The sequence below is a fragment of the Chenopodium album genome, chromosome 18, assembly GCF_948465745.1.
Source record: "Chenopodium album chromosome 18, dcCheAlbu1.1, whole genome shotgun sequence".
In the NCBI taxonomy this organism is placed as follows: domain Eukaryota; kingdom Viridiplantae; phylum Streptophyta; class Magnoliopsida; order Caryophyllales; family Amaranthaceae; genus Chenopodium; species Chenopodium album.
The window spans coordinates 13858438-13930526 of NC_137851.1; the positions used below are offsets into that span (position 1 = coordinate 13858438).

The 72089-nt window shown below is 35.0% G+C and overlaps 2 protein-coding genes and 1 pseudogene across 3 annotated transcripts; 1 reads left to right on the forward strand and 2 right to left on the reverse strand.

Moving 5' to 3' along the window:
• Positions 1-7553: 7553 nt before the first annotated feature.
• On the reverse strand, positions 7554-9588 carry LOC145593147 (beta-amyrin 28-monooxygenase-like). Its single transcript, XM_081649655.1, has 3 exons — positions 8607-9588; positions 8304-8491; positions 7554-7912 (listed from the first exon to the last, which is right to left on the reverse strand). The coding sequence occupies exons 1-3, from the start codon at positions 9556-9558 to the stop codon at positions 7565-7567; spliced, it is 1488 nt and encodes a 495-aa protein (XP_081505781.1). The 5' UTR covers positions 9559-9588; the 3' UTR covers positions 7554-7564.
• Positions 9589-12525: 2937 nt separating this feature from the next.
• Positions 12526-16332, forward strand: LOC145593148 (prefoldin subunit 1-like). The gene is made up of 7 exons (XM_081649656.1): positions 12526-12680; positions 12852-12914; positions 13101-13154; positions 15269-15374; positions 15688-15694; positions 15787-15871; positions 16100-16332. The coding sequence occupies exons 2-7, from the start codon at positions 12891-12893 to the stop codon at positions 16211-16213; spliced, it is 390 nt and encodes a 129-aa protein (XP_081505782.1). The 5' UTR covers positions 12526-12680; positions 12852-12890; the 3' UTR covers positions 16214-16332.
• Positions 16333-16556: 224 nt separating this feature from the next.
• Positions 16557-47404, reverse strand: LOC145591539 (lupeol synthase-like; annotated as a pseudogene). The gene is made up of 18 exons (XR_014102317.1): positions 47048-47404; positions 45861-46046; positions 42568-42657; positions 42141-42338; positions 31627-31711; positions 30949-31115; positions 30646-30834; positions 30428-30541; positions 30215-30334; positions 21038-21158; positions 20254-20352; positions 19850-19906; positions 19607-19653; positions 19255-19398; positions 18897-19074; positions 18630-18710; positions 18435-18518; positions 16557-16935 (listed from the first exon to the last, which is right to left on the reverse strand). The product of XR_014102317.1 is annotated as a lupeol synthase-like (transcript).
• Positions 47405-72089: the final 24685 nt, after the last annotated feature.

Here is a 72089-nt window from a genome sequence, read left to right on the forward strand (position 1 = left end):
AGTCTCAAAGAAAAGTGTTGTGTGACAGGGTTAAACAGTTGCGTTTTCCTGATGGATATGCCTCCAATTTGAGCAGATGCGTAGATTTACAAGCCTGTAAGCTTCATGGTATGAAAAGCCACGACTGTCACGTGTTCATGGAGAGGTTGTTGCCCACTGCTTTGAGGGAATTGCTCCCTACCCATGTTTGGAATGCGGTTACAAAGATCAGTCAATTCTTCCGTGATTTGTGTTGTTACACAATCAGCGTTAGTGACATGAAGTGATTAGAGAAAAACATAGCTGAAATCCTTTGCAAGCTTGAGAAGGTGTTCCCTCCTGCATTCTTCAACTCCATGGAGCATTTACCTATTCATTTTCCATATGAGGGCAAGTTATGTGGTCCTGTTCAATATAGATGGATGTATCCCTTCGAAAGGTAAATCAAAGTCCCTTTCACTTCCTCTTTCATACAAACCCTTCATAGTCATGACCTATTTACACAATTATTTATACTAATTTAATTGCAGGTTCCTTAATCACTTGAAACGTAAAATTGGGAACAAGGCTCGAGTTGAAGGTTCTATATGCAATGCTTATCTCACCGAAGAGATAGCAAACTTCTGCTCAAATTACTTTCAGGCGTCAGTTGACACAAAAACTCGGGATCTCGGTCGAAATGTGAGTGTAGACGTGGAATCCACAGTGGACAACGCTGACTTACCAGAGTTATTCTCGGTGGGTAGCGGTCGTGTCTCAACTGAGGGTAAAACTCGGTATTTAGATGAAAAGGAACCCGAGTATGCTCATTTGTTCGTTTTACGAAACTGCGGCATTCTTGGTGAATACGAAAGGTATACGTGTTAAGGACTGAATTTTATTCATAGTTCTGAAGAATTAAAATGGTTGAATTACTAATTTCTCTTGTGTCATTGACCTAATAGGAAGTTTGAGGACTACGTTCTTAGTACCCGACCTTTTTTTCGTAGAGAAGAAGTTATGGAGAAATGTGACGCCGAATTCTCTGATTGGTTTCACCATAAGGTGATAGAAATGTTCTAGTTCTTTAAATATGTTTTTTAGATCTTCAAATTCACTTTAATTAATTCTTGAATTGTGACGTAAATAGGTGGTTGAAGAGAAACCAAATTCGGATGTCCTGCAAGCATTGTGCATGCGTCCTTTTAAGCGTGTTCGAACTTGGAGGCAGATTTTTGTTGGTGGATTTAATTTCCATACACATTCCCATGGCAAACACAAGTCTACGATGAATTATGGTGTGTGTGTGTCTAATGAGGACGGTGGAGAGTACTTTGGCATTCTAGACAATATAATTGAACTTGTCTACACTGGTCCAAAAAAAGAGTATAAGACTATTTTGTTTAAGTGTAGTTGGATGGATTGTGGTAGGGGTATGAACATACATGAACAATACAAGCTTGTCGAAGTGAATCATACGAAGAAATACCCCAAGTATGATCCCTTCGTATTGTCTTATCAAGTGAGCCAAGTGTACTACACATCCTACCCTAGCCTAAAACGGGATCGAGTTCAATGATGGGCTGTGTTTAAAACACAAGCAAGGTCAGTGGTTGATGCTCCAGTGGACCTTGATTTTATGCAGGCACCGTCCCCACAAGTCCATGCAACGCTTTGTCCACCGAATGACATTCCTGACTATGACCTAGTTGAGGATGACGACGAAGATGATGATGGCGGCTTAATAATCTCAAGCGATGAAGATGATGAATCTAGCGTCGACTCTAGTGATAGTGACAAGGATGATGACATCGATGTGTTTTTAGATGATAGTAGTGATGATACCAGTAGTGATAGTAGCGATGAAAGTCACGACTAGGAGAATGTGCTTGTTATTGTAAAATGAATAGGAGAATTTGCTTGTAGTTGTGTAATTGTCGGTTGAGAATGATTGTTATTGTTAAATCAATTAAAGAGTTTGTCGTTCTATTGTTAATTTTGTTACATCTCATTATACTTGTAATTTTTGTAATGTTAATAATATCATGGCATGTTACTAACATCTTTTTCAGGTGGTAATGGCGGGAGGGAAAAAAGGAGAAACGTCGAAGAGAAATAAGGGAAAGGAGAAAAGACAAGTTTTGATATATGATGATGACGAGGACATGGTGGACGCGGAAGATTTGGGTGACAATGAGGATCCTCAAACACAGATGAAGATACAGCATCATGGGCAACAGCTTCAGGGGCAACAAGCTTCACAGTCTTCTCAGTTGGTGGTATTAGACACTACCACGTGCTGGTATGTATGTAGTTGTGATTTCCTTCCCTTTGTATCTATATTTCCTATCATTGACCTATGTATTACTCTAAAATGAACTATTTATTTACTTTTTGTTCATGATGCACGTTAAAATAGGTTTGATGATAAACTTGTGGTAAAGGCCGTCTCCGGCACCCTAACAGGCTACTATCGAAAGCCTTGGAGGAATTACGGAGAGGTTGATGATACAACGAAGGAGAATTGGTGGAACTTGTTTTGTGTGTGACATTTTCTACTTATAACTATGTATTACTAAATGTATTGATGGAGTTGTGGTTGATAACTTTAAATGTTTGTCATATGCAGAAACAATGCACATGGGCACCTGAGTTGAACGACCATGTAAGGCGAACCTTCGAAGTCAAGTTCGCAGATCGACTGAGGGACATGTTTCACGCAATCACACACAGAATGAATGGTAAGAAGCCGAAATGGCTGATCGAGGATTTCCACAAGGAGATGATGCGCATTGTTGCCAATGATGATACGTACAAGAAGCGGTCCGAACAAAACAAGAAGAACAAAAGAGGCGGATCGATGGACAATGTGGTTAAACCAACCCACTACCAGGGTTCAATTTCATCTGTACAGCATGCAAAAAGGATGGTGAGTTTGTTTTTTAGGCAAGTGAAAAAGATAACAATTGTGGTTTACATTGAAATGACAAGTTTAATTTGTTTTGGTGCATGTACATTCAAAGGCGGCGAAAAACAAAGGCCAGTTACCAACTGCACATGATCTTTTCATGAAGACACACTTCAAGGAGGTCCCTGTGAAAGGAATGGTGCTTACAAATGCCAAAGTCAAGAACATTGCGGTAACAACTTTAATATAATTTAGTTTCTAAACTTATTATTTTGGCTTTAAATGGCTTTATTTCGATGATATGGACCCATAAACAAAGAAAATAGCTTCTTTTATGTCATTTCAAGTCATATTCACTTATAAATATGTAATTATGAGATGGTTTGAGAAAGAATGAGTTCATAAGTTAAGAAATGAAGAAAATAGGCATGTTAGAAGCCATTTTGGGTTTAAATGGCTTTATTTCGATGATATTGACCTATAAACTTAGAAAATGACTTCTTTTATGTCATTTCAAGTCATATTCACTTATAATTATGTAATTATGATATAGTTTGAGAAAGAATGAGTTCATAAGTTAAGAAATGAAGAAAATAGGCATGTTAGAAGCCATTTTGGCTTTAAATGGCTTTATTTAGATGATATGGACCCATAAACTTAGAAAATAGCTTCTTTTATGTCATTTCAAGTTATTCACTTATAACTATGTAATTATGAGATGGTTTGAGAAAGAATGAGTTCATAAGTTAAGAAATGAAGAAAATAGGCATGTTAGAAGCCATTTTGGGTTTAAATGGCTTTATTTCGATGATATGGACCCATAAACTTAGAAAATGGCTTCTTTTATGTCATTTCAAGTCATATTCACTTATAAATATGTAATTATGAGATGGTTTGAGAAAGAATGAGTTCATAAGTTAAGAAATGAAGAAAATAGGCATGTTAGAAGCCATTTTGGGTTTAAATGGCTTTATTTCGATGATATGGACCCATAAACTTAGGAAATAGCTTCTTTTATGTCATTTCAAGTCATATTCACTTATAACTATGTAATTATGAGATGGCTTGAGAAAGAATGAGTTCATAAGTTAATAAATGAAGAAAATAGGCATGTTAGAAGCCATATTGGCTTTAAATGGCTTTATTTCGATGATATGGACCCATAAACTTAGAAAATGGCTTCTTTTATGTCATTTCAAGTCATATTCACTTATAAATATGTAATTATGAGATGTTAGAAGCCATTATGGCTTTATTTCGATGATATGGACCCATAAACTTAGAAAATAGCTTCTTTTATGTCATTTCAAGTCATATTCACTTATAAATATGTAATTATGAGATGGTTTGAGAAAGAATGAGTTCATAAGTTAAGAAATGAAGAAAATAGGCATGTTAGAAGCCATTTTGGGTTTAAATGGCTTTATTTCGATAATATGGACCCATAAACTTAGAAAATAGCTTCTTTTATGTCATTTCAAGTCATATTCACTTATAAATATGTAATTATGAGATGGTTTGAGAAAGAATGAGTTCATAAGTTAAGAAATGAAGAAAATAGGCATGTTAGAAGCCATTTTGGCTTTAAATGGCTTTATTTTGATGATATGGACCCGTAAACTTAGAAAATGGCTTCTTTTACGTCATTTCAAGTCATATTCACTTATAAATATGTCATTATGATATGGTTTGAGAAAGAATGAGTTCATAAGTTAAGAAATAAAGAAAATAGGCATGTTAGAAGCCATTTTAGCTTTAAATGGCTTTATTTTGATGATATGGACCCATAAACTTAGAAAATAGCTTCTTTTATGTCATTTCAAGTCATATTCACTTATAACTATGTAATTATGAGATGGTTTGAGAAAGAATGAGTTCATAAGTTAAGAAATGAAGAAAATAGGCATGTTAGAAGCCATTTTGGCTTTAAATGGCTTTATTTTGATGATATGGCCCCATAATCTTAGAAATTAGCTTCTTTTATGTCATTTCAATTCATAATCACTTATATGTTTATTTGCTTTACTTGTAACTTATGTTGTTGGTAAATTGTTTAAACTATATATTATTGTATAATGTATTTCTGTAGGAGAACTACCAGAAGAATGTTGAAGAAGCCACCACTCAAGGGATTAAAAAGAGTCCTAATGAGTTGTATTGGGAGAATGTGGGTGTTCGCAACAAGAAGGGTCGGGTGAGGGGACTTTGCCAAAGTGCAGAGCTGTACTATGGCAACCGGATGGGTTGAGTTTCTAGGTCTTCACAACAGTACACACCGTCCGTTGTTTCTCAGATGCAGGATCTGATGGAGCATAGGGTGGAGGCTCTTCGTAGTGAAATCCGTAGTGAACTCCGGAGTGCAATTCGGAGTGAACTTCGGAGTGAAATGGAAGTTGAGATGCAAACCCGAATTCAAGCTGAAGTGGCCGAAATGGAGAGGAGAGCCGAGGAGAGGTGGAATGAGTTCATGAGTCGATTCGCAAACAACGACACATGTTCCACCTTTCAGCCTCAGCGTCGAGACCCCAAGGATGACCCGGGTAGTGGAGGAGCAAGCCAGGGTACCCCGGCAATTGTATAGCATAGCTTTGGTTTATGTAGTATGGACATGCACTTAATTTGAATTTATGTAGCGTTTGATTATGTTCCCGCTTTTGTAGAATTACTATATGTTTTGTAGCATAGCTTTTGTGGAAATATATATATTAATATTTCCGTAATTCGATTATGATTTTAATTTTCACAGGTATTAGGTGCAGGAATATAGGTTATTAACGATGTTTTTTTTTTAAAAAATAATTACCAGGATTATTTGAAATGAATATTTTTTTGCGACAGAAAAAAATGTAAAAATCGTCGGAAAAAAACATTTGCGACGGAAAAAGGGAGAAAAATTCGTCGCTGGGAGGAAACTTAACGACGGAAATATTCGTCGCACATTTAATACTTTGCGACGGAATATTATTCCGTCGGTAGTTTGCGACAGAATTTTCCGTCGTAAACTAGCGACGGAATATAATTCTGTCGTAAAATATTACATTTGCAACGGAATTTTCCGTCGTTGATGTTCCTTCCAGCGATGGAATTTTCCGTCGTAATATTGCGACAGATCATACATGAAAGTCCAATTACTTTACGACGGAACAGGGTCCGTCGGAAAATCCGTCGTAAACTAACTTTCTGACGGAATTTTCCTCGAAAAGTCCACTTTTTTTCCGACGGAACGTCACGACGGAATTCCGTCGTAAACTTGATTTGCGACGGAAATTCGACTTTCAGCGAGGGACATTTTCTGTCGGAAACAGGCCTTTTTCTTGTAGTGTATGTTCATATAATGTTTTTAAATGTTCATAATATGAATATTTGTTCTTAAGTATTAATGTTCATAAAATATATTCATATTTTGAATGCTTATGTTCACCTTCATAAATGCATATGTTCATATTTGTTATGCATATATATATGTTCATGTTCTAAAATGCATATGTTCACTTTTAGAGAACTAATGCATATGTTCATATTTTAAATGCTTATGTTCACTTTTTTAAATGCATATGTTCATATTTTGAACAATGCTTATGTTCACTTTCTTAAATGCATATGCTCACTTTTTGAAATGTATATAGTTCACTTTCAGGGAACCAATACATAATTACATATAATCACATTTTTAATGCATATGTTCATATTTTTAATACTTATAATGCGTATGTTTCATAATCATTTTAATTTATATTTCTTCAATTTACTTGTGTTCATAATTAAATACCTTATGTTCATAAAATTTGTACTATATGTTCATTCCGTAGGAGGAATTTTTTTTAAGAAAAAAATCAAGGATCTTTCAAATTCACAACAAAATTCATCACAAAATCAACAAATAAGAAATTAATATTCATTAGAAATTTTAAAAAAATTGAATGCACACCTAAAATCTACCATAGTGAAAATAATTATTGGTCAATGATTGATAAAAAAAAATAAAAAAATAAAAAAAAATAAAAGGAGAAAGAAAATAAAATAAAACCTACCTCCTTCTCTATTAGTTCCCTGAAACTCAGTAAATCATTTTATTAAATGACGAAAGGATGAAAATCATTATATATCATCGTTATTGCAAATTTATTTATCAGGAACATTCATCCTCGACATTCGTGGCTAAATTTGTGATGAATCAATTGTATTGATGCAATCAATGAATTTGATTATTTGTATATTAATTCAATTGCTAAATATGTGATGATATCATAATATTTATTTTTAATTTGTAATCGATGTTGCAGTGATGAAGGATTAATGGATTTTTTTGATTATTTTATAAATGTGAAAAAATTTGAAGAAGGAAGAATGTTGGAGAAGAAAGTAGAGCAGTATGCTTGCGTTTTATTTGTTATCATATTAAGCTATTGCACCTATCTTAGGTGCACAAGAGTGCGGGTACGAATTTGCCTATGATCCAATTTAACGAATAAATAAATTTATAAATGTAAGAAGTATTTGTTTTTGTTTAGTAGTCCATGTAATTCCGTTCAGCCAATGTCCATGAAAAAAAAAATTCATTCATACATATAAGATGAACAATATATTAATTTACCAACTAAATTAAATTAGTACTTATAGGCACATCAAATAAATGATAAAACTAGTAGAAAGATCATCTCAAACACATGATCACATTGTGTGACACACAAGAATAATCTATAATATTATTTGCAATAACCCTTTGCTTCTTTGACCATCTACACTTTCACCATTGTGTGGAATGAGACGAATAGGAAGCCCTTTTTCTGGCTTAGGAAAAGGATTAGCTATTATTTTTTCATCAAGAATTATTTTCTCAAATTTATATCTCTTCACCACATTGTGCATAAATGCTAGTATCTCCAACCGTGCATACTCCTTGCCAGGACACATCCTTGGCCCTCCCCCAAATGGTACATATGTGTATGGTGCTGGCCCGCTTCCCTCGAACCGACTTGGGTCAAACTTATCTGGTTCCATGAAATATTGTGGATTTCGATGAGTTGAGTAGGCACTCCAGTATAGCTACAACCAACAAAGATAGAGGGGAAAATATTAAATCATACGTCGATAGTGTTGAGAGTTTATACGTGCACAATATAAAAATATGAGTTTTTTCCCAAAAAAAAAAGTAAAGTTCATCATGAGCTAGACCGGTGAAAATTTGTGGTAAAAAAATATATCACCACACTTGTTAGATAAAGCTACATGGGTCCAGCCATACTCAAAATTGGCCTAATCAATCAAGGTGAGCTACATTTGTCAATAAAAATATAAAATTATGCCCTAACACGAATGACCCGAAACTGTTCATTAGCTCTAGAATGAACAATGTGCACCCTAGCACATCTTCAATTAACACTCTAAGGTAGATGTTACAACTTACAAGTGGTTAATTAAAATCTTATAAATATACCTTCCAACCCTTAGGAATGTTGAAACCAGCATACTTAAAGTCAGCCATAGCTTCTCTAAAAGCTCCTTGTAATGGAGGAATTAGTCTCATTACTTCACAAGCCACATTCCATGAGTACTTCATCTTCTGCATATCCTCCCATGTTAACAACTCCCCTGCCGCTTTCGATTTGGCAATCTCCATTTGCTCTATACAACCCAACAGATTAACAACATAATAAACCCCAATTTTCATGATCAAAAGATGCATTAGAATTTTTCATTTTTTTTTTTTCATGCATAATTTCTACTAGTATATACATACCTTCATAAACTGCATTATATACATGAGGAAGTTCAGCAAGGTATTTGACAATGAAGGTAATGACAATACTAGCAGTATCATGTCCACCAATTAATAAACCCAGAATTTTATCTGCAATATCCATTTCATTCATATGTTTCCCATTTTCATCTGTTTTTGTTAGCATATGAGACAGTATATCTTGTGTTGGTGTTACTTTATTCTCTGCTAAGTCAATCTTCCTTTGGTTAATGATCAATATGAGCTCCTTCCTAATAAACTCGGCGGCCTTAATCGCCTTGTTAAATGGTGTTCCAGGGAAATTAACTGGGATAGAGATAACCCCGGAAACCAAGAGGCGAAATGGGTCAGCAAAACGAGCTACATGGGTAGGATCCTCGACACTAAGAAAAATGTGGCATGCGAGCCAAAAGGTATATCTTTTGGCTAATGGGAAAACAAAGACGTCTTTGTTTTCCCACCCAGAGGCGAAGTGTCTCTGGGCGATGGTATCCATGATACCAACGTACCTTTGTAAGGCCTCGGCCTTTAAAAATTGAGGAAGGAGTTTCCTCATTTTCATAGACTCCTCCTTAGAGTTAGTTTGGAGGGAACTAGGGAATACTTTGTTTACGGCCTCTGGCCACCAGGTTGTAACGAGCTTGTTCTCATTTGAGAACAAGAACTTGTTGCCTGTTGGGCCGCAAAAATAAGCCACAGGCTCCCCAAGAATGCTCGTCTTAAAGCATTCTTGGGAGTATTTGACCATACGGTCAAATACAAATTTCTCAGGATGGCCTTTCCATCCAGTGGACAAGAACTCTAGCGTCTCACCGACAAGAGGCCATCCCGTCTTTCCTTGAGGAAGGTTTGTAGAGGAGAAGAGGGATCGATGTTTATAGAAAAGGATTTGAAGTGAGAGCAAGATGAGGAGGAGAAATCCTAGGAAGAAGTAACAAAAGAAAAGTTCCATGTTGTTCTATAAGTACTTAATTATTGAATTTGTAAAAATTTAGATTTTTGACTAGGAATGTTGAGAAATTAAAGAAGAAAAAAGAGGTTTATATAAGATCATTTAGTAGGAAAAAATTGTACAGAATAATTTATTTTGGGCTCACAAGATTGCACTATCATTAGTCCAACTAAAAATCAATACCATGATGTACTTATTATATTGAAAATATATGGTGGTGTCATGAAAATCAAAGAAAATGTTGGTTTTCTTTTTTTTTTTTTTTTTTTTTTTTTTTTTTTTTTTTTCACCCAAAATTTATTATTTGATTTACTTACGTATAGTATAGCTGCATGAAATTCTTGGAATGTGAATATCTGATCTTGCATGTAGTCATGTAGATCTAAATCCCAAAAATGAAAATCAAATTTTTGTTATTTGGTCTTTGATTTGGGTGGATTGTATAAGACTAATTAATTACTGCTTAGTAAGTACGTACTTCTTACATTTTATTTTTGTCATACTAGTCTACTTTGTTGGATTATTCAATTATTCTAATGACGTTTTACATACATCTTACGCAATTATATGACGTTTGCCATTCGTACTACCTAGTCAATCATAATTTGAACTTAGGAAGTATGAAAATTAAAATAAGAAAAATCCCTAACAAAGTACTCCTTATTAGGAAAATTTGTGTAAAACTACCCTAAATAGGCTGATTTGTGAACAATTACCCATTTTAAAAAATATTGTTTAAAACTACTCATAAAATGGCAAATGTTTGTCTAGCACTACCCATAAACGGTTTTCGTCCAATTGAGCCGCTTGTGGGACCCACTCCTACGGTTTCCCACTCAATTCCCTCCTCTTTCATTACTTTCCCTCTAAACTCATCCAAAAATCTAAATTCAACACAATTTATCACTAAATTAGGAAATGTTTTAAGCTATCGTTTCAATTCTTGGTATATTTAATTGGTTTAGGGTTCTTGATTTACTTCAATTAACATAATTAGGGATTCAATTTAGGGTCTAGGGCTTCAATTCAGTTTGGGGATTTTAATTTCTAGGGTTTATGGCTTGAATTGAATTAGGGGTTTTGCTTATTTCGTCAATTAAAAATTAAGGTTCTAATTTAAGCAATAAAAAATTAGGGTTTTCCACATGTTCAACAATTTATAATTTAAATGCCACGAATTTCACAATAATTACTACATTTTACCTCGTTCATCCTTGTTTTCGTTCAGTATTTTTCAGCATTTACTTTGCCGTTTTCTTTAACCATTGATAGTTTTACCCTCTGACATGTAATTACCCAAAGCAACAAGAAGATGAAGAGGAAATAGAGAGACAATAAAGAAAAGGGTTATATGCCTTGTTAATTTTCCAAAAAGGAGATGAATTTGGATATTTACTTAGGTTAGTTTAAGATGGTGAATGGTGGAAGGTAAAAGAAGAGGAGTGAAAATGGAGGAAAAGTATAATGAAGAGAGAGATAGTTGAGGAGGGTAGTTGTTTGGGTGGGAATCCGTAGAAGTGAGTCCACAAACGTCTTAATTGGACGGATACCGTTAATGGGTAGTGTTAGACAAACTTTTGCGATTTTACGAAAAGTTCTAAACAATATTTTTTTAAATGGGTAATTGTTCACAAAATAGTTTATCTTTAGGGTACTTCTACACAAAATTTCCTCCTTGTTATAGTGTTTAAATATGTAACATGAACGGTACACATTCTAAAAAGTAATATTACATCATTATAAATAGGAATATGGTTTTTTTTTTTTTTTTTTTTTTTTTTTTTTTTTTTTTTTTTTTTTTAAAAAAAAAAAAAGTAGGAATATACATGGGTTGGACCTGAGTCGAATTTGGCCTGTATCCTAACATTTTCATGTGAACCAAGTTACACCCAAAGTCCCAAATCCATAAGGAATAAAAAAATTAAAACAATGGGTTAGATGGGGTTAATTATTAACAAGTTTTTTTATCCCCAAGTTGTTTAAGAATCTATTCTTTGTTTAGCGATAATGACATTCACTCAATAAGTGAGTTGTTCAAGAAAACATAACCTTCTAAGAGAACCGAGTTCGAACATTTATTTATTTATTTATTTATTTTTTTTGCTTGGTGGAAAGTTCACTTTTGTGGTCATATACTCTACATGAACATGAACATGAACATGAACATAAACATAAACAAGTAATTATATTACCCGAGTCGATTTATTTACATCCCTAGTTGAATGGATGCAATAGGGGTACTAAACTATTAACAAGTCGATTTGAGACAGAAGCTCTCTAGGCTTGGCTGGACTTCGAAACTAGTGAGGTCGGGCTCAACTCAAGCTTAATGCTGGTTGAACACGACTTGAGTGAGATACCCTAAACATGAGCTTAGCTCGACTCAATAATCAAATGCTCAATCTACTATCAAATTTACTCTTTTTGATCTCACTATTTTAATTAATAACTTAATTCCCTCAAATAAGGCCCTCAAATAACAATAGCCCAAGGCTTAGATGGCAATATATGATCCTAGGTTACAATTTATTTATGAAAATAATATTGTTATGAAAAAATTCAAGCTTGTTCATGAGTTTTCAAATCAAGTAATGATATCCTAAACTTGCTAAGATCTTGACCTGAAGTTAAGCTTGAATCTAAGCGCACTCAGATCAAGCTTTGACCAAGTCAAACATAGAGCATTTCTCGAGTAAATTCAGCTTGTGAAACATCCTTGGATTAAATAGCGTAGAATAGAGGTGTCAATTCGGATGATTGGATAGAATCTGATGAGGTCGGGTCAATTTTTAAAGTTAAATTATGCTAAATTATTATATCCACGCTAGTTCAAATCTCAATCGGATATTATTCAGATCGATTTCACACCGAATCGGGTCGGGTGTGGTTTTGACACCCGTATTTAGAACTTTAGAAGTCAGAGAAGTATCACCAAAAAAAAAAAAAAAAAAAAAAAAAAAAAAAAAAAAAAAAAAAAGGAAAACCAGCGTCTTGCTTCTTAATTTTTCATTCCTAAACTCTTCATCGACAGCAGAGACGCCTTCCACATTCAACAGGTGATCAACCGCCTGCCACCGGCAAATCAAATCGGAAACTTTTTCCGGTGACCTAGAATCTCCGAGGTTCATTCATCTTCTTCATAAATTAAGCATTCAATCAATTTGCAGATCTAGGGTTTTTCCAATTAAACCCTACTGCAGTACTCTTTCTTCGTTTTTTTTTAATTAACTTTTCACTTTTACTTGCACTGATAATATTAATACACTTTGATTGTTTGCTATTTTCTGAAACAGTGATTAAGTTTGAATTAAGTCTGCATTTCAGTAGCTAAAATGGCGGATGAAGCAAGCAGAACAGTATAAATTTTGGCCTAATTTTTAAGTAATTTCGTTATTATTCGTTTAATGTTAATTTTTTTATTTTGTTTTTTGAGAAGAATGTTAATTTTTTTTTTTTAAATTTTTTTTTTTTGGTTTCACTTATGTAATATGTGAAGTATAAAGTATTTAAGGGTATTGCTGATTTGAAATTTATGTATTTAGGCATTCATTGAGATTCAAGGACGCATGATTGAGACTACTTCGAAATTGAAGCAGGTTAGCTCCCCCTTACTATACATAATGGCATTGTTTATCTCAAATTTGGCTGCTTTGTTCTTATCATGATCTATTGTTAGATACTTTCATTTCGTTTCTTAATTGCATTCGGGTCGACATAGAATTGTGGGATAATGAAAATTGCCATGGTGCCACGGTGTTGTGGATTTTTCCTTTTAAAAGAAAAGGTTGGTTTTTGTGTTCTTTGTTATAGTTTTTGTCTTTGGAATAATAATACATATTTTCAGTATCCATTCTATCTGTCAAAAAAACTTGTTCTTGGGTACACACCAAACAAGTACAATGAGGTGAAGGGATTTGGATATGAAAGAAGGATTTGAAAAGTTGAGATTGGTTATATTTGTGCTTAAGTGGAGCTTTGCGAATCCAATTAGTTACCTAGTGAACAAGATGTTCTTATTTGCTTCCATTGGAAGATTTGGAGCTATATTAAAGACGTGTTACTGTTGTTTAAAGATTGAATTATTTATTTGATATGGCAAAATTGGAACTTGTACCTATTCTCAGGCATAAGATGGTTGGTAGTAGACTATTAGTTGTTCATTAAATCTTGCTAGTCAAAATAAGAAAAGGAGAGTGTGATGACTAGTGTTACATCCCTTTCCGTCACATTTATTCTGGACAAGCAATTTAAGTAGAGGAGTCATAGTGGTGTATTGTTAATTAAAGCTGAATAAAAAGGGAAGGTTATGGGATAGTTATTGTTTTGAGGAACAGAGATACCGAGTTAGTGACTGGAAACAATCATCAAAAGATCGACCCTGCGTAATGAATAATGAGGCTTTTATTTTGGGAGAAATGAAGCAGAGATGTTCAAAAGTTTGATGTTACCACTACTTAGAGGCCTACATTCCCAGCGGTCAAGTGACATATAGGTATTGAATTGAAAATGCTCTTCTAATAATTAAGGAATTGTGACAGCCTTATTTCTTGTGTAGCTTATATTTCCTCGTTATTCCAAATCTTTATTAAAATGGTTAATTTATCTTAAGAACTTAGATCAATTGTTGTTGTGCAAATGGTACAATATTATCCTTAATTCCGTATTATGTTTCATTATGGTGAAAAAAAGAGTTTAAAAGGTTCATTTCCATGAAGATCACCTGGCATGGCACAACTCTGGGCTAGCATGCTAACTTTGGAGTTTGGACAGTGGTATATTGCTTGTATAATAGTACCTGTTACAAAGCTTCTACAATGTTTTATGTTGTCTGTCCATTAGCTAATGCAACCCTCTTATCAGAGCTAGGAATTAGCCATGCTAAACAAAGAACTGCTAGCGTAGTGTTAGAGTTTGACTCCCTTTCAATGTATTTGAAGCTTTGTAGGTCTGTTTTTTTTTTTTTCTAGGCCTTGGTAGAAGTTATTATGTGGGAAAACAATATAATTCCCAAAGGAAACTCTTTAGGAAGCAGTGATAAATGAAATCCAAGTTGCCTACCCATTTTTGCCTATTGCTTTTATACTCGTGTGTTGTTATTGGCATTTATTGATATTTTGCAGTGACGTGTTTAAAGCACCTAAAAAAAGATAATATCATAGAAGACCCTCAAAATAGATAATTGTCATCGGATCCGCTTGTGCTTGCCTCAACTTGGTCTATTGTCACAAACCCCGATCACCCCCCTTTGCTCCACTCCTGACACCAATAGGCATGAGTGCCCATCAAACTCGTCCCCAGCCTGTGTTGCTTCATGCTCACAAGCCCTTTTGTTACTTGAATTGCCAGTAGATGAGAGCACGTCACACGGATCTTGTGTCAAAGCACTTGAACCATGACACATATGTAGATATGTGAAGCCATCTATAATACAGTTTATTTCCTTTTCCTTTCTCTGGACTATCTCCATATCCTATTACTCTTCCTGTTACACTCCAAAAACATGCTATGAAGAATGAGGAACTTATTTAGTGTGATAGGTTGTTCATTGGTACTTGTCTTCTATATTCTGATGTTAGCACTGTTATAACTTGTGACTCATTTTAAGTGCTCCGTATCAAATTATTCCCTCTAGTACATTAGTTTCATGGGCTGCAATTGGTCTGTTATGCTTTTGTATAGTAAAATTTATCATGATTTATGATCTATCCAGGTGCAAAATCAAATCCGATCTAAAGAAACAGAAAAGAAGCGTGCTTACTTAACCTTGGAGGAGTTGCGACAAGTGCCTGATGACACAAATACATACAAATCCATAGGTAAGGTCTTTTTTTTATTTATTTTTAATTAAAAAAAAGGTAAACCACGGGGGAGGGGCCCCCACCCTATCACAGGAATTGGGGGGGGGGGGGGGGGGAGATGGAGGGACTAACCATCCCTCCATCTCCTCAATCCTCCATTGGTTATATTAGTATAATTTATTGATACATAAAGTGAACGACATATCTATAATTGTTGAGGTTTGTTGCAGTTTGGGACCTATGTTCAATTGATTGCGATTGTTGTCTTGGTGGATTGTTTACCTTATAGATTTTTGAACTTATTGTTGATTTTGTTGTCTTGGTTTTGCAGGAAGAACGTGAGTGTCCTCCTTGGCTTACAGGAATCTGTGGTTGTAAATCCTCAACAATATTTTGACACCCTTCTATGGTTTTTGTCCATAATATTTAGGTTTGTACTGGAGCCAAAATCGGTCTTGATTGATGAACAGGAACAGAAGTTCAAGGACAGTGAGACTGCAATTGCTTCTTTACAGGTTTTTATGCTTATTAATTTGTTGGTTTTCTCATTAGTTCATTTGTTATGTTTCATATCAACAAGACCTCTTAGCAATATTTCAGCTTCCCCCCCCCCCCCCCTCCTATCCCTCTTTCTTCTTTTTTTTTTTTTTTTTTTTTTTTTTCAGTTGTATTTGTTCATTTATACAGATTACATTGTTGCTGAAGATTCTAACTGGATGCATTGTCTTTATATTTGGTGACAGACTTCTAAAGAGTACCTGGAGAAACAGATGGGGGAAGTGGAAAACAACCTAAAGGAGCTGCTGCAACAAGATCCTGGTCTCGCCAGCCAAATCATGTCTCTTTCAGTAATGTAAATCTCACTTTAGAGAATTATCTTTTAATCCTGTTTTTCTTTTATAGTCTTTTGGTTTTGTTTTGAATTGCCTGTATGGGTTCCATGATAATTTAAGATCATAACAATTTTCCTCACTCATCTACTGTTGATTTCTGTGAGCTCTTCTTAGAGAATCTCTGACTAAAGCTGTGCAGCTGTGCAACACGTATTAATTTTGGCATCACACCATCACCCAATCAGAAATTAAAAAAGGTTTAAAAACTTAATGTGTTCGGTAATTAAGAAACTATAATTTGACAAAATGCCCTTAAAATAAGTCAAATTTGTAATGAAAACAGAACCTATGAAAAAAAAATTCTCTTTATTATAATTTTATTGAGTGTTACATGGCTATGAGTTTGGGAATTACCCTTTAGAAGCCACCATAATAACCTTTTTTTTGAGGGAAAACGCTAGCAGGAATTTTATTTCAAATCAAAGCTAACATAATGACCTTACATTGACAAAGATTCTTAACTAGAGCATAAAACCATATAATATCCTGTGATGTTATGCATCAATACACTATAGATACTAGTAACTTGTGACCATCTCTCTTGGAATTCCAGTGAGTGTTGGCTATATTATGGCTGATCTTTGTGCTTGTACACGGCGTTATTCGCTAAGAACCCATATGGGGAAAATACACCTGTATGATGAATATTCTAATATGCAGTTCTTCATGAATACTCCAGTGCTTTCCTGTACAAAGTTACCATATTGGCATATTTGTTAGAATATTGTGGATAAGAAGTAAAACAGTGTACAGTGATTTAACTTAAATGAGGGCCTAGGTTTGTTTATATTGGAATTATATGAACTTAATTATAAGACACTTTTACAATCTCTGTATGATTACCTTAATATTTAGGTGAAGACTTTGCTAAGGCACTATTTTTATGTGCCAAGGCAAATACCTGTATAAAGGAACAATTTACTCTTACCACAATAAGTATCACTCTAGCAAAAAATTTCAAGGGTAAGTGATACTCCCTCTGTTCGCAAAAATTTTCAAGTTAATATATTGGTTAGTGATACTCCCTCTGTCCCCACATAGAAGTCTCTTATCACTACAATTTTTGTGGTTATTGAAAGTCCGTTTTTGAAAGGCTATTTTTTCACTATCAATTGTTTAATTCACCTTTAATTTGCTAACTAAACTCCACTATTTTATATTGTACTTTTAATCAAGTTAATCTTTTTTTTTTTTTTTTTTTTTTGTTCTTTTTTTTTATATTTTCTAAATAAATCCTATTTTGATTGTTCTCTGAAGTCGTAATATTCCGTAAAAATAATTTTAGTTTAGTGAAAATCAGTAATTTTAAAAAACAAATATAATAAAGATCGTTAAATATAAGTTTTAACCAGCAAAAATAATTCAAGTTCAGAAAAAAAAAGGTGAAGAGAACAAGGTTTAAGTATATGTTGAGTAAATAAGACTTTTATTTAGGAGCGAAAGGCTTGGAGTCTTAAGACAAACAGGGTACACGGTGCATTCATGACTATTCATGATTATTTTGTTCTCATTTTGATGATTGTTTTTTATTTAATCATCAAATGAACTGCAAAAACTAATCTTAGGTTAGTTGGGTTGGTGCACGGTGTACCCAGGTGTATATAAAATTTTTTAAAAGGCTTATGCGCCATCTTATGAGCTAACTGTGAAATGAAGATAAGACTAGAAAGTAGAAACATTAATCAGCTAAAAATTAATAACATTATCCTACATATTATTTCATCACAAACTTCTAAAATGTTATAACCTATTTTTCAAGCTTTACTCACATTATATATATATATATATATATATATATATATATATATATATATATATATATATATATATATATATATATTATATATATATATATATATATATATATATATATATATATATATATATATATATATATATATATATATATATAAGTCTAATATCTTACTTGTATTGTATTTTATTTACTTTATGACAATCTTCTATCCTTTTTTAATCATCTATTGTACTTTATAAATAAAATCTTTTGCTCTCTATCTTTCCTTAAAATAGAGTACCCCCAACGCGGTGTCTTGTTGAGTTCTCTTTGATTTTATGTTTCTATAGTAAGTAAAACCCGTAGCATAGGAGATATATTTAATACTAGCTTGCCCTTATGATTGTGTTTATCAAAACTGATTAAATTTTGGAGAAAACCTTGTCTTACCTGCGGCGGGAAGTCTCCATTTTCCAATTGCGAGTTGATTACCAACCTCATCCCTCGATCCACGGGGTCGGGATCCACATCCCACTGTTACATTGAGAATCATTTGGGTTATCCATGGGTTTAAAGTTTTCTGGCTCTTTCTTTAAGTGGCAATAGGAAATGTAGGATAGAAATATAGAATGCAAGTATACTCACCTGCCCTGCTCTAATGAGGGTTAATAATGCCCATGAAGTTTGCACCACATTTGACCTGTTCCCCTTCAGGTTTGTATAAACCTGTTCCACAATCCCAGACAGAGAAGTTATGCACAAATCTAGACTATTGGGGAGAGCTCAGGACAAAGTGGTCAGGTCACCATTACTTGACTTAAAAAGGCGAACATATGTTATTTCACATCAAGAAATGTGGCTTATACTGCCCTTGGGGTCAGGGGAGGGAGAGAGGGGAGTGAATTAGAGTACCTCTTTTGAGCTTGAGAGGTAACTTTCGCCCCAGCCGCCGTCAGGCAATTGCTTTGAGAGTAGAAACTCACATCCCCTTTGCACAGCCTGACTATTATGGTAATTTTTATTACACGTTAATAGTGCCTCCACTGCAAACCATGTTGCATATGTAAAACAAATCCCCCAAAATCCATACCTATCCTCACAAAAGCAAAACCAAAACCAAATTGAAGTCACTCTCATTACCTCGAAGTGTATTTTTCTAGATAGAAGACTGAACTTCTGAAAAAAATGAAATTTTCAAGAGAGAAAATCAAAGTTGTGTTGTGCATCTAGGTAAACAAATTAAAAATTATACGAAGTACATCATATTTACCAAGAACCATCAGGGTTTTGAGTCCTTTCAATGTATTGTATTCCTCTAGAGATGGAGTATTCTATTTCTTTGGTCCTGTGATTTGGGTATTGCTCCTTGAAGAGTGTTAAAGCTTGGACTACTGCGGAAGTGCACTCGACATACCTATTATAACAGCATTAAAAAATCAAGATTATATTAATGAAATTAGAAATTTTTGTATTTCTTTTTTAACTCAATTATGACCGATTGTTTTGGTCCGGTCAGCCTGTCTATGATCATCTCTTGTTAATTACTGAGTTATTAGCTTGAGTTATTAGCTGATAATGGTTTATGAAAAAAGGGTTGGCAATCTTAGCATATAAAAGCTTACTCTCTTTCAATTAGAACACCACCGAAGAGCTCTGTAGGATTGAATTTCTGAGACCATGTGAAGTTAACAAACACATTTAATTACATACTGTAAAAAATTATTCTTTAAGTAGATAAAATATTACCACCTATGTTTCATTTTATTTGCAACTTTAAAATAATTATGTCTCACAAATTCCTTAAAGTTACAAATAATATAAACGGAGGTAGTATTTAAGAAGAAAGTTGGTCATTAGTCCATTACCTCAATCCAACTGTATGTTCGCTTAGCCTCCCAAGCTGACAAACCACCATTCTCACTCTAACAAAAGGATAGGGTAAAATGCATGGAATATACTCAAATAATCCAAGACATGGAGAAAATTACTTATATATTGCTAATATAATGTTATTTGAAATTATCGAAACTTTTACTGTATAATTGTATAGTTAAAATTATGACTGTTTGAACTTGGCTGAAACTACTTTGTTTGTTTTTTTTTTTTTTTTTTTTTTTTTTTTTTTTTTTTTTTTTTGACAAAGGAAATTACTTTATTTGATATAAGTCAAAGTGAACATAACTTAGCTAGTTTATAATGGTGATGTGCTCTCTAAATTAAATCAATAATTGTAGGGGTACAAGAAATTATAACTTCGTATTACACATACCTGTAGAGAAAGAAGGACATTCACGGCATCGTATAGGTGCTGTGCTTCCACTTTCTCTTCCTCAAGTCCAGGGAACATTTTTGCAAATAAAAGTGCCGTCTATACAAGATGCAACAAAAAAAAGGACATAAAGTCTTCTTCTCATTAAGAAATCAACCACAATCGTTTCTACAATTGGGATCCCCTATGGGCTATGATCGAGTACTTGGGGAAAGAGCAGTCGGATCCTCTCTAAGTTCTTAAGGAACTGCCAAGGACGGTAAAATGAAAATGACTGGAAAAGAGGGGGCGGGGTGTTTAATTTTGCTATGCTGTTATTTTGCTATTTCAGGTGTTTTGGATTGGGGGTAATATATTAAAGGTTAATAAAAATCAAACTTGAAAAAACGTAAGTAATTAAAAGTGTTTGTAGGAGACAATGTGTTTACATTTGAAATAAGATAGTTGTACCATGAGAAAAAGAGAGAGACGGAGGAATTATCATTTTCATAATGAGGGTAATAGTTACCCACCCTTCCCCTAATATAACTATTACCCCCAAAATGAGGGTATTAATTCCTCTTTCTTCACCTCATACCACACATCACTACATAATTTTCCTTACAATCACACCGTCATTGTCTCCTCCTTCCCTATATTCACTTTTATTTTGCTTAGTTTGACTTTTATTACCTTAGTAATACATTTCCCTCATTCCAAACATGCCCTAAAGATGAAACTCGAGAGCTAAGAAATGGCTAGATAGATGAGTATTGTTTATGATAGAAAATGTGTATTCAATTACCTTGAGCCCTTCTGCAGTACAATCAGACTTGATAACCGTGATCTAGTGTTGAGAAAGTCCATGCACCTTTACAAATATGTCTATACATCTCTTTGAAATTTCCTGATGGATTCTCCTTTACCTGTTGCAATAGAGCATACAAAGCACTATTAGTTCAAATAATTCATAAGGTATGAATTTAAGGAGAAATTTGACAAGAAACTCTTAATACATTTCTAAAACTTGTACTCCGTATGATATTCTTAGACCTCTTTAATTTTTTTTTTTTTTTTTTTTTTTTTTTAATATATAATTTTAATGGAAGTTAAAAGTTTAAAATGTTTGCTTTTTTTACATAAATTTCAGGAAGTTGAAAGTATACCGTGATATTATATACAGTAATCTATACTATACTATACTAAAAAGAGAATTTATGGTTTGTGATAAAAGGGCATATGTACAGTAATATCTTTTGACAAAATTCTTTCTATGTCCTCTTTTTTTGATAGTAATATATGGGGCCTTTATTGGTATAAATCTTTACGTAGTAAATAGTGATGACCGACTGACCGCCATATGACCCATTTTGTATATCAAGGTTATTTTGAGCTAAAATGAGTTTTGAGATAATATTGTCTTGTCAAAATAGATAATCAATTGTGAACAACATTTTTGTTCGGTTAAACACATAATACAATTACATTTGTTTATACGGAGTAATAATTTTAATTTTATTATCATAAAAAATCAAAGCAAGAATTAAAAAAGACGGTGGGTTGTATTTGTATTATACTGAGTATATTACTTTCGTTTCTTTTTAATTGACATGTTTCTTTTGTTATGTTTGTTAATGCACAAATTTAATTATTAATATTTTTAATTACCAATAAGCAATCAAAAATTATGACAAGTTGGTCTATTGAAAATATATATCGTGACGAATCTAACAATATCCCACATGACTATATTTTCCATACGTATAAATCACAAAACAAGGTCATCAAAGGGAAGTGTGTGAATAGTACTAAAGTCAAAACATGCCAACTAAAAAACCAGAGGAACTATATATAATTTACATAATTACCATATATTATTTGTCTCGTGTACCTTCGTATTAATATAATCTCTCGTATTTAAATAAGTGAAATGTTCTCTTGTGCACAATCTCTTCGTATTAATATAATCTCTTCATAAAATAAGTTATACTCCCTTCGTTTTTTTTTTTTATTTTTTTTTTTTTTACTCCGTATATGCTAGAGATAGTATTGCACAAAGTTTTAGGAGGTTTAATAAAATAAGATGTTAGTGGGTAGATAAGGTTATTATTTTATTGAAAAGCAAAATGTTGTAAGAGGGAATAGGGACCATTGGGGGAGTGAAAAATGATAAAATAAAAAAAAAGTGGGGACATTAGTGGGTAAATATATATTATTAAATTGTAAGAGATTTCCAAAAATGGAACTCTAGCTTATAAAAAAATGGACGAAAATAGTAACTCTAGATTATAAAAAAACGGAGGGAGTTCGTTTCTCATGTATCTTCATATTAATATATATTTGCGCACGTATCTCATGCCAATGTAAAATTTTGAATTATAATATCTTTAATTATCAATAAGTAAAAATTATAACAATTGAATATTAATAAACTATTCATTAATACGATTCCAACAAGTTTATACAAAACTAAATTTATTCTTATGTATAAATCAGAATCATTAGTCAAATTAAATTAGATGAATAGTGCAACAAGTCAAAACGTTTCACTTATTTAAATACGAATTGAAGGGAGTATACATTTAGCATTAAATATTGATACATAAAATCCAAAATTGTTTAGAGATATCCTATAACCTTTATAATAACACATGCATGTATCTTAGGAAAGTAACCACTAATGAATGAATATTCATAAATAAAATTAAATAGTTGAAATACGTAAAATTAAATCATAAATAGCTAGATAAATGAACAATAGTAACAATAGCATGATTAGAGTATTAGACTACTATAAGATGATGATTATACAAAATCCTATGGGAAAATAAAGGGGCACAAATGAAGCTTTTCCGAAGTGCTCTTAAATTATTTACCAAGTGTATGGTAACAACTATACAATTTACTTAGCACTTTTATAAATTATTATCATTTTGGGTGTCAAGGATAAATATATATATCCTTATACTATTACTATTATATTATAAATCAATAAATTTATGCCTGCAATTATATGTGAGTGTGTTCTTGTAGAAACAAAAACAAGGAAAGGTGAGAGTGAGAGTGAGAGTGAGATCACTCATGTTAGTATATATATGCCCATATTGGCCTTATGGTAACAAAAACAAGGAAAGGTGAAAATGAGATCACTCATGTTAGTATATATATGTTCTGAATAGGAATGAGATTACTCATGCTGGAGAAGTAGTAGATAATAATAATAATAATAATAATAATAATAATAATAATAATAATAATAATAATGTACAAATAATTTAAAAGTGGATACAACTTTATGAAAACAAAAACTGATTGGAATTTAGGTATTGTGAATGTAATTTTGGTTATTCCCTTTATTTTTTTATGTTCCTATATATATTAAGAATCTTTGTGACTTTCCACAAATTGAAGGATTGTTTTAAATTATTCTAACTTACTTCCTCTTTTTTTTTTTTTTTTTTTATTAGTTGACATGTACGTTTTGACGTTATAGTTTAAATATACACTATTTATATCATAAGTGTTTAGGGTAAAAATACCCTCTATATGTGGACCAATGCCACCGCGACACGTGTCCGCAAGCTCAACGCTCAATGAGCCAATTAGAGCATGACACGTGTCACTCAATGATAGAAGGGTGAAAATGGGTTCTAAGCCCACAACCCTAGAAACCGTAAAACGGTGGGAAGCCAATCTACTTACGTTAAATAACCTAAAAGGCACATGTCCCAATGCTCTATAAATACTGATCATTTACATCAGTTCAAGGGCGGTTAATTCATCCTCCAAGGGCAATGCCCCCCACAATTACTCTCCATTCTCTCTCTAAAATACCTTCTTTCGGTCGGACGGAGGTCCGTTGTTTTGCAGGTGACCAAGCCGTTCGAGTGTTGCATTGCGGATCTGTCTCTCGCGGGACGTACACGCCTTCCATTCGGGTACGAACAAAATACCCTAAAACATTTGACGCCGTCTGTGAGGATTGAATCCACGACCACGTGTTACTCGACATTTCGAAGCCGCCTATGAGTGTTATTGTTATCAATGGGGTCAGCCGGCACTTGATGGCCGGATGATCATGAAGATAGTGAGTGTGGCATGCGTGGGTAAGTGCAACAAACACAAGCAGCTCTATAGTCGACTCAGGCGGTATTTAATACCATATAGCATTGAAGAAGCTCACATGTATGAGTGGAGATAGACGGCTATATGAGCATATATATAGAAATATGGAAAGCAGTATGTATATGAGCATTTATGTGATCAAAAGTCGCTCTTTCATGTAAGTGGAACATCACTATCCCAATCGGCAATCATTCAAGAGATTCCTTGGGGGTACAACCGTACAATGGTCAGACGGTATCCATGCCCAGCAGTACACAAGCGGCTCTAATGCCGAGCCGAATAGGTTCATGTGCGGAAGCTGGTTGGCACCAACAACAAGAGTCTCTTGTAAGCATAAGAGACAAGCAGCATTATATACGATCAAGCAGCCTAACCCAACTCCGCAATCACAAGCGGCATGGCTAAATTTTTTGCAAGCAAGTCAGCCGGTTACCATCATCAAATGAATCAGCCGGATACCGCAATCAATGGTGGCAGCCGGTCACCATCATCAATGATGTCAACCGGCAACGGTGCCCGGATGACCATGTCTTTAGCGAGCTAGCTCACCTTGGGAGAGGAGCCGCACCTACCAGCCGTAGGGGCTGCTTTGCGCTTCAACCAAGCCCAGCCGTAAGGGCCGATTTGCGCTTCAATCAAGCCCAGCCGTAAGGGCTATTCTGTTCACCAATTATGTCCGGCTGAAGGACTGCTTTGCTCACAAAATAAGCCCGGCTGCAGGGCTGCTATGTTCACCAATTATGTCCAGTTGCAGGGCTGCTCTGTTCGTTAACCAAAACCGGTTGTAGGGGCTGCTCTGTTCAACCTCAAAACCGGCTGCCATGGTTACTTTGTTCATTAATCAAAGCCAGCTCTAGGGGCTGCTTGGTTCATCCTCAAAGGGGCTGCAAACGGCTGCTTTGCTCATCAATTCACTTGGAGCTTGGCACTTAAGTATATATTATACATGTGAGTAGCATTATTCGAGCATATGGTGTCAAGCGGCATCAGGGGCTGTCTATGGTCATATTTTCACTCAAAAATTTGAGGGTGAGCAAAGGTAGTGAGTCGGTCCTCAATACCGATTGTATATACAATTCACTCAAAAAAAAAAAAAAAAAAAAACTTGCTTGAAGTTTTCTTGAGACGGTCAGCTGCTTCGAGGGGAGTGATAACAGACAGACGGCATTGAAGCCGACTGTGCTTAAACGGCATTAATGTCGAGCTGCTAAGCACCCAAAGCCCGGTTGTGGGGCAGCTTTGTGCCTCTATTAAGCCCGGTTGTGGGGCAGCTTTGTGCCTCTATTAAGCCCGGTTGTGGGGCTGCTTTGTGCCTCTATTAAGCCCGGCTGTGGGCTGGTTGGTTCATTCTCAAGCCCAGCCGTAGGGGCTGCTTTGTTCTTCATTAAGTCCGGATGTGTCCTTGGCTCATTGAGCTTGATGGCGGGCTGCTTTGTTCATCGACACATCCGGCTGCTCTGTTCAACCTTAAAGCCGGCTGCTATATTCATCATTATTATGATTGATTTATACATACAAAAAAAAAAAAAAAAAGAGAGAGAGAGCCGGCTGTGAAGTAAGCTAGCAAGAAAGCTCGATTGTAAGCTTGGGCAAGCGGCAACCAAGCTAAACAAGGTCAGACGGCCATGAAGCCGGCTGTAGGGGCTGTTTTGTTCAAGCGGCTGACACTACATATTACTCGAGTATATATATACAAGGGAAGCACTCAATGGTGTACTCTGAGTATATATATATGGCTGTGACTATATATATGCAAGTTTAGTCAAGCGGCAATCAAGCTAAATAAGGGTCAGACGGCATTGAAGCCGGCTGCGCTCAAGCGGCTCTAATGTCAGGGGCTGCTAAGCACCCATAGCCGTTAGTAGGGGCTGCTTTGTTCTCTAGTGGTGATTAAAAGCTGTGTGACACCACAGCAAAGAGTTTGTAATACCCCCGGCTCCAATTATTAAGTGCTTAAAACTCCTCAAAATCCGGATGTGCTTGCACATACTCGTGAGGCAGTTAAAGAAGCAAGTTGGTTGCAAGCTCAAATTAAAGACGCATGTAACAAGCAACATACTATGTTGCTCGGATTAAGCTTATTACAAAGCGGTCCGGTTACCCGTGAGAAAAGTTGTGCCATACCAAGCGTACTCTAAATGCAGGGGCTGAGCTTTGGTATAAACGGCATGAAAAGCCGTGTGTATAATCTGAGAGCAAATTCATTTCTTGAGCTCGGTTATTCGGCATCCCATGGCCGTCTATTAGTTTCAGACATTTCGAGCTTGTTAGTGCATATTCAGCCAAACGACTTTAAATGTCAGACTGCTCATTGCCAAGCAAGGACAAGTTGAAAGCAGAAATTGAGACAGAGTGAGTGCCGAGTGACATTCTAATGCTCGGGACTCCATCTTTCTAAACGGCTAAGAATTGCCAAGCTCATCAATAATTGTTCAATACAAGCGGCATGAAATGCCATGGGAAAAATACCGAGTGTATGGCTAGATAGCCTTAACGAAAAAGCAGCCAAAATGCAAAGGTATGTATAGTACCTGATGCCATAATTAAATGGCACCGTTTGAGCTTGGCATAAAAATCACATGATTGATAATTTTGATTCTATAAAATATAATTATAATTTATTATTATTATTATTATTATTGTTATTATTGAATATTGATTCATTAATTGAATAAACTAAGTTAAAAACTTACTAGCTAAACCAACGTCCAAGTGACGTGAGGTCAATGGCCGGATAATAAACTAAGTTAAGAACTTAGTAGTTAAACTAATGTCTAAGTGATATGAGGCCAATGGCAGGATAATAAACTAAGTAAAAAACTTAGTGGCTATACAACCGTCTTGAAAAAGACATGAGGCCAATGGCCGGATGGTAATATATTTTTATAAATTCGCCTGCTCCGATGTGAAATATGGCGTCCGGCGACGCCCCTCCGGGTGTTATCGTCGCAGAGGGCATTCTATCGTTTGCTCTACAAACACATGCAGGCGGCAAAGATTGAACGACCTAATTGGTCAACTCATAGCCGCCTGACTTGGGTAATCTAAAGAACGACTAAGTCTTTGGGACCCGGATGTCTAAAAGACATCAGCCGGTGACAGGCCGAAATTCTAACCTAGATTACCTTTCGAAATTATACGAGTCCACCCAATGGGGTAAAAGGATATTGAAAGTATAATTACAAACTCCCCAGGCAGCCATTTGCCTCCTGTCCTATCAGGCGACCATATGCCTCCTGTCATATCAGGCGGCCATTTGCCTCATGCCTTATGAAATGTCAGGCGGCCATTTGCCTCCTATCCTACCAGGCGGCCATTTGCCTCCTGTCCTATCAGACGACCATTTACCTCCTGCCCTATCAGGCGGCTATTTGCCTCATGTTTATTAGGCAGCCATTTGCTTCCTGTCCTGCCAGGCGGCCATTTGCCTCATGGCCTATGAAATGTCAGGCAACCATTTGCCTCCTGTCCTATCAAGCGGCCATTTGCCTCCTGTCCTATCAAGCGGCCATTTGCCTCCTGTCCTACCAGGCAGCCATTAGCCTCCTGCCCTATGAAATATCAGGCGGCCATTTGCCTCCTGTCCTCCATTTGCCTCCTGTCCTATCAAGCGACCATTTTCCTCTTGCCCCAGGCGGTCGTTTGCCTCTTGTCTTGACAGGCGGCCATTCGCCTCCTACCTTATGGGATATCAAACGTCTCAAAAATATTCTAAGTCACCCAAAGGTCATATGACCACCATAGTAGGGCTAAAAGAAATGAAAGTCGTCATCTGTCTAGTTCAAGCAACAATCATTATTATGATTGATTAACTTAGAAAATGTCATACCATTTAAGGTATTAAATTTTCCAAGTTAATCAAATCTCTCTTTTATTGAACTAGACATATGCCAACCAAAGAGCTTTTGTGCAAACGGCAAATAAAGCCTTAATTTCGAAAGGAGCAATTCCTCTTGAAAGAGAAATTACCCCTTCCAAGGGGCTAATTTTTAGGGTAAAAATACCCTCTATATGTGGACCAATGCCACTGTGACACGTGTCCGCAAGCTCAGCGCTCAATGAGCCAATTAGAGCATGACACGTGTCACTCAATGATAGAAGAGTGAAAATGGGCTCTAAGCCCACAACCCTAGAAACCGTAAAACAGTGGGAAGCCAATCTACTTAGGTTAAATAACCTAAAAGGCACATGTCCCAATGCTCTATAAATACTGATCATTTACATCAGTTCAAGGGTGGTTAATTCATCCTCCAAGGGCAATGCCCCCCACAATTACTCTCCCTTCTATCTAATTTCTCTCTCTAAAATACATTCTTTCGGTCACTAACTTGATCGTCGGAGGCGGACCTGTGCCCCCCCCGGAGTCCGTTGTTTTGCAGGTGACCAAGTCGTTCGAGTGTTGCATTGCGGATCTGTCTCCCGCGGGACGTACACGCCCTCCATTGGGGTACGTACAAAAAACCCCAAAACAATAAACTTTATTGATTTTGCATTGATTTTAGATTTTTATTATAATCTTTGGTTTAAGGTGATCAACTTTAAATCTCAATATCAATAGAGTATACATGTGCTTATGCATGAAAAATATCTACGCTTAGAAAAAATAATATTATATTACACATAAATCACATTATCGTAGAAGAAATTATGTGGGAAGGTATCTAACTTAGGGCCTGTTCACTCCAGCTTATTTTCAGTTTAGTTCAGTTCAGCTCCACTTAGTTCAGTTCAGTTCATTTCAGCTTTATTCAGTTCAGTTCAATTCAGCTCCAATCAGTTCAGTTCAGTAAATGTGAACAAGCCCTTATTTATGTTAAAGATCGAGGCCAAGGGAAAAAATTTGAAACAAAAGTTTATAAATTATGAAATTTGAAGATTTTGAGAGTAATGATTGGGAATTAGAGTATTTAATTGGAATTTTACAATTATTTACAATTTTAGGGAATTTTCCAAATCCTTTCTAACTATTGTTACTCATGGTTATGCACTGAATATATATTGGTCATATTTTAAAAAGCTTAATAATTATAATTTCGTTAAATATAGAGGGAGAAGAATTGTAAATGACGGTATGACTTTGTTTTACCAAGAATAAAATTGATAAAAAAATGAAAAATGAAATTTATACATATATTACACGCTTTTTTTAACCTTGAAAACAGGTTTTGATTGGTGTTGTGTCCATAAGGTTCAACGGGACATGGTACAAAAGCTCATGACCTAGCTACTATAGCCAGCAGTAGTCTTTCGTCTTTTAATAGTTATATGTAATCTGTTTAAGCTTATGTCAAGAAAGAAAAAAAAAAAAAAGGAAAAAAAAAGGAAAAAAAAAAGGATATGAATTAAGGGTAGTGAAAAAGGATGTAATATTCTTAAAATGTAAGGCTTTTATTCAATAAGCTTAGAAAGTAACAGAGTAATGTATGTAATGACATAAAAATTTGGGAAAACAGAGGACAACTTTATAAGGAAAAGATAAAAAAAAAAAAAAAGTACATTATTATAATATTATGTGATTATATTTTTTATAATTGGTACTTAGGCCCTATTCTCTCAAGTCTTAGCTTTATTTCCACTAAGCTTAAAATTATAGTGTTGGTGAACTAAAATTGTACTGATTAAAACTTTTTTTTTTTTTTTTTTAACTAATCCTCTATTTTTTTTTTCTTATTTACTGTTAATGATTGTGAATGATTAAAACTTATTTAAACTAAATTATTATATATATATTTTTTTTTACTAAAATTAGCTTTTGTTTACTAAACTTAAATATATTTTACTAAATATAAATTATTTTTGCTTAATATTATTTGAATGAGGTGACCCAACTAGTTTATCAAAAAAAGAAAAGAGAAACCTGTGAGGCTTTGATAAAATCGTGTGCTTTCTTAAGTGGTGTTGCATATTCAACGGTAAGACCACTGGCATATATTGCTTGAAATGCAAATGCTGCATCCCAGGTTTGGCTACCAACGGCCTGCTTCCAAATTAAAACGAGGATCATGAGTAAATTGCATACGAAAAATCATTGCACACCAATATTTTTTTGTGTAGCTACAAAAAAAGTTACCTTTAACTTCATCCCATCCTCTGAAACCCATAAATAATCAGGAATTCTGGCTAGATGTTTCTTGTATGCTGTTGAATTTGGATCTTCCACCCAACAAGCCATCAAACAAAGTACCTGTGCCACAATTGCTTAATACGGCGTACAACAAAGAAACTAAAGAAAAAAAAAACGAGGACTAAGGCTTCTTTGTTATCATTGCGAATGGCAACATTGTATACCTTCTCAATGCAACCACTGCACCAGTATCTGCTGTTAACGCTCTCATAGTGTACATTTTGTATTGCCGTTTTGAGCGCCTTTGCTCTCAGCTTTGAGAAGGGCCAACGGTTGAGGATTGGCTCACTAATGTGATGAAGAATTCCCCAAATCATGTCTTGCAACACATGATGGGGTGTAAAAAGATCCTCCTACAAAATGTTGTTAGTTGTGTAAACTACACAATTATGCTTGATTGTGTCCAAAATTAGTTGTTACATTGTCACACCTCTTATAATTACGTCGTAAGAAATTCCAGAATTTACCTTAGCACATGAGTTTCTAGCTTTGTTCCAGTTAATTTCATGGTAGGGCTGGGAGTAAATTTCCGTTCTAAGTGACTGAATGAGTTGAGTGATTGGACCAACAAATCTCCTACCATACAAGTATGATACTGGCATATACACTAATCGGCAATAGCACAAAGTTTTCCCTTCAATTTAATTGTACAACAAAAATCAATGTTAGATTTTGGAAAAAATTAAAATATAGAAGAGAATTTGCAATAAGGAAGAATAACTAAGCAAATATATTTCAGAGTATTACATTACTCTGTCTGTATAAAAAATAGGCTATGACTTCTGTAATTAAAGTTAACTTTTTAATATTATTCTGCATTAACTTTTTAATATTTTTATCAGTAGATGGTGTCATACAGTCATAGTAAGTATAAAGTGTATAGAACTATCTTTACAAAAATACAATACTACATTCATTCCAAACTTCAAATGCAATTCTTTGATCATTAAGTATATTGAATTAATTATGAGCGAATATGGTAAAAAGTTGATATATTGGAAAAATTACACCAATACAAATTCAACAATATCCTATGTGATAAATTCTTTGATTATAAGGTAATAGTGTGTATTACAAATACTCAAATATTATTTGTGCATAACATTCCGTTCTAGAGTAGCCAATGCAAAGAGTAGTATAAGAACCTGGGTGTATTGGTAAAAAATAAGGGAGGAGCCAAAGTTCTGGAGGAGTAGGGTTGCAGCCGTCCCATTCGTACACTCCAATCACCTATAGTATTTGATTCAAAGCAAAAGGAAGGGCTAGCTTGTTACAAGTGTTTGCATTACTCGACGACTTAAATTATGCAACAGAAGTTACTTTTCACTTTCGCAATTATGTTTTCTCCATGCAAACTCAAATAAAATATTTTTGTATGTATGTTTTACATTAAGTAATTTTGTTATAAAATGAGCACAAATACATTGTATATTAGGATACTGTAATTCTTTTTTTTTTTTTTTTTTAATGAATACAATTGTTAAATTAATTGTACTTTACTATACAATTAAGTAAAATTGTTAGAGATATGATATCATCAATATTGGAAAATACATATAGAATTTGTTATATACACCCGGATGTACCGTACACCCAACTTACCTAAGGTTAATTTTTGCTATTCATTTGATGGTAAAATGAAAAACAATCATCAAAATAAAACACAAATACTCATGGGTGTACGGTACACCCGAGTGTATATGACAACCTCTCAATATACGTGTAATATATTTTTTGTATTGATCTTATTAGGAGAATAATATAATTAGGATTATTTATGTTTAACATAATATTTAGTGAATATATGTTAGGATATATGGTTATGGTAAATATCTTTTAGGAAGATTGTTTCCTATCTTATGCTCTTAGATTTTGTATAAATACTCTATTTATTGATAAATAATAATCAAGCGAAGCCATTCTATTCTTTTTCACCCTAATTTGTCAAAAATTTTACGTCCGTTGTTAAAGAAATATAACATGAAAGTGTGTGTAGTAAAAGAAAAATATGTTAGTTTGTGGGCTTGTGGCGACAGCATAGTGCTCACAGAATCACAGTGTACACAAGTGTATGGCTTAAATCAGGGCCGGCCCTGGGGTTGTTTTGTGGGGCGATTGCCAGGGCCCAACTGAGAAAGGGGATCCAAAATTAAGAGAGAAGCATATTTATTAATACAAATACTATTATAAAATAAGGGGAAAGGGAGAATAAGAGAGAGAGATGTAGAGAGGTAACAGTGTTATATCTATATTCATCCATTTCATTAGTCACCTATATATATACATGATAGAACATTGTAACCTATATGGACAATGAAGAGTCCATTCATGAGAGGGTTAATGTGACCTAATGACAAAGGAGGATTACAAGGGTGCTATTACAACCATACTTAAGATAGTCATAAAAGTGATATTTACAAGCTATAATGACCATCCATTATTAACATATTTTATAACACTCCCCCTTGGATGGTCATTATCTTAAAATAGAATAATGCACATATATGCTGCCTCATTAAAAACCTTTCCAGGGAAAACCCTGTGGGAAAAAACCATGGATAAGGGAAAAAGAGCCACTATAAAATTGCCTTGGGGAACTGAAATTAAAATAATTGATGCTTTATACTCCCCATTGTCTCAAAGAAATTTATTAAGTTTTAAGGATATTCGCAACAATGGCTATCATTTTGAGACAATCAATGAAGAAAATAGCGAATTCCTTCAAATCACAAAAATAACTCAAGGCACAAAACATGTTTTGGAGAAACTCCCTACATTCTCTAGTGGTTTGTACTACACAAAAATCAATACTATTGAAACTCATGCTATAGTAAACCAGAAGTTTACTGATAATTTTGTTGTTTGGCATGACCGGCTAGGCCATCCCGGTTCAATAATGATGCGAAAAATAATTACGAATTCATGTGGACATTCTTTGAAGAGCCAACAGATTCTTCATAATAATTTTTCATGTGCTGCTTGTTCAGTAGGCAAGTTAATAATTCGTCCATCACCAGCTAAAATTAATTTTGAATCAATTAGTTTTCTGGAACGTATACAAGGAGATATTTGTGGGCCCATACATCCCTCATGTGGACCATTTAGATATTTTATGGTTTTAATTGATGCATCAACTAGATGGTCACATGTGTCCTTGTTATCAACTCGTAACCTGGCGTTTGCGAGATTACTTGCCCAATTGATTAAGTTACGGGCACATTTTCCAGATACTCCTATTAAGACTATTCGGCTTGATAATGCTGGTGAATTTACATCTCAAGCTTTCAATGATTATTGCATGTCCATTGGGATAAATGTTGAACATCCTGTAGCACATGTTCATACACAAAATGGTCTGGCTGAGTCATTAATTAAACGTCTTCAGTTAATTGCTAGACCATTGCTTATGAAATCCAATCTCCCAATTTCTGCTTGGGGACATGCAATATTACATGCAGCAGCACTAATTCGCATTAGGCCAACAAGTTATCATAAGTTCTCCCCATTACAATTGGTTTATGGTCAGGAACCAAATATTTCCCATCTAAGAATTTTTGGATGTGCGGTTTATGTTCCAATAGCTCCACCACAACGCTCTAAGATGGGTTCTCAAAGGAGGATTACAAGGGTGCTATTACAACCATACTTAAGATAGTCATAAAAGTGATATTTACAAGCTATAATGACCATCCATTATTAACATATTTTATAACAAATACTAAATTATTATTGTATGAAAGTAGGTGGCTTAGATGGTAAGTGAATTACATTGCTCTAAGTTCAAATCCCGGCAACAGCAAAAAATTTAAATTTTTATACCCACTCAACATCATAGCAGCTAGGGATGACGTGTCGGATCTAGATCGGGTTCGGATGCACTCGGATCCAGATCAGTTTTTTCTACCTTGGATCCAGATCCGACCTGGGATTCGTTGGGTTTGGAAAATGAAGACCCGGATCCAGATCCGACGGGTCCAAAACGGGTTCGGTACGTTTTGCCTAATTTTTTTCAACCTATATCTGATCCGGATTCGTCGGGTTCAAAATTTGAAGACCCATATCCATGAAAAACAAATCTGGATCCATGGATTCGGGTCGGGTCCAAATCCACTGCCATCCCTAATTAGCAACTTAGCTTGCTTAACCGAGGTTGTTATAGACTAAAACAGTATCATCAATGGGCTGAGCACTTATCCAAAACCAGACCGGACCAGGACTTGAATGGACTAGAACCCGGAATCGCCTATTTTTGAGGACCGGAGACTGAACCGTAATCAACCGGTCCTGTTCCGGTCCAGACCTGTTTATTCCGATCCGATTCGGTTCGGTTTTGGACCAGAATGGACCGGTTATATTATTTTCTTTTCTTTCAGAGCCTTTTTGGTGCAGTAGGCCACACCGTGTGGTCTGCTGCCAAGTCAGCAAAAATAACGGACCCAGACGTGCGCATAACAGGGTTACTATTTACACGCATAACGGGGATACTGGTTTTGTCAGGATTACTTGTATTTTTTAGGGGTTACTTGTATTTTTTTTTCAGGGGTTACTTGTATAGATTCCTTATTCAGGGGTTACTTGTATGGATTACTTATTTAGAGGTTACTTGTATGGGTTATCAGGGGTTACTTGTATGAATTACTTATTCAGGGGTTACTTGTATGAGTTACTTATTCAAGGGTTGCTTGTAGGCCCCATACCAAACCGGTAACACCCTACAAGTAACCCCTTACCAAAACCAGTAACACCCTACAAGTAACCCCTGACCAAACCAGTAACACCCTACAAGTAACCCCTGACCAAACCAATCGCACCCAACAAATACTCTACAATCTACTCATATTACTATTATTGTTTCTGTTGCTGAATTTTTGACGAAGAATGTTCGATCGAAGATTGCACAAAGAAAACGAGCTCACATTTCTCCGATTCTCATCGATTTCACTACTTCAAATGTTGTTGATGATCTTAAGATTAATTAATCGCAATTTTTCACAAAAATTTGGCACCCAATTTCTACAATTTCGGGCTTTCATTGCAGCAATTTGGCAAAGAGGAGAAAGAAAATAGGTGGAGTAGAGATATGGTTGTTGGTGATGTGTGGTATGGCTTGGAGAAGAAGCTAAGAAAAGAGGAGATAGAAAATGGGTAGAATAGAGATATGGTTGTTGGTGATGTGTGGTTTGACTTGGAGAAGAAGCTAAATTTGTGTTTTTTTCTTTTTTTTTTTAATATTTTCATATATACATCATTTTTTAACATCTTGTTTTTGTTTGTGTGCTTTCCCATTTTTGCACCTAGAGTTTATAAATTACAAGTTTTGTATATAAATTTTTAAGAAATTTAAACATCAAATTTTAAATTTTAACCCAAAAAAATACATTTTCCAGTCCATTTCGGTCCAGATCGGAATATTTCGGTTTTACCCGGACCAGAAACCCGGAATCACCAATTTGTGAGTACCGAAGACCAACTCGGAATCCAACGGTTCGGTCCAATTCCGATCTGGTCCCGATCCAGTTTTCAGTCTCGGTCCTTTTTTGCACACCTCTACTGCTCTACACGATTATCATTCATTATTTCTCTCTTTTTTTTTTCCTTTTTGTTTTTTTTAACAATTACTCCGTAGCTTGTAACGATTTTATCATTCAATTTTTTTATTTTTTATTTTATTTATATTGAGGCATTACCCACTTTAACATCAATTCAACTTAACATTACATTACATAATTTTCTTCAAAATTTCTCATTCTAATTCTAAAAATTTTGTGCCATAGAATTTTATATATGATATTTTTTTCGGCCATATACCCATGAGTTTTTTTTTTATTTATTCACCATATACCCATGAAAATTTTCAAATTCACCATATACTCCTAAATTGTTACAAAAATTCACCATATACCCTAATGAAAATGAAAATAAGATGAGTGGAATTTGGTTAATTATATATTGAATCCACCTTAGATCTCTTTTCCTCATCCCAAAACCACTCCTCTCTTTTCTCCAGCCCCCGAAACCACTTCAAATCTCCATAATTATGTTCGTATAATTGATTTTGAGGATGAGAAAAGGAAATTTAGGGTGGTTTGGAAGGTGGGAAAAAGGAATGTGGGTGGTTTCGGGGGTAGGGGAATGTATTTAGGGTGGTTTCGATTCATAATTAACCCTAAGGATTGACAAAATTAACAATCATTAGTCGTCAAAGGTATATGACTATATGGTGTATTTTTGTGAAAACTCGGGGGTATATAATGAATTTAAAAAGGTTTAGGGGTATATGGTGAATAAACAAAAAAAAAAAAAAAAAAAAACTCAGGAGCATATGATGAAAAACTCGTTACTTTTTTTTTTGGGTAAGGAGAAGAATTCTACCAGGATCGGAACCTCTTACATGTTCTCCTGACTCGGATTAGCGGGCTAGGCACTTTGAGGGGGGGAGGGGAGATAAGAGAATCCTCACCCCCAAAGTGTCTTTAGAAGGGTTTAATCCCACTTATTTTATTCTTCCTCCGTTTTTATTTAGTTGCAACACACTCCTTCGGCACGCATTTTAAGGAAGATATTAGACTAGGTAAACGGATAAATTAATTTACAAAATTTTACCACCTATAAGAAGAAAGGGATAAGTTGCTACGGTTTAAATTTCATAGCTTAATTTATTCGTTTACCTAGTTTAATCACCTCCTCAAAAAGCGTGATAAAAGGTGTGTTGCAAGTATGAAAAAACAGAGGAAGTATATGATTAACCAGTACCTTTTCAATTTTCATATGTGCGAACTTATGATAGCATACCTGTAGAGCTCTAGGCTATAACATCATATTACAAAGTCTTTATTTTTATTACAGTTGTATCTCTATATATTGAGATATTATGGGATACTATTTGATATGGTAGAATATTATCTTGTATATTTTAGTTAACTTTCTATTTTCCTAGGATTACCTTTTTATTCTAGGGTTAGAAGTTGTAAGCTTGTAACTATATATATTTTTCATGAGAATCAATAAGAAGGCAAGCTACACAATTATATTTTCTCTCTAATTTAGCATGGTATCAAGAGCAGGTTAATTTTTTTTACTTAGCCATGGCCGGTGATGATCAAACACCACCGGGGCATATTGGTTTCTATCTTTGTACCTTCTTTGCAACAAGCAGGGGCGCGTTTTTCCTATGGCTGGTCAAGGCCGAGGAGGGGAGCGAGTGAATGTAGCCACAACAGGGGGGATTCAGTCCCTTGTGGCGCAACTCCTCTCATAGGTTCGGTTTCCACCACCGAACAATGGAAGGTGTTTTCAGGTTTTGTGGGTAATGATAGGTTTGATGATTCTTGTTGGATTATTGATACCGGAGCAACCCATCATGTTACCAGTAATAGTTCTTGGTTGTTTAACACTCACATTATTGAATGTCCGGTTGGTTTACCAAATGGTGAACGTGTACTTGCTACTTTGGAAGGTTCCGTTCGTTTGTCTGATAAAATCACAATCACTGGAGTTCTCTTTGTGCCTCATCTTCATTGCAATTTAATATCTTTACTCAACTTAGTGATCAATTAAATGTTGTTGTTCAATTTAACTCATATATGTGTGCTATATAGGACCGGCTGAAGCATTTGATTGGAACGGGACTTAGGCGAGACGGACTATATTATTTTAGCAAACTGGATGAGGTGTAACGTGTGTCTGTGGTTGAAGCTACATCAGAATTGGAGCTCTGGCACAGAAGAATGGGGCATCCTTTAGAGAAAGTAGTTAAGTTGCTTCCTCATATTAGCAATAATAAAAGTTGTTTATCTAAGGGGTGTGAAGTATGTTTTCGTGCTCAACAACCTAAAGACAAATTTCCTCTAAGTGAAAATAAATCCACTAGAATTTTTGAAAAAATTCATTGTGATTTGTGGGGTCCATATCGACATGTTTCATCGTGTGGTGCTCGTTATTTTTTTACTATAGTTGATGATTATTCCCGAGCTGTTTGGATTTATTTGATTCTTGATAAAACAAAGGTTTTTCGGATGTTTATGGCTTTTGTTGCTATGGTTGAACGGCAATTTAATCAAACAATTAAAATTGTGCAAAGTGATAATGGAACCGAATTTAATTGTTTGCATGATTACTTTGTTGCCATTGGAATTATTTTTCAAACCTCGTGTGTTTTGGGACCCCTCAACAAAATGGGAGAGTAAAGAAAAAACACAAACACATTCTTAATGTTGGGATAGCTTTGAGATTTCAAGCATAACTACCAATATATTTTTTGGGGGAGTGTGTTTTAGCTACAGCTCATTTGATTAATCGAACTCCTACTCCTCTTCTTCAAAATAAAAACACCGTTCGAAATTCTCTTCAATAAGCCTCCCTCTTTTGGTGCTATAAGTACTTTTGGTTGTTTGTGTTTTGCACACAATCAAAAGACGAGAGGAGATAAGTTTGCTAGTCGGAGTTGTAAATGTGTTTTATGGGGTATCCCTTTGGTAAAAAAGGGTGGAAGCTATTTGATCTTGAAACAAAAGAATTTTTTGTCTCTCATGATGTGAAATTTGTGGAAGATGTGTTCCCGTTTGGTAGCCCAGAAGCCGTTAATATTGATATAAATTTGTGTGATACGAGTGATGACATTCATGTTGATTTTGCTGCATTTGATTGGAGTAATGATGGGGACGATGTTAATCTTAATGACACTTCAAGTGACTTGGGAAACGGAGGGGAAACAGTCCACTCTACACCCACCTTGCGACATGATGATGCTGGCCGCAGGGGGGCTGCAGAGTCTCCTGCCCAGCAGTATACAGAGCAGCAACAAGCTGCCACTGCCACTGTCCAGCACACAGAGCAGCAGCACGCTGCCACTGCCCAACAGCACACAGAGTAGCAGGCCGAGGCTGCCAATGCTGGGCAGTCCAAGCAGCTTTCCCCCATGGTACAATAAGATTTATAGGGCATGGGTCGTTGTTTCAGAGAGAAACTCTCCTCAGTTTTACTTCGAGATTATGTAACTCACACAGTTTTTGCTAAAAGTCCGTCTCTGCCATCCAATCAGTCTTCAGGTACTCCGTATCCCCTAGCACACTATATACATTGTGATAATTTTTCTGTGAATTATCGAAAATTTATTTCAGCAGTTATCCAAAAACTTTCAGAGAGGTGATGAAATTTGATGGATGGCGCAAGTCTATGCAGGAAGAAATTCGGGCTTTGGAAGACAATGGTACTTGGACATTGGAACATCTTCCGCCAGGGAAAAGAGCTCTAGGCAGTCAATGGGTCTACAAGACCAAGTTTTTGTCAAATGGAGACGTAGAGCGTCTCAAATCTTGTTTGCCAGTGTTTGGCAATCATCAGAAAGCAGGGGTAGATTATGAAGAAACCTTTGATCCGGTTGCAAAAATGACGATAGTGCGCACTGTCCTAGCTATTGCGGCTACAAAAAATTGGGAGCTACATCAAATGGATGTGCACAATGCCTTCTTACATGGTGATCTCGGTGAGGAGGTCTACATGAAATTGCCTCCGGGTTTCGAAAGCTCGGATTCTTCTTTGGTTTGCAGACTTCGAAAGTCGCTCTATGGCTTGAAACAGGCTCCTCGATGTTGGTTTGCAAAACTTACCACAACCTTAAAACACTATGGTTTCATACAATCTTACTCTGATTACTCTTTATTCGCATATACTACAGGCAAAGTTCAGATTACTATCTTAGTTTATGTTGACGATTTAATTATTTTTGGGAATGATTCCGCTGCATTAACTGTTTTTAAGGCTTAACTTAGTGATTGCTTCAAGATGTAGGACCTTAGTCCTTTGAAATTTTTTTTGGGTATTGAGGTAGCCCGTAGCTCTGCAGGTTTGTTTTTGTGCCAACGAAAGTATACATTGGATATTATTTCTGAAGCAGGTCTTTTGGGAGCAAAGCCTAGTGGCTTTCCTATGGAGCAGAACCACGAGTCTTGCTACTAGTGATCTTCTCTCTGATCCGGAGGCATATCGACGACTAGTTGGCCGTTTGATTTATCTTGTTGTTACTCGTCTTGATTTAGCATACTCGATTCATGTGTAGCAACATCCAAAGGCGATAAAATTCTCTTGCTACAGGTCCATGTCTGCCGTTACTTGTGAGCTAAAATGGCTCAAAGCATTGTTATTGAGTCTCGGTGTACAACATCCAAAGGCGATAAAATTGTTTTGTGATAATGAGTCAGCTCTGCATCTTGCTAAGAATCCAATACTTCATGAACGAATAAAACACATTGAGGTTGATTGTCACTTTATTCGTGATGCAATTACAGAAGGGTTGATTACTCCTTCTCATGTTTCGACGTCTTCTCAGCTTGCAAACATTTTTACGAAGCCTCTCGGAAAAGCACATTTTGATAATCTTCGTTCCAAGTTGGACATTCATGACCCACATGCTCTAACTTGAGGGGGGGTATTGAGATATTATGGGATATTATTTGATATGGTAGAATATTATCTTGTATATTTTAGTTAACTTTCTATTTTCCTAGGATTATCTTTTTATTCTAGGGTTAGAAGTTGTAAGCTTGTAACTCTATATATTTTTCATGAGAATCAATGAGAAGGCAAGCCACACAATTATATTTTCTCTCTAATTTAGCACTATATTAGTGTGATTTAAATTTGTTTAGAGAAAATTACCCTTTAAATTAGCTCGATTTAAAAATTAAAAAAAAAAAAAAAAAAAGAATTTGTCAAGAATAAGCAAATTTTTGCCCGGGCTTCCCAAATTAAGCAAACATTTCAATTAACTCACAATAAGTTGAGCTTTATGGGGTATTTTATCAAAATAAGTCATGACTGGTTAGTTTTAAGGGTAAATGGTTATTTAGGTTGCTTATGCTACATGTCATAATGTGGTTGGTCCTTTTTTCAAATTTTAATTAAAATTTACTATTTTAATTGATTATTAAAAAAAAAAAACCTCTTTTTCAAGATTAAAAAAAAAACTTTATATTTTAGAAAACCCCACTACAGCAACCCCTCTCCTCGCCCTTGGCCTGCCGACCACCACCCCTCACCTTCCCCGCCACCAAAACCACCACTCCATCACATCCCCACAACCGAATTTCTGACGAGTTAGTGTTGGTCATGGCCGGTGTTTAGGGAGGGGAAGAGAAGTCGATCCCCCAGCGCTCAGGGAGGGGAAGAAAGGGGTCTGGGGCCACTTAAGCGGGAGGTTTGTGCGGTGGTTGGGGGGTCAGGGGGATGTGGTGGAGCGTTAGTGGGTGTGGTTTTTTTTTATTTATAATTTTCTCTTAATATTGTTTAATTAATTATTAATAATATTAAGAAAAAATTTAATTAAAATTAGGAAAAAAAAAGTGACTTATTTGGTAGGTTGTAGGTCATCTAACTTATTTAAAAATTATACTTCATAAAGATCAACTTATTTTGAGTTAATCAATAGGTTTGTTTATTTTGGGAACACCGAGCAAATATTTGCTTAATTTTGACAAATTTTCTAAAAAAAGAAAAAAAATGAAAACTTGCTTCGTAGGTGGCTCTTAAGGGGGGCCATTTCGTTAACTTGCCCTGGGCCTATAAAATGCTAGGAACGGGCCTTAGTCTTCTAACTAGCTACTTCTAATTAAACAAGAAACTACATACGAAGTAATAAAGGAGGAGATCAATATGAACAAACCGAGAGCCAAAACTTTCCCCAAGATGGAATGCTTGTAGCACCACCATGGTCAAGGATCCATTGACGACCTCTTGCAACCGCGTTACCTTCACCATCATCAGGGCCTTCTCCCATTAACCTTAGGGCAATATAGTTAATTGCTGAACCAAACATGGTACTATGGCCATGAATGTGGAATCCCCATCCTCCGTCTTCATTCTGCAATATATTTCGAAATAAATACTTTGTACTTAAATAAGTATTATATATTTTGGAAAAAAGTCAATACAATTTCATAAAGTAAAAGCAATGACAATAAGATGTTCTATTATATGTAAATACAACCAAATAAGTTCTTTTTTTTTTTTTTTTTTTTTTTTTTTGAGGGAAACCAAATAAGTTATATAGTAACAAATTTAGAGAATATATAACAACACTATTTAAATACCTGATGATTGTAAATATAACGCTTTATTTCCTTCTGGTGTTCAGGAGATAGAATATTATTGAGATCTCCTGTAACGTATAGCGCCATTACCTGAAATTCATTCATTAATGTGATATTATGACTTTGTAGGGAACACTCTTTGTGTGAATTCGGTGCATAGTACTACCACTGTCATTTTGAAAACTTTAAGTTATAGGGTACAACTTTCTGTAAACACGAAAAACACATGTAGCTGTTTTACAAAGAATATACAACTTTTTTGTAAAGAACATATAGTTGTTTTATAAAGAACATATATATATATATATATATATATATATATATATATATATATATATATATATATATATATATATATATATATATATATATATATATATATACCTTAATACCCACCATAGTTTGAAGACAAAATTCAAACACAATAAACAATGAACATTATATCACAAATAAAAATATATTATACTGACAATCAAACAACATGGACATAATGTTCTTTTCACTCTTTTTTTGTGCAAATATGTTCTTTTTACTTTAGGTATATGTTCATTATATTTTAATCGTACGAATAGCATTATTTGTACAATGCAAGATACATACTCCCATAGAAATAAGAAACCACACAATGCTATTATTTATCGAATGAATCTACTCCTCGAAAAAAAAATTACTCTTAATAATTACGTTTTATGTCTTGTTTGTGATTGGATTTTCTAATATGTTATGGAGTATACGACAATATGATCTGATGACTATGTTTCTTTTTTTTTACAATAAATAAAAATAAAATTATCATGTCATACTTCGTATTATTGTTATGGAAAAAAAAAAAAAATTCAACATGCATATCATAGAGCGACACTTATCATCTCTCTATTGATTTTTTATTTTTTATGGAGTAATATAGTATATTGATGAATGGAGTTTAATAAGCTAATTTGAAAAGGCTACTTAATCCAACCTTTTAATATTTACAATAAGCTATTTTAACATTTGGTAATATAGAGTATATATAGAGTTATTAGTCAACGTATCCAATGCAACCATCTAATAGATTAGTTATTACAACCATGTCTATCAACCAGCTATTAGTTAATTACGATTTACGAGAACCAAACAAGGTCAAAAAGTGACTCAAGTGATTTATTGATCATTAAAAAAAGTTAAATGTGAATGAAGTTGATTCGTCTGATCTTACTATGTATGTAATCATAACAGTGAAGTTAAAGTATTACTCCATAGTATATTGTACTCCGTATATCATTACATCATCCAATAAGTTTTTATTAACGCATTAAACATAAATATTTTTAGACAAATGTTGTTACGGAGCAACATAGCATTTATGTATTTCCACTAGGTTAAATTACATGCCATGCATGGTAATCTTCATTATTTATCATTAATTTAACACTATACTCAATATTTAAGTCATTAAAGTTACCGTTAAAACATGTTTGTAATTTTTACATAGAAATTATTGAAGATATACATAGTATTTTGTTTAAATAAAAATATCAAAGTACAATTAAACTTGAATGGAATACGTTTTACGATTATTTTAGTGATTTAAAAAAAAAAAATCGTATTTGATTCTTTTGTCAATTAATTTTATTTTTAAAAAAACAAAGAAATAATGAAATATAATATTTGAAATATGATCATGAATAGTTTAGCCTAATTTTAGTATAGAAAGTAGAGAAGATTGTTGAAAAAAAAAAAACACTCTTCTTATGATTGATTCGTATATAAATTCTTGCTATAATTATTTTGTTACCATTAAGGCTATTTACATTTTAGTTAATTCTTTTTTGACCTCATTAAATTTTTTTTACCCAAAATAAGCTTTCAAATTAAATTAAAAAAAAAACCTAAAAACACACCAGATTACGACATGTGTCATTGTTAGTGTGTCTTTTAGTATATAGTTATTGATTGATTGGTTGTATCAACTTTAATTTTAACATTTTTTTTAATTATATAAAGATATTAGCAGTTAAATTTATGTATTGACAAATGTATAAACATAAATATTACAAATCAATCACATCACTAATAAATAAAGCCGGTCTCGCAGCCAGGCCACGAAACAGCAACACTTGACATAACAGTTTTCGCCAATTATCGCGCTACGTAGGCGACTAATAGGTATTATTATGAAACATATAATGCTAAGTAAGTGGATTTTGGATAAATTTTTTAAGATAAATGTTGTATAGAGTATTTAATATCGATATACTTCTAATAATATTTCATATACACAAAGTTAATCATAACTTTCAATAAATATACTATAACTTGATTCTATTTCCATAAAAAAAAATTCATTTATTTTAAAAAACTTTTTTTAAAATAAGATCCATTTATAATATATTTAATTTATTTAAAAAAAATAATAGAAAGATAAGTAAAAAAATAATTTAAGTTCAATAAAAATAATTTAAGTTCAATCACAAACAAAACTACAAAAAGCACATTATTATTTAATTAAATAAGCGATATGGCATTGTATGTAAAAAATCCTACATTATCAAAAGGGATTGTAAGACCGTATTTAACATTCAAGCAAAAAGTTTACATTGAAAATAATCTGAGCATCATCCGGGAACAAAACTAGTAGTACAAAATAAAAGAGCAGATTGATTATTCATCTCTTTGCTAAAATTAATTTAAAAAATGACTTTAACTAATAAAAATTAGTGTCCTTCAAATCTTTTAAATAAAAATTGGAATTTTCCATTTGGTAACATTGTAGTTTTGGTTTTTCCATTGAGTACCCAATTTTTGGTTTTACTCCACATGGTACCATTGTAATTTTGACTTATTCTTTACTATAACATCTCATGAAATGAAACATTAATTTGGGAGATTGTGGTCCTTTATATCCAATTTCGACTGCAAATTTTGATTCTTTAAGGTTATAATGACTCTCAAAACTTTAACTGAATATTATTTTTGCACAAAACAAATCAAAATATTCAAATTGAGACATTTTTCTTACACATAAACTACGACATTTTTTTTATTTTTTTTTTTAATTTCTACCCCAAACTTGAACCTTATGACAGTACGGTAAAACATCCTCTTATAACTTTAACCAATCAATTTTAATGACACCTAAATCAAAGAATACATAATATATTTGATGGAATGCTACAATAGAGATTAAATTGAAAATATAATTGTACCATTTGGAATTAAACTAAAAATTGGGTACCAAATGAAAAAGTCCAAACTATAATGTTACCAAATGAAAATCCCATAAAACATTTTTTTTTTTTTAAATGACTTACAAGAGGAGGCATGAAAAAAAGTGGGCCAGCATTATCAGCAGGCCAGTGACCATCATGGGCTTGAATACTGATAAAGAAGTTGATGGCCTTCTTCAGTGTTATGGTCACTGCTTCCTCTCCTATTGCCTCTCTTTCCTTCAACTTCACTCCTTTAGCCATTTCCACACGTGCCTTTCCTTTTCTCAACTGTCCAAACATTTTGTTTGATATTTTAGCCAAAACAATCACATCACGTTTCCTTGATTATATTCTTGACCCGTCAAAATAACATATAATCTATAATCATATATTGAAATAGACGTAAATTATACGGAGTATAATTGAATCACATAAGCTGTATTTTTTTTGTAATTTTTTTGGACGTGAAATAAGGGCCTATTTACTTCAGCTTAATTTCAATCAATTCAGTTCAGTTCAGTTCAGTTCAGCACCAATCAGTACAGTTCAGTAAATGTGAACAGGCCCTAAATAATACAACTAATTTTATAAATCAAATTTTAGTAGTAAAACTTGATTAGTACTTGTGCGATGCACAATTAAAAAAATAAAAAAAAAAATCAATAAAGAGTATAAAATAATACTCCATAATTCACAAAAGGAGGGTTTTTGGTTAATTGATGTCCACACTCGTAGAATTATCTTCCCAATATTGAATTTGGAAGGACAAAATTATGAGAAAAAATGACGTCATAAGCAATTTTAGAGGGAAATTTTTTGATAAATTGACATGTGTACAATGGTGATGTAAGAGCAACTCCAATGGTTGTAGTTAGGGACTTGCTTGCAATTTTAAATAGTCTCTAGCTACTAGCTTGACTATTGGAGCAAAAATATGTAATTAGCTTGGCAAAGCTAATTTGCTTTAATAAAACTTGCCAAAAAGAAAATGCTGAAAGTCAATTAGTAATTAAGATAAAAATAATAAATTGATATATAATTTAAATAGTAAGCTAATAACTAGCCATTGGGGATCAAACTAACTACAAACATAATTAGCTTGAAAACTTATGTAGCATGACAAGCTAATTTGACAATTAGCTTGCCATTGGAGTTGCTCTCAGCAGTTTTTATTTTAGTTATATTTATAGATACTTAAATACCAAACTTGAATTCATGAACTTAGGGTTAGTAGTAAGAAAAAGTCAAACAACTTTGAGCTATAGGTTAACTAAGAAAGTGTAAAACACAAAAAAAAAAAAATTGAGCTCCATTCTCATGAGAAGATCAGCACTTTGCCTCATGTTGAAACGGTTCTCCTTGAACTCCTTCCTTGCCCTCTCAACCTCGGCCCGTTCCTCCGTTGTTCCAGCCTCCGGATCAAACTCCCAGTGCTGTCGACCGGTGAAGTTGTTTAGACTCTCTAGCCATGGATCCTTGCCTTCTGCTATCTTCAACTTCCACATGATAACCAACTTTAACTAAGCGTACACTCTATATGAACTATTAAATACTCTTAATTCTTTCTTGCTTGACTAGGGAAGAAGGAGAAATATAGATAGTGTAGTAATGAATTTCGATTTAATTTGCTGAGTTTTATAAGCTGAGAGTAAGGAAGCAAGGAGATAATGATATTGATTTAATTTGCATGATAATGACTCTCTAACCAGCTCTTGCTATCCACTCCTTTTATTGGACCATGCTAACTAAGAATGAGGCTTATAAATGGTTATTAAATATTTTTGACAATAATAATACTAGTAAAAAAATTGTATAAATATAATAACTCGAGTATTAAAAAAATATGGAGTATATTAAAAATAAAAACATGCAAGAGAAACATTTAAATTACACGTAATAATTATAATGATAATTTAATATTTTAGGAAAAAATTTTACTTTATATCAATCAAATGTCATAGTTAGATACAATTTTTTTTCCTTAAGTAACCATGTCTTTTTTGAAAAAGGTGCTTTTGGAGGAAAAATTATTAATACAACATTGATAAGTGTCATATTTGTTTCACTTCTAGTAGTATGTAATAAATAGATTTCTTTATGACAAAATCGAGATATTTGATCACTGATAGCGGATCCAGGAATTTGTTTTTTTGGTTTGAAATTTTCAAACTAGTAAATTCAAGAGCCATAATTTAAAATAAAATTAGATAATTTGGGTGTGCACAATACAATACATGTCGATTAGAGGTGTTGGAGTTTCATTATAAAGCGGTTGACCAACTTGAATTAAATTTACCGATAAATAAGGGCTTGTTTGGCACCATTTTTGGTTTTCAGTTTCCTGTTTTTTTGAAAACTAAAAACCAAAAACTGGAAACAAGGAAAAGGTGTTTCCACTTTTTTATTGTCAGTTTTCAAAATTATTATGATTCTAATAAGTTTAAATATTTTTTTATTCGTTATGTGACATATATCATGTACTTATAATAAACAAAAAACCAAAAAACAGAAAACCACAGCAATGCCAAACGAGCCCTAAGCGAGTGGTTTTTATGATACCTCTCGAAAATCGAATACCTTTTTGTTTTCATTTTTTGACACACAATCTTTACAAAAATACTATGAACCTCAACAGTAAAAAAAAGCCAAAAGAAATATACCCACATTAACATTTACTATTTTACACCATTTACCCAATACCCATTAAGTAATTTAGAATTTAACAACTTTAATCAACAATGTCACATCTTAATTAAGTCAACAAATTTACTACTCCGTACTTATTTAACTGCTCCAATCAACAATTTCAGAGCTTCAATAAACAATTCAAAACTTCAATCAACAATACTGATATATTACAACTTCACTCAACAATTTTACAATCTATATAGTCTTCAATCAACGATTTTACAACTTTAAAAAGTTAGAAATCAAAACCGTTTTTGGATGAGTCTGAGGAGGGAGCTGAAACACTATTGGGGTTAATGGAATAAAGTTGTTAAGTTGATTAAAAAAAAATACTATCTTCGATTTTTTTTTAGTTGTAATTTTGAGATATTATTTATGAGATATAAAGTATTTTAAAGTTACAAGATTTGCAACTAAAAAAATTCAGAGATAATAATAATAAAAATAATAATAATGTACTTTTGGGACCTTGGGGGATAAATTAAAGTTGATTATAAAAAGAAAGGATAAAAAAAAAAAGGGTACTAGCGAGTAGCGACTCATCTCAGCGAGTAGCGAAATACCAAATAATAAGGCCAAAAATTAACTAGAGTGATCGGTCAGACCATCACATCACGTAATAATGTTTTTTGACAGAACATCACGTAAGTTAACCGTTTTAACGTGGATGAAGTTGACTCATCTTTCTTATGTCTTGTCTCTAGAGTGTCAAAAACTGACCTGATTCGAGAATCCGATCTGAATCGACAATGATCTGAACCTGATCTATATCTGAACAATAGGGTAAAACTAGTGATCTATAACCCGACCTGAATTGACTTGATAATCGACAACCGATTTGATCCAATACTTTATGACCTAAACCCGAACCTGCACCTGATCTGATAGTAACCGTCAACCGACAACAATCCGAACCCGACAACAATCCGAACCTGAATTAGTACCCGACCCGATTAGAACCTGAAAACGATTTTAACCCAACTCAACCTGTTTATTGACCCGAGTCATGAAAGATTTAATAAAATTTTACACGCCTTTCGTTCAGCTGGTATAGTTCGGTAAACCCTCAATACTTAACAAAATATTGGTACAATTTGTTCAGCTTATATACCTTTTGTTCTCTATTACTTCGCATATAGACTTAATAAAATCTTGATAATGTTTGATCAAATTATAAAAGGCGTAATTATATAGGTTTAGCTTCACCACATCGATATTTATTCGAATTGAACTTGAACCAAAACCAAGAATGATCTAACTTTAAGATTATTCGATCAAATAATTATCTAACCCAACCCTAACCCGAACCCGAATGTACCATCTATAAACCCGCCCAAACCCGACTCAATACAACCCGAACCTGAAATTGAATCTGATCGGAATTTGACTCGAATCGAACCCGACCTATGCCCGAAAAGGTAAATGACCCGGAATAATCTAAACCGAAATTAACCCGACCTAAACTTGAACCTGATCTTAGACTAGATTGACCCGACATAACCTGATCCTAATTCAACTCGAAACCTAATTTAACCCGACCCGAACCCGACTTGAATACCCAAATTGACAGCAATGTCTCTAAGTACTCTATGGCTCATATGCATTTAATCATATACTTTGTACTTTTTTTTTTTTTTTTTTTTTTTTAAAAAAAAAAAAAAGGTACTTCATATCTTACAGGCACCTCTCCCAGGTTAAGACCCTGTTCTTTTGAGCTTTTGGGCAGGCAGAGCAGGGTCAGCAGAGCAGGAGTCAGCAAGGGTTGGCAGAGCAGGGGTTAGCAGAGCAGAGCAGATTTCAGGATAGCCGAGCAGAGCCGAGCTGAGCAGAGCAGATTTCAATATTATTATTAATACTATTATTAATGTTGTTGTTATTATTATTATTATTATTATTATTATTATTATTATTATTATTATTATTATTATTATTATTATTATTATTATTATTATTATTATTATTATTATTATTATTATTATTATTATAAAGTGCATATACCATTGATTTAGGTGACTGAAAACATAAATAAATGTGTACCATATTTAACATATGTTAATAGTAGAAAGATAAAAGACAACAGTTTACTTATATTCATTTCACAAAAATTTTAAAATAAAATGATTAATGAGTAATAATGATTTTACTTATAAATATGTCTTACTCATATATTTTTAACCCTCAAAATAATAATATACAAAGTACTACTTGAAAAGAACTCTTTTTTTTTTCGTATGGAAAGATTTGAAAAATAATTCAACTTAATGAACTAACAATCGATACCCACATTAAATGTTTCTATACATTGTGATTCTAATATCAAATGTTTATAAAAAGAAATTGTTATTAATTGTTATTATTATTTTTTTTTTTTTTTGAAAGAATTGTTATAACTATTAGAAATTATTAATTAATAATATTATTAAATATTTAAATATTAATTCTTAATAGTTTGAATTATTAAATACTAGATGAAGCCCGTTGGATGCACGGTTTGTTTGAATTTTTAAAAATATATTTTTTTATGTATGTGCTAAAATTTGTTATATATTTAGATAAAATTCATAATATCAAAAGATATTATTTTATATTTAATTAATTTAAACTTAAAAATCTCATTCGACAATTTTGCTTACATGGCATTTGAATTATTTAATTTTAAAAGAAATTAATAATCTCTTATTTTATTGGCTACAATTAAAATTTAAAATCCTACATGGCGCGTTAAGAAAATTAAATCCTATATGGCTCTCTAAAAACTCGGGAAAAAACTCCCCTTTATATATATATATAATTATTATTTATGATTAATAAATATTAATCATTATTAATATTAATAAATATTATAATTTTTTTTAATATTAATAATTATTATAATTACTTAAAATAATAAATTATTATCATCAATACAATATTAATTATTATTATTGAATATTAATTATTATTGTTATTATTAATTATTATTTGAAAATAGAGCAGAGCAAAGCATATTTGATCTGAGCAGAGCAGAGTAGAGCAGAGCTCAGCAGATTTGATCTGAGCAGAGCAGAGCAAAATAGAGCTCAGCAGAGCAGAGCAGAGCAGCTCTAAAGAACGGGGCCTAAGTCAGCTTAGTTTTGTAAGTCAATACTTCAAAGTAAAGGGAAAAGATAAGAAAACTCCATATTCCCAAGTAAATGTATTTGTTAGAGTTTGAATCGTGACATCAAAATCAAAAGGTAAGTTTTCCACTGAGTTCACCAAGTTTTGTTTAGTATATATTTAATCATAATGGTAAAGCTAGCGGAAGTTAATTAGAAAAGTTACCGTATTAGTGTATATGAGTACTTCCTTTAATATCTACTTTTTTGACCGATTGATATCTATTTTTACTAATGCATAAACAAATATGTTTTTATTTAAATTGTTGTTAAATTAGAATTAATATGTAGCAAAATTTGTAATAAAAAAAAAAAACAAAACCTTTTAAATGCCTCATTTTGTAAGAAAAAACCTTTTAAAAGGATCTTTGTTAAAAAAAAAAAAAAAAAAACCACCACGATCACTTTTTCGTTTAATCAAACCTTTTCCCTCTTTTTTGGCATTGACCCCTTATTTTCCCTACTTGTAGCTAAGGTTGTTTAGAGTGTGGTCTAGACCGCACCAAACCACAAACCAAACCGCAATTTTGCGGTTTGGTGCGATTTCCAAAATATATTAAACCAAACAGCGCTTTGATGCAGTTTATGCTGTCAAACTGCAAACCATTATACAAATTTTATACTATATATATATATATATATATAATATATATATATATATATATATATATATATATATATATATATATATATATATATATATATATATATATATATATATATATATATATATATATATATATATATATATATATATATATATATATATATATAATAGCTTTAAAATATGATGGAAATTTTTACTATAAGCTAATTAAAAGTTAAAAAAAAGAGTTTAATATTTAAATTATAAATTAATAATCACAAAATAAAATAAAAAGTGTTTTTTTTGTGTGGCTATACAACACCGCACCAAATCGCATTTTGCGGTGCGGTTTGGTTATAAGTGCGGTTTGGTGCGGTTTGAAAAATATGCAAATCGCATCGCACCCCTACTTGCAGCCTACTGTTGGGTAATTTTCCTTCCTTTTTTTTAGCTCTCTAAAATTCCCTCTATAAATAACATAGGACAAGCCTTTTCAAATCACTCCAACAAAAAATTAGGGCAAGTCTCCACCAAATCAAATCAATTAAAAGGTTAGGGTTCTTAATCTATTTCTTCCACACAAGTGACAACTTCATCATTGTAGTACTCCCTCCAACATTCTTGAATTGCGAAAAAAAAGCCTAAATTATTCAACAAATTTTGTTGGTTTGGTTTAAGCAGCACAGTACAAATTCACCAACAACAAGCATCAATTAGGTAGATTATTAGGTTTATTTTGACTCTAGGTTTTGTAATAAACCCCAACTTATTTAACACAATTTTGGCAATTAAGTGTGAAATTGAAGATCTTACCTTGGTTTGTACTTCACTACATAATTAGGAAACCTTGTTTTGCGCCAAACGGCCTTTTTCGTCCTTTAGCCATTGACAACAGGAATTACGTGAGTTCATGAATTGCAAAATGAAAGCCCTAATTTTTAATTTTTACACTACTTGCAGTAATAATTTGATGAATTAACACTTACCTTAGTTTAGTGTAGCAACATTTATGGCTTGCACGAGAGAGAGTGAGTGAGAGAGAGAGAGAGAGAGAGAGAGAGAGAGAGAAATTGATGTGATTGCAAAGCAGAGCATTCATGGAGCGAGGGAGGAGAGAGAATACATGGGACATTAAGTTTGGAGGGAAAATAAGAGGGAAATAAAACTAGGGAGTGCAAATATTGAAAGAGTTGGGTGTAAGTAGGGAAAATAAGGGGTCCTGAAAGTTCGAGTCAATGCCGAAAAGAAGGGAGAGGTTTCATTAAACGAAAAAAGTGATCGTGGCTTTTTATTTTTATTTTTTTTTTTTTAACAGAGATCCTTTTAAAAGGTTTTTTCTTGCAAAATGAGGCATTTAAAAAGGGGTTTTTTTTTTTCTTTTTTTTTTTTTTTTTTTTACAAATTTTCCTTTTATGTATATCCATTATATCATATTAATTTTTTTTTCTTAATTCTTAGTAATGTATAATTAAAGATATTAGTAATCAAACTTCTGTATAATGTATCAGTAAAGTGTTACAAATTATACGAAATGAAAGAAGCAACAACAATAATTCTCCTCCCCATTCATAATTTTTACTTTTGGAAAATAAAATTGATTTAACAAGGGAGGCATGAAATAAAGTGCGCCAGTGACCATCACGGGCTTGATTACTGGTAAAGAAGTTGATGGCCTTCTTCAGTGTAGTACGTGGTCACTACTTTTTCTCCTACTAACTTAGGCTCGTACCATGCACAATAATTCTTATTTTTTAAAAAAATTAATTATATCTAACAAATAAACTTGATAAACTATACACATCAAATGTATAGAAATTATATTGTTATAATTGTAGACACCCAAATGTGTCTCCCCAAAACCAAACCCAGTGATGTATACCTTTTGCGTCGAATCATAATCGAACGAAGTGAAAGTGTGAAATTCCAGGTGTTGCGGTTGGTTTTTATTAAAAATACTTTCTTTCTGTTTTCGAAAACAACTCTAATTTATGAAAACAACCACTCCAGTTTAGTTTGGTCCACGACAAGGGTCCAATAATAGTTTAGTTGGATGGGGCTTGCAAAGAGCTTTCCAACGATATATTATAAGCCCAATTCCGATGAATAATGAGGAAGTTGTGGCCAAAATACTAAACTGGGCCCAGTTTGATCTTTACATGCGGCCCAATGATCTAGGGGAGGGCCCAATGTTAATTATTATTCCTAGAATTATTAGAATTAATTATAGTCTTCTAGAATTCTCTAGAAGGTTCTCTTTAATCATAATAGAATTAGAATTAATAATTATATTTTGATAAGTTTTATTTGGAATAAAATATTATTTTATGAAAAATACGATTTCAGTTTTCATACGGACTTTACAAATCAATTTTAATTGATAAGCGGACTCCGTGTTTGAAAGCGCGTAGGAATCCAGGCTGTCGCCAAACGACAGGCCTGTCGCCACGCGACAGAGCTTGTCGCCAAACGACAGGACTGTCGCCACGCGACAGAGCCTGTCGCCACGTGACAAGGTCGGTTTTGCAGCGATAGTGTGGAGTTTTATTCTTTATCAAATTCTACTTATTTCCGGACTGTTTTCTTATAAATAGGGTCCTGAGCCTCCGTTTTTATTCATTCACAATCATCATTCACAATCATCATCCACATCCATCAATTCTATTTTCCTCTATTTCTCTATGCTCTCATCTCTCTAGCTTTTCATAAACAAAATTCCGCATACACAAGATCTAGAAACACCTAGCCAAATTCGAAGTTGCCTTCGCCCTAGACGTGAAAGGTTATAATTTCTGAGGGTTTGGTCCCTAATCTCTATTTCAATTATTTGATTTTATATTTTTCCTTGAAGTTACTAACGTGTGTATTTTGTTATTAGAAAGAGGTACGAGGCATCAAAGTATGTAGTCTTATTGCTCTATTCTTGTAGAAAGCATGTTTGTTATTTATTAATTCCTAGCATCATGTTATGATGTTATTATTGCTTTCTAGTATCATGTTTAGGGTGCCTTTTACTCTTTTCTAATATCATGTTAGTACCATGTTAGGTTTAAAGCTTTGATCTTTATTGCTTAGTGACATGCTAGGGTTTGTTATTAATCTTGTTAGTATCATGCCTAGGATCTTGCTATTATATTTAAGCTTTATTATTAACATGATTATAATTGTTATGATTATTGTGATTATCATGTTGCTTGATGCTTATTTATTGTTATTGCTTGATCACGCCTTTTATGCATGTTTAAAGGGAATTTGTACTTGTAATCACGCTTAATAAGATAATTAATAATCTTGTTTAGGGCTAATTTGATTATAATTCAAGTGATCGCCAATAATGGTTTATTTGTGCATTAAATTCAACCAACATAGATAAACAGGTTTAGGGTAAACCTATTGATTGCATGTTAGTCAGAAAGCGCACATGAATACGAAAAGAATAAAGTAGAGGCCTATTTTTAGGGCAGGTTCAATCTCTTTTAGGTTGGATTTGTACCCTCATCCCCGAACCCTATTTGGTTCAAGACCTTTTGGAGTTGACGATCTCATGGATCGTTAAGGGGTGTAATCTTCACCTTGTGAATGGTTTACAAGTTCCTAAAACTTGTTGGCGACTCTTTTGCTCTAGTTAAGGGGTGTATGATCACAGTGGGGTTCAAGTTTGGGGTAATGCTTGAAATATTCCTTACAATAATCAATATTAAAAGGCTAAATAAAAGTTTAATATTTTTTTAAGATACGTAGTAGTAAATTCTTCGAAACAAAATTATCATTAATTTGAATATATATTTAATAGGAAAAATTGAAACTAATAATCCTACCTTTAATTCATCTTCTCAAAACAATCCCACCTTTGTGTATTTTGGAAATAATCCTATATTTATACCTTTTTTTCTCAAAATAAGCCTTTTACTTGTTAGTGAAATTGGTAACCTATTCTTTCTCCAAAAAAAAAAAAAAAAAAAAAAAAAAGAAATTGGTAACCTATTTATATTCTCAAAAAACAAAAGTCCCTCTATCATCCACTGAGCAAATCGTTCCATAACAACAGAGTTAACTACACAAATGGGCCCTCAATTGTTACATTTTTCACTGTTTGAGTACTCACTTTTATTTTTTCACCGTTTGGGTACTCTACCCCAATTTCCGGCCAAAAAAATTAAATACCAAAAAAGAATTGAGTACCTTGGGTTAAATTAACTACCCATCTAAGCACTTAATTTTGATGATACCTCTCTCAATTCTTTTCCCCACCCTTCTCCCCATCTCTCATCTGGTTTTCATCCTTGAACATAATGTAAAGTTTTGGCTTAGGAAAATATATAGGAAAGTTTTATGGATTCCATTCCACTTAAAATATTTCATTAATTAGATAACCACTTAATATTTTTTTCTTTTTTTATAATAGTATGAATTTGATGATCCATTTAATTACAGAGTTACATGTAATGTTAGAAATAATTTGAAAACTTTATGAAACCCCAATTTTGTTCATCTGGCTTGCTTTTTTTTTTTTTTTTTTTTGTTCTTTTGAAAGGAAAGGGTCAGCTAGTTAGATTTAGAATTAATTAAGCATGATCGAATGCCTTGGGGAACATCATCAACAAACTTTTGTTCAATACCATTACAAGGAAGAATTCTAGCAGTAAGGTGCCCCCCCCCCCCCTAACATGAAAACAAGGTCTTTGCCAATAGCATGAATATCATCAATCAAAATATCAATGGGAGCCCTGCCACCCAGATTCTTGGTGACAACATCATCGCCAAAAGCAAATCGCACTCAAGCTCCACGCTGCAATGCCTAAAATCAAACGCAAGCACCATCCCCATCCTAGCTGCCATAGCTTCAGCCAACACAACAAAAAAATCACCCTCCACCCGATGAGTCATAACAGCCAAGACCCTCCCACAATCATCTCTAGCCACCACACCAGCCCCACACCACTTGTGACCACTACCATAAAAAATAGCAGTGTCAGAGTTCACCCGAATGATGCCAGCAGCACGTGGTTCATCTGCCTTATCTAAGTTTAATGTACAACTAAAATAATTAATATTTTTTTTGAGGAAACGCCGAGCTAGTGCATTTATTAATTAAGGGACAAAAAGTCCGAGAGTACAAACGGAGAAATCTCCTGGGGACATAAATCGACCCAAACTTGTTCTAAACCATATGGCACTAACTTAGCAAGATGGTGGGCTACTACATTACCCCTTCTTTTAACATGAGACAAGGCAAACGATTCAAACAAACTACTAATGGACAAGATGTCCTCTAATACACCGTCAAGATTCGAATAAAACACTGCAGCCTTGGAGAGACGATTGATCAAAACCTGGCAGTCCGATTCAAGCACTATCTTCTCATATCCAAGTCTTCTCGCAAGCTTAATAGCAAGTAGTAGGGCTTTTCCTTCTGCAATCTCAACTGGCAAAAATGCACGCATTCTTCTCACTGCAGCGAACAGGACTTTGCCTTGGTGGTCACGAGCTACCTCTCCCATCCCTACCCAATCTTCGGTAGCCAAGCAAGCATCAACATTTATTTTAATTATGCTTGCAGGGGGAGCAATCCAGGAGGACGGACTGTGCTTTACACGAGCTGTAGGGGCCTTATAAATCATTTGAGTGTATTTGCTGAATTCCTCCACCAGCCTATTAACCCGACCAACAAGCACTTGATTAGAAGTTTGATGTTCATCAAAAACCCATTGGTTTCACTCAGACCATATCACCCAAGCAAGGAAAGCAGCCCTCTGTTTGAGCTTTGAGTTCAAACCCCTCCATCGAACCAGCAGGTCACACATATTTTCTTCTTTGCCAGGTACAAGTTCTGCACAGCTACACTCCTCCCACTAATCTTTAACCCGGAAGCAGCTAAATAGAGCATGCTCACTCGTTTCATTTTCGTCACCACACCATGGACAGGCTGCCTCATCTAGCATGTGTCTCTTCATAAGCAGGTCTTTGGTAGGCAGAGTGTTTGTGCATAAATGCCATAAAAAGTGTCGTACCTTAGGAGATGCCTCAATACCCCAAATCTCGATCCAAGCTAGGTGAAAATCTTCAATATTACATCCTTTCCCTAGCATATAAGAGGTTTTAGCAGTGTAAACCCCTTCCTTCGAGAAAGCCCATGTGAGGATGTCATTTGGAGCACGCTGACTCAATGGAATAGATAGAATGCACTTCTGGTCCCCCTCGTTAAAATGTGCAGCAATAGTGATTAGGTCCCATTCCATAGTCTCCAAATTCACCAAATCACTTACTGTAACCAAGCCATTGACTTCCTCACTTGTGACATATTTGCCTTCAGCATCTGCAAGCCACGGATCGCGCCAGATATTCACTTTTGCACCATTTCCTATACGCCATATGAGCCCCTCCTTTAAAAGAGCTTTCAAACTCTATATGCCCCTCCAGGAAAAACTCCCTGCCAACCCCTACTACGAGTCAAGGAAAGAACAATTCGGGTAATATTTTGCCTTCATTACTCTTCCCAACAACGAGTCTTCCAAGTGCTCAAGCCTCCAGTCTTGTTTCCCTAGTAGAGCGTCGTTAAAAACCTCTAGATCTTTGAAACCCATCCCACCAAAACACTTTTGGGGTGCACATGTAATCCCACGATTTCCAGTGAATTTTTTTGCTTTTGATCCCTTTGTCCCCAATAAAATCGATCCATAGCCGACCGGATGCTCTGAATGACCGAACCAAGAAATTTATACACCCCCATTAAGTATGTCGGGATAGCCTGAATTACTGCTTTTAGAAGAATCTCCTTCCCTGCTCTCGGCAATAATTTTTCTTTCCAACCCTGTAGCTTCTTCCAAATCCTGTCCAAAAAAGCACTAAAAATTGCCTTTTTCGATCTCCCTGCTAAAGTTGGGATTCCCAAGTACTTCCCATGTCTGTCAACTTGGTGCATTTTTAGAATACCCATCAACTCACTTTTTTGCTCGGCCTCTACCCCACTGTTAAAAGAAACTTCTGACTTCTCACAGTTAATTTTCTAACCAGATGCTACTTCATATTTGTTGAGTATATCAACTATAGCTTCGCATTCATGTCTGTTTGCTCTAGCAAAGAGAAGGCTGTCATCAGCGAACAGTAAGTGAGAAATAATTGGGCCACTCCTTGATGCCCTAGCCCTATGTAGATCACCAATCTGCACTTTATTTAATATCATGAGGGAAAAAGCATCTACTACCAAAATGAACAAGTAAGGGGATATAGGGTCCCTTTGTCTTAATCCCCGGGAAGGACGCACAACACCACAAACACTACTATTCACAACAAAAGAGTAGGAGACAGTCGACACACAGTTCATAATTAAATTCACCCATCTACCATCAAACCCCATTGTTAGAAGCAGTTTTCGTAGAAAACCCCACTTAACACGATCATAAGCTTTGCTCATATCAAGCTTTAGGGCAATAGTACCCTTTTTTCCCTTGCTTCTATTTTTCATCGTGTGAAAAAGTTCCAGAGCTACCAGAGAATTATCAGTAATTAGTCTACCAGGGACAAACGCACTCTGATTCTTAGTCACAAAATCCGGCAGAATAGATTTTAAACGGAGAACAATGGCTTTCGAGACCTACTTATACAAAACATTACACAAACTGATGGGTCTGAATTCTGACATATACTTAGGTGATTTAACTTTCGGGATCAAAACAATGTTAGTATTATTAATACTTTTCGGAGACAAACGACTATGTAAGATGCTACTAACATAATTATAAACATCATCACCAACAATATGCCAAAATCTTTAATAGAAGATAGCATGCATACCATCCGGTCCAGGGTCCTTGTAGGGGTGCATTTGTTGCAAAGCTTCATATATTTCATCCTTAGAGTACAGTTTCAGCAACTCGGCATTTTTCTCCTCTGGAACAAACTTGCTGACATGTTGCAAGACCTCTTGAACATCCCCATCTGACGCTCTAATTGAAGTGAACAGCTGTGAGTAGTAGCTACACACCACTTCTTCAATAATCTCCTCGTCATCTTGCCATTGACCCTCATCATCAAAGAGCCCATCAATCGAGTTCCACTTCTTTCTTTGCGATGCTTTATGGTGAAAGTAACTTGTGTTCCTATCACCATCCTTTACTTCTAGGACTCTAGACCGCAAAAACCAGTATGCTTCATGTTTATTATGGAGATCATCAAGAGTTTTCTCAACCTCAACGCGTTTCTCACAAGTGACCCGTGATATAGGCTGATTTTGGAGCTCCCGCAAGGTTGATTCGGCAGCTTCAATTTTAAGGCCGAGGTCATCAAAATGTTTTTTACTCCATTCTAACAATTTCCTTCCCATAAAGCTGATCTTGCTCACCACATTCTGACCATCCACCGAGCCCCAAATCTTCTTAATTTCTACTTCACACTTTCCATTAAGCAACCAAGTGTAGGAGTTTATAGGTACTATTAAGCGGAAAATCATGAATCATATTCAATCAAGTACCTAATCCCAAGATCGCATGCATAACACACAAGACACATAATCATACCTTTGAAGCATGAATTCCACGTAGCTATTTGATAGGCAAATCAGGGAGAGAATAGAGCCCCAAGCGTTGCACCTCTACTTAGTCCACGAGCTTCGAACGAGCCGTCCACCAATACAAGATTGGTGGACTGAAAGGGAAAATCGCGATCACCACCTTTAATGGACAAAGTCGACCAACACAAATAACCACCTTGAGAGCGCCGGGAAGGAGAGAGTGCCGTGAGAGAGAGAGAGATTTGAGGGGCTTGGTCTCGTGTTTGCTAATTAGGGTTTGATCAACCTGATCACTGAATTGTTCTACTGAAAACCCTAGGCACTTAGTCTATTTATAATCATATTATAATTAGACCAAGTCACAAATCCCAAAACCCTCCTTATTTCTCCATATGGCTGGCCATACTAGGGGATGAGGCCCATCATGGGCCTCGTCCTCTCGTGCTCGATCTAGGCCCTTTGTGTGACCTTATAGGATCTGTCCAATTGGGCTTTGGGCTATTTTACAAGCCCAAAGATCGTTAGTACCTCTAGCTATGATAAAACGACGACCCAAATGTCCGAACTTAATTATCTCCATAATTTGATCCATTTATATATCTAGTAATTGCACATGACGAAGACATAAATCCTTCAATCTCCCACTTGTTTGAGACAAGTGTGCAATATTCAAATTCCTTAAGTCAATGTGTGTCGATTTGGTAATATGATTGCATCACATGTCGAGATCATATTAATTTACAAATCGTTCTTTGAAATCTGAGTTCGAATTACAAAACCAAATGATTACTGAGTAATGCATTTGAACGCAGCCACGTATTTTCTGAATTCTCCCTCTTCAAGCGGCCATGAGACATTCCCTAATTTAATAGGTAGACTCAATCCAATATTGTAGCAACAAAGCTCCCACTCAAATTTTGAAGTAACCAAGAAACATCCTTTATAATATCCAGTTATGGGTAGACGTTTGAATGTACCACAGTTAAATCAATCATTGAATAGAATCAATGTCCCACTCAAGTCAAAGGAATCCACTAATATATCCGGAAGCTCTATACTTGAACTTCAAAGTAGGTCAATAGTTCGATCATGCATCATTCATGCATATCCATGTAATTGACCGAGCATCACTATGCCCCTATAGCCCATGAAACTGCACTATCCAATCAATCTTACATTCTAGTCCGATTATTGAAATCATTTATGTCCACTTTAATGATTTCGAACTAGGAACTTAAATAATATATGAATTTTGTTCACCTGTGGGGTTTCATTCACCAGGTCATCAACCTGATGAGCCCATCAATTCATAATTATTTTGGACATTTTATTTAATTTCCAAAACCATAATTAAATAAGAGAAATGATAATTTCTATTTTAAACATAATTCTGCAAATTGATGCATTCTTTATGTAATATGTTTTCTTAAAACATACACAACTTAAATTACATAACTTGCTCCAATCCAAGGCTTTAATATGACTCTCATATCTTAGTATATGGAAGGGGTTTAGTGATTTCTCACTCATAATAAAACTTTGCAGATCATGACATCCCGCTTGTCATTGATCTCATAAATGAGGTGATATTTCATATCTGTTTGTTTTGGATTTGTGACATGACCTTGGCTCCTTTGTTTTTGGAAAAGGTGTCCTTTTAGTCACAAGACAATTTGATCTAAACTTCCTCTTTAACTACTCTTATTGTAGCTAAACACACATATTCTGACATTGAGTATGCATCAGTGTTGTGCTTTGAACTTTTCAAACTTACTGTATTTCTCCATACAAACACAAATTGTATTTAGATCAACATCTAAAGTCATGTTTCCTGTTTAGAAAACTTGCATCCGTGTAACCTTTTGACAACTTGATCACTTTTAACACCATAAACTAGAGAAATTCCTTTAGTCCTTCTCAAGTACTCAAGGATTTGCTCTTGGCAACTTTCAGTATGCTTATTCTGAATTTACTTGAAACCTGTTACACATGCACAAGTCATATGTAACATCTTGCTTTGTACATATCATGGCACATATAATGGACCCTTTTGCAAAAGCATGAGGTACACTATCCATACAACTCAACTCTACTAGCTTTTGAAAGCACTGAGTTTTCTGAGTGTAATACCATGAAACATGGGAAGATATCCTCTCTTAGAGTCTTGCTTCATGAACTTGTCAAGATCCTTATCAACATAAGTCTCTCGATGTTGTCCAATCATTCTTCAAGATTCACTTTGCGGATCTTGATTCCCAATATGTACTCACCATCTCCTAAATCTTTTATATAGAAACAACTCCTTAACCACTGCTTGACTTATTCAAGCATTAATATGTCATTTCATATGAACTGTATGTCATCTACATACAAGACTAAGAAGACCAATTGCTCCCACTAAACTTATTGTCTCTACAAGATTCCTTTTCGTTCTTTTGAGGAAATCAAACTGTTTGATTGCCTAATCGAAACGAATGTTCCAACTCTCTGATGCTTATTTCAATCCATTAAATGAATTTCTGAAGCTTGCAATTTCTGGATTTCAAAACTTTTAGGTTGTATCATATACATATCCTCCATCAAGAACATTTCAAGAAGGTGATTTTGATATCCAATGCTAAACTTCATAATTGAAATCAGCAATCACTAGAAGAATCCAAATAGGCTTACGCATCTAATAGGTTTGACCCCATTTTTAAGACTATCATGGACTAGCACATCTTTACAGACATGGAGTCCGTTCTGGATTTCATGGCCTTAAGCCACTTCCTGAGTTGGCACTTACCCAAAGCTTACTTGTAGGGTATGAGTTCTAACCATTATAATAGGAAAATTTTAGAGTCCACCTTTTCTCAGAATTTCAACAAACTGTTTGTTTTTATCCTAAGTAACCTACGATAGGTATAAGAAACAATATAATTATTCTCTTCAACTCTTTGAAACCTTTCATTCAAGTGGGACGATAGAAGCCTCGCTAGTTGAATTAGCTTGCTTCGACATATGATTTATCAAATTAGCTGATTTCATACGCCCTCGCCTCTGATGTAGTATTATCCACATCCATTTGTTTCTCGTCTCGAATCTCATCGAGATCTAATTTTACTCCCACTTGGCTTTGTAGGAAGAGATTTCTTTCTATAAAGACATTATCGCGAGCAACAAAAACTTTGTTTTCTACGCGATTGTAGGAATAATACCTCTTAGTTTCCATGGGAAGACCCATGAAGAACTATTTATGTTGATTTAGGGTGTATTATGTCATCTTTGTAAAAATTTTACATTGATTTCATAACCCTTAATCCTGTTTTGAAAAGATAACTTTTTGGAACATTTCCAGTTCATAACTCTTATGACATCTTTTCTACTTCTTTGGTTAAGTTTCCTGTTTAGTATATTCGCAATTGTTGTTCTAATATATGTCCTCAAAACGATATTCGTAAATTATTAAAGCTAATCTAGAATCGAACCATGGCAAGCAAAGTTTGATTCCTTCTTTAAACATACATTTTAATTGTAATGTTCCTTGATTGTGAATTAACTCAACAAATCCCTTTTAGATGATCATTGATTTTGAGTTAAATATTTATCACAACAATCATATTGAAGTGTCAAACTGATTTTACATTTCATTTTGGAACTTTTGAACATTTCAATGATTCCAAGCTTTACTTCATTAAGTAATTATCGATATAATTACTTAAATCGTTAGTAAAAGCAATGAAATTGTTAAATCTCTTTGCTAATTTTTGAACTTATTGGTTCACACACATCATATGTTTGTGTTCCAAAAGGTCATTTTAGCTCTTTTACCCTTTCAACTAAAAGGCCACTTGGTTATTTCACCTTATCAAGCATGACCTTTAATTCTCAAGTGATTCATAATCAAATTAGAATAAGAGTCCATCCAATTGTTACTTTGGATGTGCAATTTGGTTATGTGACCTAATCTTACTTTGTTGTATGTAAGTTTACTTTAAATCATCTAATTTTGCTTTTGTGATCTACTTTTATCAATGTCATAAAACAAATTAACTCATATCTAGCAAAATGAAAACAATTTATTACCTTGGTCATGGATAAACACTTGTCCAAGCCAAGTAAAACCAAATCAGTATTCAAACAAGAAAACTGAAATATTGTCTCATCAAAAACTGGAATTGTTCTAAAATCATGATAAACTGATCAGAAAATAAAACTATGAAGCTATCTCTGGCCACTCAAACACTTCTAGTGCACCTTCAAACTCCATTTCCATGCTAGTCTCACTTGTTTGCAGTTCCTGTGCAACATTCATAATGTTAAGCAGTGCAACTTGGTATCACATACCTAAGTGAAAGTTAAAATGTTTATAACATAATACCTGAGGTTGATGCTCCATTCTTCTTGAGGAAGTTAAGGTATTTCTGGCAATTGCGTTTCCAATGCCCCTTCTTCTTGCAGTAAAAGCGTTCACTTTCACTTGCAGCCTTGGGTTTTAGATTCGCCTTAGGCTTCTCAGGAGCCTTGGCAACTTGCTTGCCCTTGCTCTTGGCACTAGCCTTTTGCCCCTTTTTCTTGAACCCCTTTCCCTTTTGAATCATAAGAACTTCCTTATTAGGTTCCTTAGGGATTTGTTTTTCAGCACTAACCAGCATTGCATGCAATTGATTCATAGTCTTTGCAGTCGCAGTCATGTTAAAGTTCATGATAAACTGGTTGAAACTTTCTGGAAGTGAGTGGAGAATGATGTCTGTTGCCATCTCATCACTGTATGGTGCCCCAGTTTCTCCATATTTTGAATAAGGCCGATCATTTTGAAAACATGATCATGAACTGTGGTACCCTTCTCCATCCTACAATCCAGAATCTCACGATGGAGCTCGTACCTTTCGACTCTAGCTTGTTTCTTAAACAAAGTTTTGAGTTCTTGCATGATTCTGTACGCATCCTGATCCTCAAAACTCTTTTGAAGACTAGGCTCCATGGTAGCAATCATCAAGAAAGTGATAGGCACGGCTCTATCATGAGTTTCCTTGTGCTTTTTGACTTTTGCCGTAGTTGCATTTTCCGGCAGAGGTCCTGGAAATGGGGTGTCAATGACATCCTTTCTACCTTCAGATTTCAATACGAGCCTTAGCATCCTTTCCCAAGTGGAAAAGTTTTCTCCTATCAACCTATCCTTCTCAAGGAATGGTCGAAGATTGTAAATGTTGTTGTCGTTGTGATTACGGCTACCCATCTAAGTCAAAATAAGCCAAAGTTTAATAATTATGTTTAATTTAATAATTAAAGTACCATAAACGAATTAATTAGGTAACTTTAATGCACTTTATTCAACATTAATTGATCCCTGTAAGGAATATTTCAAGCATTATCCCACACTTGAGCCCCACTGCGATCATACACTTAAGCATGGTGGCGTCCAATGGGAAGGAAGCTAGAGCAAAAGAGTCGCCAACAAGTTTTAGGAACTTGTAAACCGTTCACAGGGTGAAGGTTACACCCCTTAATGATCCATGAGATCGTCAACTCCAATAGGTCTGGAACCAAGACTGGTGTTCGGGGATGAGGGTACAAATCCAACCTAAAAAAGACTGAACCTGCCCTAATAATAGGCCTCTACTTTATTCTTCTCGTATTCATGTGCGCTTTCTGACTAACATGCAATCATTAGGTTTACCCTAAACTTGTTTAATCTATGTTGGTTGAATATTAATGCACAAATAAATCTATTATTGGCGATCACTTGAATTATAATCATATTAGCCCTAAACAAGATTATTAATTATCTTATTAAGCGTGATTACAAGTACAAATTCCCTTTAAACCTGCAAGAGAGGGCGTGATCAAGCAATAACAATAATAAGCATCAAACAACATAATAATCATAAATCATAATAATTATAAAAATAATCATGTTAAAGCATAATAATAGCAAGATCCTAGGCATGATACTAACAAGATTAATAACAAACCCTAGCATGTCTAAGCAATAAAAATCAAAGCTTTAGCCCTAACATGATACATGATATTAGGAAAGAAATAGGAAGCATCATAGAAATCATAATTGATATAAAAACTTATTCATTACCCTAAACATGATACTAGGGAGCAATAAAACATCCTAACATGATACTAGGAATGAATAAAACAATCTAAGTATGATTTCTATATCGAAAGATCAATGAAACAATTAAATTACTTACTTTGATGCCTCGTACCTCTTTCTAATAACAAAATACACAGGTTAGTAACTTCAATGAAAACAATTAAATTAAATAATTGAAATAGAGATTTGGGACCAAACCCTCAGAAATTATCAACCTTTCACGTTTAGGGCGAAGGCAACTTCGAACTTGGCTAGGTGTGTCTAGATCTAATGTATGAGGAATTTTGTTTGAGGGAAGGTTTAGAAAAGAATAGAGAGAGAGAAAGCTTCTAGCTTTAGAGATAGAAAAAGAGAGATGATGATTGTTGTTGAGAGTTGATGATCTGAAAACGGAGATCAAGGGACCCTATTTATAAGAAAATAGTCCGGAATTGATAGAAACGAATTAGAGTTCGAAAAGGAATAAAACACTCTTTTGTCGCCAGTGACAGAGCTCGTCGCCAGGCGACGAAACTGTCGTTTGGCGATGCAGAAGGTTTTCCACGCGTTTTCAACGCGGAATCTATTTTTCGATAAAATCAAGTCGTAAAATCCGTACGAAGGGTAAAACCGTAATTTCATTTAAAACACTTCTTTTATTCCAAATAAAACTCATAAAACATAATTATCAATCCTAATCCCTTTAGGATTCAAAAGAACCTCCTAGAAGATTCTAGAAGACTAAAATCAATCCTAATTGCATTAGGAATGATAATTCACAATAGCCCCTCCTCTAGATCATTGGGCCGCATATAAGAACCAAACCGGGCCCAATTTAGTATTTTGGCCATAACTTCCTCATTATTCATCGGAGTTGGGCTTATAATATATCGTTGGAAAGCTCTTTTCGAGCCCAATCCAACTACACCATTATTGGACCCTTGTCATGCACCAAACTAAGTTTATTATTTGACGCGAAAGGTATTCATCACTGGGTTTGGTTTTGGGGAGACACACTTGGGTGTCTACATAAGCCCCCATTTTGACTGAGTTTGGAGAAACTTATGTTTCAAAAACAAAAGTCAAAGTAGTGATAGGGACGGAGAATGATTCAGAACGTTCTGCGATCCTAAATCATTCTTGTAACGCCGATACCTGCAAATTAGCGTTAGTTAAATAGATAAAATAGTTAAGAAACGCGTATCTTGCACCGTCGAGCACACGTCTCTGGAGTAATCGATTTTTGTTGTTGCATTGTTGTTGTGACAACCTTCCATAAGCTAGGGAACGCCATCTTGTTGTTTTGATGTTCAGTCGTCTCTGAACAACGGAGCCTTTTGACATGTCCACGCATGTCTAAACAAAGAGCTTTGACGATCTTCCTCAAGCTAGGGGATACCGCCTGAAGACTATTACGCATGTAACTACCTCCAATTTCTGCTGTGAAATTCTTCTGCAAGCCAGAGAACACTATCGAAGATTGCTTCGCTTGAAACGATCTTCTACCGTCTTGTGACCATCTTCCGCAAGCCACGGAACATGATCGAAGATTGCTTCGCCTGAAACCATCCTCAGTTGTTTGTGACAACCCTCCACAAGCTAGGGAACACTGTCGAAGATATCTTCGTTTGAAGTCATCCTTATTTGTTGCGATAATATTCCGAAGAAAATTACCGGAGATCAACTCTTATCGACCTTTAAAGCTCGCTTGAACTTTGCTTCCGTGATTTTTACTGAAATTGCTGCGGTGCCAGTACGTCGGCGCTTTTGATGCTTATGAACCGTTATGTCGGTGCCTCTGCTATTTATGAACCATTATGCCGATGCCTTTGCAATGAGCTAATATTTAGGCGCTTTAAGCTAAGTGAGACGATCATTTATCAGGTCGATCACTTTATGTGATTGTAATCGAGCCGATTACTAAATCATGTCAAATTGCTTAGAGGGGCTAACTGGCGTACCAAGGAACCCAAACTGCTGCATGTGGTCCACATAAGCATATTACAGGGCCATACATTTTGTCGCCGCACCAGCGCCTGCTGGGCAAATTTTGCTTGTCGCCAGGCGACAATTTCTTCGTCTGGCGCTGCACTCGGGATTTTCGAATAAATCTCCTTTCTTTCTCATTTCACCGTTTGCTGCTGCTGTTGTTCGTGATTCGCTCCAAACTTCAATTCACTCGTTCTCGCTCATTTCTCAACCAAATTCGCTCAAACTTCTTGCAAATTGAAGCTTATTTCATCCAGTTTCCTGATCTATGTAAGTTTTCTTCAAACTCACTCCGGATTTTGCTGAATTTGCGCATGTTATTTCACGAATTTTCTGAAAATTCGAAACATACTTTGCTTAATTCGCTTTGTTTGTTGAATTTTATGCCATGAAATTGCTTGATTATGCTTGTATATTACTTTGGGAATGCTTTGAGACTTGTTTGACTCAATTTGGTGGAGAAATGGACAATTCACCATTGTTGAACCCCTTGAGGTCGTGAGAACAATGCGGCTTGTTCTTCGTGTTTTTGCTAGTTATTTTTGTACATTTTGTCACAATAATTGTCATAGTATTGCAAGAAATTGTTAGATTGCTTGAAAATGCTATATATGATTGAATTGAATTCGTGCTCTGTTTTTAGTACTACGTACTTTGTTTTTTTGTTTTTTTTTTAACATAGTATCACGTGGCTTGGCGAACCTTAGATACCATCGAGCCTTAATTTTTTCATAACATAGTATGGCTAGACAACGCGGTTCCGGTTCTCGGTCTAGGGACACTCGACGGGAGCACGAGCCCGTCGGTGAGGGCGAGGAGCCATCCACCTCTTTAGGACCCTTCCCTGAGTGGGATGAGCGCACTTTGTTTTTCACTCCCGAGCACCACATCTCTGAGCGGGTGCATCGCGGGATCGTCAGCGGGAGGACTCGTAGCCACGGCTCTGGCAACGAGACCATTGGTTCGTTGTTCGACAAATATTTCCGCAACGATGAGGAGTTGGGACTGCTCTGGGAGTCTTGTGGGCTGACTGCCTTGTTTCGGGCTACTCAGGCCATGTACTCTTTCGACGCGAGCCACCATGTGGTTCGAGCTCTGATGGAGTTCTTCTGGGACACCATTAACACCTTTCACTTTCCTTGGGGAAAGATGACCGTCACCCCTGCTGACTTCAGTCTTATCTTAGGACTAGAGTTCCGTTCTGCTGCACTATCGTTTAACAGTAGGATTACTGTCCTTTCTCCGATGGTCGTGGAGTTGTTGGGTCCGATTAATGTTCGGGCCGATGCTGAGGCTGAGCCGACACGACTTAGTGCTCGATGTATCCGTCGGTCTACTCTGGCGATGGCTTTTGAGGATGATGCGACCACCAATAAGCAGCGGGTGCGCATCTTCGTTCTTATCTTGTTGTCAGGGACCTTTTCTCCTGACAGAGGTAATCGAGTACTTCTCTACTGCCTGCCTGCTCTCCGCGACCTTCAGTTGGTCGGGACCTATGACTGGGCCAGTTTGGCCTATCCTGATTTCTTGCTGGGCTTGCAACGCTTTTGTCGTCACACAGCCTTCACAAGAGATATCGCACTCTCCAACTTCTGGAGAATCATAGAGGTATACTTTATTCCTTTTAAAAATTAGCTCTAGATTTTTATTAGCATTCGCTGATCTTCTTTTGCCTTTGTAGATTTGGTTCTACGAATATTTTCCATCGATTGCACCGGCAAGACCTTCTCCTCGCGAGCTCCCTATTGGCGGCTGTTGGGGAGGTCGCATAAGTAGCGAGGCCACTACTGCCCGTGTTCGAGAGTTGATCCTGTCGGTATGTTCTTTTGGACGATTGCCTCTTGTATCGTTTTTTAATAGCCTTTTATCTCACAAACATGTTTTGTAGGAGCCTAATGTGGTGTATCGGCCATGGGCCGATCTGGCTGTTCCTGCACTGGCTGCGCAGTACACTACCGAGCGTCGCTACTTTCAGGGGACGTTCGAGGCCGTGGTGTATCTTGGTGAGAGAGTGGCTGTCCAACACTCTTCGGATATTTTTGTTGTCCCTGCTTCTCCGCCTCGACACATGTTTCATGAGGCGATGCTGATAAACTTGGCGAAGACGTCGCCTACTGGTACCCCTTGGCGATCTCATACCCGTCCGGGACGGTGCTACGCGGAGGATTTGCTGCCATTGATAGCTCCGGCCCCTGTTTTATCTGAGGAGGCGGCGATATTCTTTTTATCCTTTAGTTTTTGCTAGATAGCCCCCAAGTGGACTTTAATCACTTTGGATTTGTTTTTTGCCAGGCTGCGCCTGCTGTGTTCGTTCCTCGTCGGATGTCCATCAGCTACCAAGGGACATACGACCCAGTTGAGGAGATGATTCCTCCGGTTCCTGAGGATCAGTGCTTCGTCGAGCGGTCTAATCCTCGTCACCAGACTCGGGTGAGTTACCTGCTTGTTATTTATTTATATTTATCTTGTATTGTTACTAACCTTGTTTTCGACAGTTCTCTCGCGAGGTGGTGATAGCGATGGCGAGGTGCATAGGCGCCTTTCGGAGTCAGTTAGTGAGGATGAGGAACCTAGCTTCCTGTCGTCGCGACGACGTTGCTGGGGAGGTATATCTTTTTCCTTTATATTGTTTATCCTCCTTTTTCTTTGCATATGACCTAACTTAATTTTGCAGGGATAGCCTATTCCTTCACGTACTCGGGTGAGACCCGAGGCGAGGAGGGAGCCGTCTAGGTCTAGCTCGAGGCGTCACCGCACTAATTTTGGTGGTCGAGGTGGCCGATCTGATGCTGCTCGGACCGAGACATTGGAGAGTTCAGGTTCTTCGTCTAAGGGTGCGCAGACTGTGCCAATGGTCCAAGGAGGGGCGACATCGGCTCCTCCGGTGGGTGGTGGGACGTACGAGTTTGGCTCGTCGTCGCAGCAGCCACAACAGCCTCAGGCTTTGTCGATTCAGTACCAGGGTGAGCCTGGGTGGACTGGCCCTGAGTTGAGGTTCCCGCCTACTGGCGAGTCTGGAGCTGGTGAGGAGCATACTCCTCGGTCTGTGATGTTCTTCGATATGATGAACGTTCCTCCTCATCTACGTCCTCCGACACCATAGTTGTACCTGTGTTTTTTTATTTATTTTGACTTTTGTAGGACTTTGCCGATTTGTATTATATGACTCATATTTTAGACATATTGTATATACAAACTATTATCTATTATGTCTGTATTATCTTTGCCTTTTATTTTTCATTTTATGTGCATATGCGTGTGTGCAAAAAAATTTGTGATTAATTTAGCGGAAAAATTTCCGTCATTTTTATTATTAATGGGGGTTATCCAACTTTCTCCCCTAAAAAAGAAAAAAATG

Excerpts from the sequence above, each read along its gene's own strand:
- LOC145593147 (XM_081649655.1), bottom strand. The coding sequence starts at position 9,558 with ATGGAACTTTTCTTTTGTTACTTCTTCCTAGGATTTCTCCTCCTCATC. Across the intron at positions 8,492-8,606 it reads ATATAATGCAGTTTATGAAG|AGCAAATGGAGATTGCCAAA; the intron begins GTATGTATATAC and ends TGGGTTGTATAG. Across the intron at positions 7,913-8,303 it reads ACATTCCTAAGGGTTGGAAG|CTATACTGGAGTGCCTACTC; the intron begins GTATATTTATAA and ends TGTTGGTTGTAG.
- LOC145593148 (XM_081649656.1), top strand. The coding sequence starts at position 12,891 with ATGGCGGATGAAGCAAGCAGAACA. Across the intron at positions 13,155-15,268 it reads CTACTTCGAAATTGAAGCAG|GTGCAAAATCAAATCCGATC; the intron begins GTTAGCTCCCCC and ends TGATCTATCCAG. Across the intron at positions 15,872-16,099 it reads CTGCAATTGCTTCTTTACAG|ACTTCTAAAGAGTACCTGGA; the intron begins GTTTTTATGCTT and ends ATTTGGTGACAG.